The 53955-nt window shown below is 43.4% G+C and overlaps 1 protein-coding gene across 2 annotated transcripts; it reads left to right on the top strand.

Annotated features, from left to right (window-relative positions):
* Window positions 1–1773: 1773 nt before the first annotated feature.
* On the top strand, window positions 1774–50814 carry SRD5A2 (steroid 5 alpha-reductase 2). 2 transcript variants are annotated; one of them, XM_068155894.1, is made up of 5 exons: window positions 1774–2091; window positions 45793–45956; window positions 47814–47894; window positions 48805–48955; window positions 49560–50814. In XM_068155894.1, the coding sequence occupies exons 1-5, from the start codon at window positions 1808–1810 to the stop codon at window positions 49624–49626; spliced, it is 747 nt and encodes a 248-aa protein (XP_068011995.1). In that variant the 5' UTR covers window positions 1774–1807; the 3' UTR covers window positions 49627–50814. The 2 variants fall into 2 exon arrangements, with proteins under 2 accessions (XP_068011995.1, XP_068011985.1); XM_068155884.1 differs by having other exon boundaries at window positions 47793–47894.
* Window positions 50815–53955: the final 3141 nt, after the last annotated feature.

Below are 53955 nucleotides of genomic sequence, written 5' to 3'. Positions count from 1 at the left end.
ATTACTCCAGAGCAGGAGTGGGATTCAGTCCTTCCGACACATTTGTCTAGGCATCTTTTAGAGACATGTTATGATTCATTTACCTGTTTTGTTACACCTTAGAAGTGCCTCCTTTCCATGGACAAGAAATGGTTTATATGTGACCAGCTCACTGTTTAAATATTAGAAGAATTCCCATCCCATTTGTCTTCCCCTGTAAATGAGCAGAATTGAGTCCCTTCAGCTTGAATCCAAACAAACAGGCTGATGAGCAGGGCACTACCTGAAGCCACCAGTGCTGTGTTTGAGATCACAGACACCTCTAGTTCTTATGATGTGCCTCTTTTTCAATTTTAGTTTGAATCCAAAGCACACTTTGAAGTGATTCCTACTAGCTATTGAACTTTGGTTTGTTTCATGGAACAGATACCTGCAGCAAAGACTCCTTAAACAGAGGAGGCAAGTGAACTCACCTCCCATAGCCTAGACTAGTGCATTCATCAGTCAGATCTTGAATGAAAAACCATTACCACCTCTGCTCTACAAGAGTATTTTGCATGGTACCCAGTCCTTTGTGGAGCTGGATCCAAGTGCTTTCTCAGTGAAGCTGCAAAATGACACAGATGAGACCATAACTCATGGCCATGAGGTGATATGCTGTAACCTATTCATTTCGGATGAAACTAATCAAAACATTATGTAAAGTAGCAGCAGTAACGATACAGAGCTCAATGTTCTGCTAGCCCTCCTCTAGTAATCCAATGCCCTCACAATCCTTACCAGATAAAGATCCCTGATGAAACAGGAAAAAAAATGCCTAATTTCTGGACTGCAGTTTCAGCCAAACTATTGTCAACACTGCTTCATATAGTTCAGGCTGAAGGAGTTCTGAGCATACTCCAAAGCTAACACTCACATTAGAACCACCTTCACTAAAACTTGGGGCATTTAAAAGGCTTAAGCATGGACTGATTATACCGAATATGAGCTGCAGCCGTCAGACTCGTAGGTTTTGGCATGGGTTTCCCTAGTCTCACCACGGGCATCTGCATCTGTTAACTTCGACTCGGCCTTTAGCATCTCTCTGCCTTTGCTCTCAAAACCTGCCCAGAAACGACACAGCGCACTCTGCTATTCCAAGGCTGCTCCGCCAGTACATCACGGATCAACGGGCGAGCGACGGCATCGCCTTTACGGCGACAGACGCACTGCAGGCCGAGTTACCATTTCACTACCTGCAAACGTTCCCGTGCTTGGGCTCCCAGCATTCACGCTGCGACCCAGGGCAGGGCTCTCGGGCCGCGATGAGCCTAGACTCGCCTCGCCACATTTCTTCGGGGTCGAGGGAAGCAAACTCCGCTGCTCCCGTCCTCCCGGGTGCAACTGCTCGAACCACACATACGCAACACCCCACCTGCAGGCGGCGCCCTCGCCCTGAGCCGCCCACTGCCTGTTCTCGCGCAGGTAGCCCGCTCACCGCCGCGCGCCCCGACCCCCAACCACAGCCCTCGTGCTGGACGCCCTCTAACCGCCACCCTCGGTCCTGAGCCGCGACCGTGCCGCTACCGGGCTGCTGCGGGGCCTCCAGCGGGCCGGTTAGCGGGAGGGGCTGAAGTGGGCTCCACCGGAGGCAGCTCCCCTGTGCGCTGGGGCGCCTCGCCCTCGCCGGCAAGAGGGGCTGCGCCCTCTGACGAGCCCGGGCGATGGGAGGCAGCGCGGCGGGGCGGGGTGACCGCCGTGGCTCTAATAAGGCCAGGGCTGGGGCCGACCAACAGCCGTTTGCCTCTCGGTACCCCGCGCTGCCTGGCGCCCCCGCCCGCCCCCGAGCATGCAGTGCTTTCCCAGCCTGGTGCTGGCGCTCAGCTTGTTGCTGGGCGCCCTGGCGCTGCTGCAGCTCTCGTTGTACCTCCGGGTACCATCCCCGTACGGGAAGCACGAGGAGCGGCTGTGCCGGCCGCGGGGTCGGCTGCCTGCGCGCTGCGCCTGGTTCCTGCAGGAGCTGCCCTCCTTCCTCGTGCCCGCGCTGCTGCTGGCCCTACGCAGCCCGCCCCGCCTCGAGCCGCTGGGCTGCCGCCTCCTCTGCTGCCTCTTCTGCTGGCACTACTTCTACAGGTACCGCTGCCGGGCAGGGCTCCCGCAACCTCGCGGCTCCCACTGCCCGGAGCCGCCCCGCTACCGGCCCGCAGCACTCCGGCGGCGAGCGATGGCTGCGAGGAGCTGTGGCGGCCCCTTGGGAAACGAGAGAATTAATAAACCAAGGGAAGGTGCGGGAATGGGCGCAGCCGGGGCCGAGCCGAGCGGGCAGTGGGGCTGGGGCAGATCTTGGTTGCAGCATCGCTCCCTTCCGTGTCAGACGCGGTTATTCTCGTCATCGCCAACGGGAGGGCGCGGGAACAGCTAACTCGTTCCCCTGGCTTATGCTCGAAACGTAGGGACCTGTCGGGTCTACATCCCTTCCCCGTCCTGGCCACCGCGGGAAGGAGCAGGCAGTACTTGGGTGCTTGAAACAGGGGAGGGTATGTACGCTTCGGATTTATATCTTAAAGGGGGGAGGGGGGGAAAACAAAGGCATGAGGTGTCGCTAAGATGGAGCAAAGTTTCGGATGAAACTAATCCAAACGTTATGTAAAGTAACATGCCAAGTGCTTATTGCGGGCAGGAGACGCACAGCACATGCAGCGCCGGGAGCAGCGCCGGCCGCCAAAGCAAGCCGTGGGAACGCGTGAGGATGGCCCGAATGCAAACCCACTACAGCAGTGAGAGAGCAAGGACTGAACGAGCCGCATTGCTGTGCAGTTAGCACAAGGAAGTACAAAGTCACCGCAGGCTGGAGTTGGTTCTTTATGCTCAATTTGTCATCCCCACTTAGCTATCCAACTACCGATTTATCTTAATTTGATGGTTTTTTTTTTTTTAAAACTTTGTCATACCAGATGTCAATGAATGCTGTAACTTATTAATTAACTCTGGTTTTGCTAATAGGAAGCTCAAAGGTAGAGTTTTGGCCCATTGTCGGTGATAACTTTGAAGTGGCGTAGTGCTACAGTTGTCACCTGGTTCTGCAGTCAGTGGGACATGGTTGTGGAGTATCACTGGAATATATCTTCTGACATACCGAGTTGAATGTATTTTATTTTCTGCCCCAGTTCCATTTTTAATGGAGTTCTTTCATGAAGAGTTTAACTTTTGGTTTTCAATTAATGAAAAAAGAAAAGGCTTTTCACAAATGACAAGTGCACATAACAACATTATGCCATTAGAGCTATGACACAAAACCTTTTCTGACTTGATTTGTCTTCTTTTACCCCACTTTCTATTTCTTATTTTGCTTCCTAGAAATTTAAAACATTAGTGTGATAATTGATCAGAAATTCTTACTTGCAACTCAAACAAAATTGGTATGTTGAAAATCCAGCTGCAGTACCTCTACAAATAATTTAGGGATAGAAACTATAGGCTGTTGTACATAAATTTAAAACAGAGAATGGTTTAAAATGCTAACCCACTATGTTAGAGATGTATTAATTCTTTGCTGCACCATGTAAGGTGCAGAATATAGTATGTTTGACTCCCAGAAAGCTAGATGTATTAGTTATATGTAGTTATCCTGAATTGAATTTAATTAATTCTGCTATTGTCAAGAATTACTGATCAGTGGGGACAGGCAGGTTCTTTGAGGGATCCTTGGTAGCATGACTAATGGTCACAGTGTTGTGGTTATAATTAGAGCTTTATTATTATATAAACATTAACGATCAGCATACCCTATTGTCATCTACAATTTCTAGCAGCGTATCTTCTTGTTACACAAGTTTTAGCAATTAGTATACCTTAGGGTTAAACAGCTTCTAGTAATTTGTGTAGCTTTCTTATTGTCTAGAATTTGTATTTACCTAGACTTTCTGGTCACTTGGATCCTCTGCAGACTGGGTCAAATTCTCATAATCAGCACACAATACAATAATTGTAATCTAGACTTAGACCTTACCCAGAAGAATATGAGTCCTCAGAGAAAGAAGACAGTGGTGGTGGAGGTACCTCTACCTACCAAAGGATCACAGCTTTGCCATCCAGCAGCAGTTTCTAAGTCCATTTGCAGCTGCTGGATTTTATAGGCTGTATCTCATGTGCTGTTACATTTCCCTGTTCCGTAATGGGTGCCACCACATCCTAGCGACAATGGTGGTGCGCAGAGGGGGTGACAGATGATCAGCATGCCTGTGTATTATGGCCGTTTGCCTTACAAAATGGCATTAGTTATGCTAGCTGTATGACCAGGAGCTGGGAGCAGTGTGTCTTGGTCACAGTGGGTTAGGACATTTCATCAACAATACGGCATTTGAAAAGGGGTTCAGTGCTTTGGTATAACAGCTAGACTTTATCTTGGTATTTTTTCAATTTATTCTCTTTACTAGAATTAATGTAACAGTAGTTTTAAATACTTTCATGGTTAAACTTGACTAAAGTGTAAAAAGTAAATCTTACAATTGATCAATAATACAACTACATTTAGTTCATGTAACTACATTTAGTTGATGTAGCCTACTCTAGTTTTTCTGACTTAAATATTTTGAAGTGAATAAAGCTGTTTCACTTTTAATTAAAAATATATGATGTTAATCTGCTCCTACCGATCATCTGACATCTGTATTTTAGCATTCACAGAATCACACTGGATCACAGAATGGTAGGAGTTGGAAGGGATCTCTAGAGATGATCTAGTCCAACACCCCTACTAGCACAGGATCACCTACAATAAATCCCCCAAGAGCATGTTCAGGCGGGTTTTGAATGCCTCTGGAGATGTCTTTGTATGAAACAGAGAAAAGTCTTCATAAATTTTCACATAATGTAGTGTCTTCTTTCCCTGCACTGGGAAACTTTTATCATTCTTAATTGTGTCTCATCTAGTGTAACAAGCCTGCATGCAGAAGGGTAATTTGATTAGAGGTATGCTCAAAAGGACTATATTGTCTCCTTAATGGAGAAGCATAGATTGATTTTTTTTTTTAATGTCCTGCTGTGCTAGCTGTTCTGCCTTCCTATATATTTTAACCAGCTGTGCTGCAGTAGTAGCTTGTGTTTGAGTGAAGCATGTATTTCAGAGTAACTTCAAGTCTTGGTCTGAAGACCTCAGAGGAATCCATCATTTTCTATAGAGAATCCACTGTTTTCTTTGGTAGTGTAGTCTTTTGAACTTTTTACTATCACTTAAATTATGTGTTCAAAATGTCTCCCTTGAATTTGACTTGCCTTGATATTTTTTTTCCCCAGTGGCGCTTGCTAGTTGTCACTCTGTGCTAATTTAAAGCACTCCTCAGTACCCTTTAGTATTTTCTCACCATGATATCGCTTACACAGTAATCAGATCATCTTTCAGTTTGCTTGTTACAGAGCTGTCAGGTCCCCCATCTGAACCAGTGTAATCTGGACAATATAGGAGCACATGATCATATTTCTTATGCATTAACTACTGCACATGATATGGTGTTTATGCTGAATTTATGTTTTTATGGTGGATTTATGCCAGCTGCAGGGGAACAGACATTACCTGATCTGAAACAGGGTGGTGCAGATACATGATACTTCATCCAGCATAAGGTTGTTTGGGATAAAATTACCTTTTCATAAATTTAGGAACAGGCTTAAACCAGCAAAATTAATTTGTCCTGCTTTTGAACATGGTGTCAAGTGGCTGCAACAGTTTTTATTTGATCCAAGGTATCCTAAACCAGATTTATGTCACAGAACCACAGCTGAAGGCCCTCAATGCAACACATTTTCCCCCTTCAGCCCTCAGGTAATTTTTATAGCTTTTTTTCCTCTCCTTTCCTAGTATCCATTTTAAAATGAAGACATCAGTGTTTGATGTAGAATACAATACCAGAGTTGTAGTAGTATATCTAGAGATAACACTACCGTCCTGTTCCCATATGCTTCACTCATGCTTACATATTGGAAGACTGCTTTCCATTTTCCACAAAGCTGTTTCCCAGCTACTTTGAGCACCCTGGAGCTGTTGTAACCACTAGATGGTTAAAAATCTACCACTTCTTAGGAATGGTTTGTGTTTGTGTCTGTATTTATTTGATTTTGAAGTAACTTTTCTTTGTGGGCTTAGTGCTCTGTAATGCTGTCCTACCCACATTCATATTCACCAGCTGTCTGGAATTTTTGCCACGTGCCAGCTTTACCAGTAGTAATTTTGATCATTGAGGAATATGCTGGAGTGCTGTACCAAGCACTCTCATCTCCTTCTGGAAACTCTCTAGGTTAATGGTAGTGGCTCCTCGTGGCCAAGGACTTTATAGGACCTCTTTGCTTGTCCAGCAGAGTCCTGTGAGCCAGGTCTGGTAGGTGGTATCCTGCCATTAACCCCACGACTGAAAGAGATGGTCATCTGGACACCAACAGCTGTCCAAAAAGCCAACCCTTTTCTAGTGAAGTCAAATACAAAGATTTGCTGCCCGAGAGGATGCAGGAATGGGATGGATGAAGCCAGGAGACCTTCCCCACTTTCTGCCTTGGCCCAGACGCAGCGGTGACAGCAGTACGCTCTCAGTCTTTCTCTGCCGCCACTAGGCAGCAGCCTCTCTCTTCGTGGCAGGCACAAGATGGTGCATTCCCTGCAGCTGTAATGAAAGGCTGCGGGCAGGCTTCTGCCGCTGCTGTGGGGAGGAAAAGGAAAGGAGGAATCCCGGATATCATCCCCTACCTCTCTTTCTCTGCTATCCTTAGCCAGCAGGTCGTGTCTCGATACGCACTTTATTACCACAGCATGGTGTGAATTTAATTAAATTAGCTCCGTAGTGCTAAGCAGCCATCCTATAAAAATCTCAATTTATCACATCTGTTGTGAGTAGTTTCTTCACTTTCATACGGAAGGGCCTATGGTAGTTGGGCCAGAAAAACTGATGGGGTGAGAAGGCAAAGAAGAGGAGGAAGAAAGTGAGAAAAGCACTAAATGCCAAGTCTACCATCTGTATAAGCAGTCTCTGTGAAAAGCTGGCCATGAGCTGAAGATGACAAATGGCATAATTACAAGAATATTTCTTGTGATAAATTACTTACAAAGTATTTTGCTTTGAAACATAATTTGTAATACAGCCTCTCTTACCAGAGGGGCTGTACTGGTTAAGAAATACAGTGAGAATGCCAGCTGCAGCCCTCAGGTGGCATTGAGAAGCTTGCTTGTGGCATTTCCACTTTGCAGTCCAGCTTGAAAAAGCAAAGGCAGGAAACAGTATGTGGTGACAGGAGAAAGTCATTGCACTCATACCATACAAACCTTAATCCTGTAGTTCTTTTCAAAGTGAGAAAGACAGAGTAGTGAGGAAGCATAAGAGATGCTACCATGCACAGTGGCAGGGGAAGAAGGAATGGTCTCACTGACAATCTTGAGGATACTGGTGTAAAAGACAGGGTTCTTTATTTGCCCTCCATTCTGTTGCCCATAATAGCTGAGGCACCAGCAATTTAAGGAGGCATTTCTTCTCTTGCAACTTTGTTTCCAGTCCCACAATATTTACTGTGTTCATACATTTTAAAAAATAAATGCTGTTTTGATTTCTGAAGTGCACTCAGGTGAATTGATAGACATTAAGCAGGTTGCTCTTTCAGACACAGCTGGATCTCCAAACAACTTTGGTTGCAAGTGACCTTTCTGGTGTGCCTGTACTTGGTTTCCACAAATTGACAGCTTTCTACAAAAGATCAGGGAAAGCAGGCTTTCATGGCACAAAAGCTTTCATGGCCAATTTCCCTCCCTCTCAAACTAAGATGAGGAGAGAAAGAAAAAGACTCGCCTTCTCCCCAGGCTCTGAAGAATGTGGCTTGTGTAGTCCCTCTTTAGGCCTACGTGTACTGTCTGGTTGGTCAGGCAGGTGCAGCATTTAGTTGGATATGCTGGTCATTTTTTCATGTAGGTGTGCCTACTTGAGATCAGTAACAAAAGCAGCTCAAACCAACAAATAAAGATGAATGCAGGCCTCAAATGAGTAATTCATTTACAAAATAATCTGCTCATAATTTTTCAAGGTCCTTTGTATTAGTTAAGAAGGAGTTTTAGTTATTTTTTTAAAAACATTAAATGGATAAACAGATAATAGTGTATAAAATCAGATCATATAATAACCACTAGATTCACTCTCATTTTTTTCCCCTACAGAAAGTTACTTTACACTTTTTTCTTAGAAAGTCAGCATCATTAAGTGTCAATAATTAAAGATGATGGCCAAGGGCTCGGGTCCAGCCAACATAGATTTAGGAAGGGCAGGTCCTGCCTCTCCAACCTGATCTCCTTCTATGATCAGGTGGATGTGGGGAGGCCTGTGAATGTGGTCTATCTGGACTTCAGCAAGACCTTTGACACCGTCCCCCACAGCAAACTGCTGTCTAAGCTGTCAGCTCATGGCTTGGACCGCAACACTCTGTGCTGGGTTAGGAACTGGCTGGATGGCCGAGCCCAGAGAGTGGTGGTGAATGGTGCCACATCCAGCTGGTGGCCAGTCACCAGTGGAGTCCCCCAGGGATCAGTGCTGGGCCCCGTCCTCTTTAACATCTTCATTGATGACCTGGATGAGGAGATTGAGTCAGTCATCAGCAAATTTGCAGATGAATAGAATAAACCATTATTTTTAGAATTTTTTAGAATAAACCAAACCAGGTTGGAAGAGACCTTCAAGATCATCGCGTCCAACCCATCAACCAATCCAACCCACCTGAACAACTAACCCATGGCACCAAGCATCCCATCAAGTCTCCAAGACACCATGACACCAAGTTGGGAGCAGATGTTGGTCAGTTAGAGGGTTGAAGGGCTCTGCAGAGGGACCTCGACCAACTGTACAGATGGGTGGAGTCCAGTGGGATGGCATTCAACAAGTCCAAGTGCCGGGTGCTGCACTTTGGCCACGGCAACCCCATACAGAGCTACAGGCTGGGGTCAGAGTGGCTGGAGAGCTGCCAAATGGAGAGGGACCTGGGGGTACTGATTGACAGCCACCTAAACATGACCCAGCAGTGTGCCCAGGTGTGGTGGGTGGAAGGGTAAGGCCAAGAAGCCTCCTCCCTTCCCCCTTGTAAGGTAAAGGGAAAGAAACTTGAAGGGAAAGAAAAAAAAAATCACAAGCTGAATTAGCAAAGCAGTGGAGCTATATTTACAAAGCAATGTAGGGTATGCAGGGGAATATTTACAAATTTACAATATCTACAATATATACAAAGATATACAACAGAGTAACACAGAAATGAGAGTAACCCCCCTCGGCAGAGAGGGGGTTCCCCACCTCCGCTCTCCCCTCTCTCCCCCCCCTTTTCCCAGAGTGGGATAGAAAGAGAGAGAAAAGAGAGGGGAAAAAAAATGTTAGAAGCAGTTTTGTGTTAATTGGAAAAGCAGTTAATACAGGCCTTATCAAGTTTGTCAGTTTGAAGGCCGGAGCCTTGGCAGAAAGCCCAGCACAGAAAGCTGCTGCACTGTGGAGAGGCGGAAGCAAGACTGATAGAAAAGTCCTAGAAATGCTCAGTTCACTCCCAGTTCAGAAGGTGCTTCCTCCCACTTCACCAATGAAATTAGTTTAGATTATTCCTTCCGTTTACCAACTTCCGTCCACCATATTCCCTTTCTTAAGGGCACAGCCTCAAACGGTCACAGTCCACCCCTTCTAAACAATTTCATTGGCTGTTCATACTGTCCATCCAATCCAAAACCATATTTACAGTTCGTGAGTAAAGTTCATAGTCCATTCCAGATATGCTCAGATGTAGATGATTCAAAAGTCCAAGGAAATCAGAAAATGAGAAAAATGGAAAACAGTTCATTTCTTCACCGACGAAGCAAAGAAAAGGGAAACAGGGAATCTCAGGGTCTCTTAGTTGACTCAGGGCTCTCAGGGATCTCAGGGTTCGTGCACCGTAGATTCCTCGTTGATTCTTCCTTTGGATGCGATGTAGCTGTACAACAGTTCGAAATTAACCTCTTTCAGCTAAAGTTAAATTTCTTTGTGGAATACACTGAATTTCACCATTCTCTTGCATTACCCAATAAGTGTGACCCGGACCTTCAGCTGAAACCACCCCTCGGACAGGCTTAGCCTCTCCTGAGGGTGAAAATACCCAAACAGTTTTACCTAACAGATTCTTTTCTCTAACAACAGGAACTCTATCACCTACTTTCCGTAGCAAATCTGAATGTGCAGGTCCAGCTCGGTTCACTGAACCTCTACTATTTACCAGCCAGGTTGCTTGTGCTAAATGTTTTTCCCAGTTTTTCAAAGATCCACCTCCCATGGCTTTGAGAGTGGTCTTCAACAAACCATTGTAGCGTTCAATCTTCCCTGAAGCTGGTGCATAGTAGGGAATGTGGAATATCCACTCAATACCGTGCTCTTTTGCCCAGCTCTTTACAAGGTTGTTCTTGAAATGAGTTCCGTTGTCTGACTCAATCCTCTCTGGAGTTCCGTGTCTCCACAGGATCTGTCTCTCCAGACCGAGAATGGTGTTGCATGCAGTTGCATGTGGAACTGGATAAGTTTCCAACCATCCAGTGTTTGCCTCTACCATAGTAAGCACGTACTGCTTACCAGAACGAGAATGTGGTAGAGTGATGTAGTCAATCTGCCAAGCTTCACCATAGTTGTACTTGGACCATCTGTCACCATACCACAAGGGCTTAAGTCGTTTTGCCTGCTTAATAGCAGCACAAATGTCACAGTCATGGATGACTTGCATGATAGCATCCATGGAAATGTCTATGGATCTGTCACGAGCCCATTGGTATGTTGCATCTCTGCCTTGATGTCCTGACGAATCATGAGCCCACCGAGCTAAGAATATCTCACCCCGGTGTTTCCAGTCGAGATCAAAATTAGTGTCCATGTCTACTTGAGAAACTCTTGCAGTTAGATCTGCCTGATGGTTGTGTTGCTGTTCCTCAGTAGCTTTGCTCTTAGGAATGTGAGCATCAATGTGTCTCACTTTCACTGGAATTCTCTCGATTCAATCAGCAATGTCCTGCCACAGGTTGGCTGCCCAAATAGGTTTTCCTTTCCTCTGCCAACCACTCTTCTTCCAGTTCTTTAGCCAACCCCATAGAGCATTGGCTATCATCCATGAGTCGGTGTAGAGATAAAGCTTTGCCCATCTCTCACGTTCACCCACATCGAGAGCTAGCTGGACAGCTTTTACCTCTGCGAACTGACTGGATTCTCCTTCTCCATCTTTTGCCTCTGCAACTCGGCGTGTTGGACTCCACACTGCAGACTTCCACCTTCGCTTGTTTCCAACAAGATGACAGGAACCGTCTGTGAACAAAGCATATTTCTTTTCATCATCAGAAAGGTCATTGTAAGGAGGAGCTTCCTCAGCACGAGTCACTTTCTCCTCTGGAGGTTTGGCACAGTTGATGCCTTCAGGCCAACTTGAGATCACCTTCACTAGACCAGGTCTTTCAAGATTTCCCATTCAAGCTCTCTGTGTTATCAGAGCCATCCACTTAGACCATGTTGAGTCTGTGGCATGATGTGGTGTGGAGCCTTTGCCTTTGAACATCCAATTCAAAGCTGGCAATCTGGGAGCTAGAGGAAGTTGTGATTCAGTTCCAATCACTTCAGAAGATGCTTTTACTCCTTCATAGGCAGCTAAAATTTCTTTCTCTGTTGGAGTATAATTAGCCTCTGAACCTCTGTAACCTCGACTCCAGAAACCAAGAGGTCGTCCACGTGTCTCACCTGGAGCTTTTTGCCACAAGCACCAGGTTGGACCATTGTCACTTGCAGCCGTGTACAAAATGTTCTTAATGTCTGGACCATCTCGGACTGGTCCCAGACCCATTGCTTGAATCACTTCTTGCTTTATCTGGTCAAAGGCTGCCTGTTGTTCAGGTCCCCAGTGGAAATGGTTTCTCTTTCTAGTCACATCATACAGAGGTTTCACAATCTGACTGTATCCAGGAATGTGTAGTCTCCAAAATCCCACTATCCCCAAGAAACGTAGGGTCTCTTGCTTGTTTGTGGGACTTGCCATGGTAGAGACTCTATTTACCACATCCACTGGAATGTGTCGGCGTCCATCCTGCCACAGCACTCCCAGAAACTGAATCTCTGTGGTAGGTCCTTTCACTTTGTCTCGTTTGATGGCAAAACCTGCATTCAGAAGAATGTCAATGATTTTGTTACCTTTCTCGAAGACTTCCTCAGCAGTTTTCCCCCAGACGATGATATCATCGATGAACTGGATGTGTTCTGGAGCACCGCCTTTCTCCAGAGCATCGTGGATCACTGCATGACAGATGCTTGAGCTATGGATCCAGCCCATTGGCAGCCTGTTGAAAGTGTACTGGATTCCTCTCCAGGTGAAAGCAAACTGAGGCCTGCATTCCTCTGCTATGGGAATAGAGAAAAATGCATTAGCAATGTCTATGGTAGCATACCATTTGGCCTCTTTGGATTCCAGCTCATACTGAAGCTCCATCATGTCTGGTACTGCTGCACTCATAGGTGGTGTCACTTCATTTAGGGCTCGGTAGTCTACCGTCAGACGCCAGTCTCCATTCTGCTTCTGCACAGGCCACACTGGACTGTTGAAAGGTGAATGAGTTTTGCTGATGAGTTTCTGACTCTCCAACTGACGAATCAGATTCTGAATGGGCAACAAAGAGTCACGGTTGGTTCTGTATTGTCTGTGATGCACAGTCTGAGAAGCAACCGGCAATTTAATGTCCTGTATCTTGTGTTGTCCCACAACTGCAGATTCATCAGAAAGCTCAGGTCTGACAGATAGCTTCAATTTTTGTCCATCAATTTCTATAGAAGCTACTCCAAAAGCCCATTTGTAACCTCTAGGGTCTTTGAAACGCCCTTCTCTCAGAAAATCAATTCCCAAAATACAAGGTGCATCAGGTCCGGTCACAACTGTATGCTTCCTCCATTGTTTACCAGTTAAACTTATATTAACCTCTACCTTACTTAACTCTTGAGATCACCAGTGACTCCCAGAATAGTTATAGACTCTGATCCCTGATAATTTGATGGTATTATGGTGCACTGAGCTCCTGTGTCAACCAAGGCCCTGTACTTCCGAAATTGTGAAGTGCCAGGCCACTGGATGTACACATCCCAATAGATTCTATTATCTCTGTTATCCCTCTCCTCCCCCTGGCGGGAGGCAGGGCACCCCTAGTTATGGGGAACATGCGCACATGTGCATTGCACATAGTTTGCAGAGTTATAACTTTGCATGTTATAACTAGAGCCACTGTTGGAACCATAAGAGTCGTTCTGGGGAACTGTGGAAGTAACAGCTACCCTTCTGGTATTGCTACCTCGGGTTCTGCCACTTTGCAATTCCCTCAGTGTCACGGTCCGGAGACATTAACTGCCTCGGTCCGGAGACACAGTTCTTTTAAATATTCCCGTGTTGTGAAATTAAAGGCACAAACGAGGCCAAAGTATCAACAGCTAGACTATTTATTAAATAAATAAGAAAGGGAGAGGGAGAAAATAGAGAAAGTGGACATAAGAAGGGAAAGGGAGAAAAGAGAGAGAGAGAGAGAGACGAGAGATAGAAGAGGAAAGGAATTATATTACCACACCCCTCATCCCCCCCAAGATAAAGTCTATGGAGGAAAGGTGCTGCAGGAGATGTTGGGTTTGTAGAGACACCGTGGTGAGGCTTTTGCTGGAGAACAGCTGTGGTCCTCTGGGGAGATGTTGGGTTGATACAGGAACAGTGCTGAGGCTCCTCTGGGCAGCCTGGGTCTGTAGAGGGCTGGAGCTGTGGTCCTCCGGGCAGCTTCTGTTCTCCGGAGCAGCATTGTCCCGGCTTCTCAGCGGCCTGGCCCGTCTCCTGTGTTTTTCTTCATCTCCATTTTTCTCCCCGTTTTTCTCCTCTGTTTCTCTCCTTTGTTTCTCTCTTGTGTTTCTCTCTACAAACCAGTAGTTGCTCAAGTCTTTTATACAGTTTTTTAGTCCTTAGGTATGTAGTCAAAATATTGTCCCTCAGGAATTCCAGTGGCAGGAAATCTGTGTGTTTGGGCAAGACCCTGGCTGGAGGAGGGGGGAATCTCCGTCTACCCTGTCTCCATCCAGACAAAGCTCAGGAAACAGGTGGTGATTATCTTGCCCTAAAGGTGTGATGGCTGGGTCCTTGGGTCCATTGTTGTAGTCCCGTGTTATCACGATGCAATCACAAGCTGATTTGCATCCAGGATTGGTGGACAGGATTCTTTCCACCTTCTTTGCAGTGGCTCTGCTATCACTTTATCTTTGTTGACTCACATAGAGAGAGACAAACTTATTAGACCCTCACACCACCCCGTCAATCAAAGATAAAAGGAAGAAAGAAAGAAAAGAAAGGAAAGAAGTGGAAAAGGAAGGAAAGAAGTTTTAAACAATTTTTGCAATAGACATAAGTTTTGATTGGCTAACAGCACAAATCTGTTGTACACCATCATTAGACACAAACTGCATATTGGACACTACATGTTGAATCACTGTATGCAACAGGGATTTATACAAGATTGACAATTATAACAAAATTAAACCAGGTAATTACACAAGGTGAAAGCATCCTTGTTCCTCCTGGAAGGCAGGAGAACAAACAAACTCATACCCCCCCCCACCCCGTCAGTCCTTCAGTTTGGAATTGAAGTGAGAGCTTCCGTCCAGATCTGAATGTCTGCGGGGTTATGAAAAGTACAGTCCTTGAAGAGATGTCTTCTGTGATGCAAAGCTTGAGAAGTCTTCCATATTATAGCAAGACAAGTCCTTCTGACAATACATCAGGTAGTCTTCAGCATTAGAACTTAAATTTAGCATTAGAACTTAAATAAGAAACACAACCTTGAAACATACAAAACTGGTATTTCCAGGTTACCATTCAGAGCCACCCTCTCAGGTGATAATTACTTTGAATGGGCCTGTAAGTATCGTTGATTGTTTCAGGTTCTCTCAAAGCCAAGCTAAACACAAACAAAGGCCTTTTTCCAAACCAAGTACAATTTTTTGGTGATCTCCTGATTCATGCTTCACCCCCCAATTCACCACTGGGAAGTGAAGCCCTTGGTTGCCCTGGGGGCCATATCCCTCCCCTCATCAAATGGTCCCACCAAGAGGGGAGCAGTGACCTCAGCCCTCTTTTTAGGCTCGGGCCAACATTGCACAATGATTTCTAATTGCCTCGTGGCTACCCCATCAACCACTTCTTTTGGAATACCTTTCTTCTGGCCCATCCCCCACCAATATTGCCGGGTATTCAAGTGTTCCCTGCCTTTAGCCAGGTGCCTACTAGGAATAAGGCGCATCTGGCCCTGGGGGCTTGGTGGGTGAGTCATTTTCACATGTCTCAAGCCTCTAGTTTGAGGTTTTTTCATTTCCTCAGGTATACTATACTGCCTAGCATAATCTAGTAACTCCCTCCCCACGTCTTGCCATGTCCTGGAAGAAAGTGGGGTATTAGCTATTTCCTTTTGAAGCTGAATACCTCTTATTTTAAGCAAGTCATTGAGACCCCTGATCAAAGGAGTCATTCTGTTTGCATCCACCAGGACAGAAAGAGGGGATTCAAAATTATGTTTTAGTTCCCTTTCATATATCATCTGCAGGCATGCAGCTTTTTGCACATTCTCCATTATCTGATTCATCCCTCCCCGCAGAATTAGGGGTTCACCCCTCTCCTTTGGATCAAACCCCCCTGCCCAATAGGCAGCCCTTTGCGTAAGACTCCAGGGTCCACTTCTGTTTTTTGTAGTTAGAAAAACATTATCACCCCAATAGCCCATGGCTTCAGCTTCTGTTAACAGAATCTGATCACCTCCAGTTTTTGAAACTCGCCAGACATATTCCACCTCAGATTCCTCAGCAGAGCGTGCAAATTCTGCACGAATTTTGGCCAATTCAGTGTAGGAGAAAGGCGTTTCTTTGGTTGTGATAGTGGGGGTAACCTCCCCATCCTCATATAAAACTTCAGTTTTAATGAGAGGTCTGATATGCGCAGCAGCTTCCTTAGCCGCTGTCAATTCTGCCTGAGGGCACATAGGGGCAGACTCCAAGTAATTCACACCCTCTTTTGAGTCCAAATACGAATTTTGCCTCCTCTCCTTTTCCAATTGAATTTTAAGATCTGCCACTACATCTTTCAAAGTGGCAACATGGCTTTGTAGTGACGAAACTAAGTCCTGCAAAGAGGAAATAGTTATATTTTCCTGTTCATGCCATTCCTCTTTCTCCTTCACTGAGGCGGCTAAACAGGCACCTAAAATCGCACAAATAAAACCTTTGCCTTTCCCGGCTTTTGCTCGTGCATCTTTCTGCAGGGCCACAATTCTATCAGCCACACTCTGGAAATTATGCCAATTTTCACGGGCCCAGTCAAGTACCTGTACAGATGGGCGGGCACCGTGAACTTCTAAAAGGTTAAAAAGCTTCTCACTCCCGGCCATCTCTTTTGTTTCACAAAGCATTTCTTAATAGGGCACTAAGTTTCACAGGGAAGTCAGATCAAAACACTGTTTGTACCAGCAAAACCTCCCCTGGAAAAACGTACACTTTTAAAAGGCTTACTCCAAAATAATCTTCTCCAGGAAAAATGCACAATAGATTTCTCAGGAGAGGTCACACACAAAAAAAAAAACAACAACAACCTGGGCTTCTCAAGGAAGTCACACTATTTCCCTGAGTGAATCCACACTTGCAAAAGCTTCTCAGCTTTTGTACCTCAAAATTTTTTTGTTACACTAGGATAACAACCTTGTGATTCTTAGGGAAGAGTCACTCTGTTTCCCTGAGAGAACACACACCGGCAGAAGTTTCTCAACTTTTGCTGCAATACTGGGCTTCTCGGGAAAGCCACACTTTACAAATATCACCAACACTGGGTTTCCTAAAAGAGGGTACTGAGAATTCTCGGGGAGGTCACACTATAAAGTCAACATTTGTACCCCAGATAATCTTCCCCGGGAATGCACACACAAATTTAAAGCAGGGTACAGAGGATTCTCGAGGAGGTCACACTATAAAACCAACAGTTGTACCCCGGATAATCTTCCCCGAGAAAGCACACACATTTAAAGCTTTTGAGAACTCCCACACAGTCTCTCTGAAAATTTCGCTTCGTCCTTCTCCGGCCACTTCCCTCGCGGGCGAGTGGAAACGCGAATCTGGACTCCACTCTCGCTTCGTACTAAAAGTACGTCTCAGGCACACACACACATTTTGGGGTTCTCAGAAATGCAATAATTTTGCTGTGATACTTTTCACTGCACGGGAATCCTGCCGACTACGCCATTTAAATGTCACGGTCCGGAGACATTAACTGCCTCGGTCCGGAGACACAGTTCTTTTAAATATTCCCGTGTTGTGAAATTAAAGGCACAAACGAGGCCAAAGTATCAACAGCTAGACTATTTATTACATAAATAAGAAAGGGAGAGGGAGAAAATAGAGAAAGTGGACATAAGAAGGGAAAGGGAGAAAAGAGAGAGAGAGAGAGACGAGAGATAGAAGAGGAAAGGAATTATATTACCACACCCCTCATCCCCCCCAAGATAAAGTCTATGGAGGAAAGGTGCTGCAGGAGATGTTGGGTTTGTAGAGACACCGTGGTGAGGCTTTTGCTGGAGAACAGCTGTGGTCCTCTGGGGAGATGTTGGGTTGATACAGGAACAGTGCTGAGGCTCCTCTGGGCAGCCTGGGTCTGTAGAGGGCTGGAACTGTGGTCCTCCGGGCAGCTTCTGTTCTCCGGAGCAGCATTGTCCCGGCTTCTCAGCGGCCTGGCCCGTCTCCTGTGTTTTTCTTCATCTCCATTTTTCTCCCCGTTTTTCTCCTCTGTTTCTCTCCTTTGTTTCTCTCTTGTGTTTCTCTCTACAAACCAGTAGTTGCTCAAGTCTTTTATACAGTTTTTTAGTCCTTAGGTATGTAGTCAAAATATTGTCCCTCAGGAATTCCAGTGGCAGGAAATCTGTGTGTTTGGGCAAGACCCTGGCTGGAGGAGGGGGGAATCTCCGTCTACCCTGTCTCCATCCAGACAAAGCTCAGGAAACAGGTGGTGATTATCTTGCCCTAAAGGTGTGATGGCTGGGTCCTTGGGTCCATTGTTGTAGTCCCGTGTTATCACGATGCAATCACAAGCTGATTTGCATCCAGGATTGGTGGACAGGATTCTTTCCACCTTCTTTGCAGTGGCTCTGCTATCACTTTATCTTTGTTGACTCACATAGAGAGAGACAAACTTATTAGACCCTCACACTCAGTCTCCTGAAAAGATTAGAAGTTGGTTGGCCATCCCAGCGGTTCATGTTCTCACCAAATTGATCACGCAGAGTTATCCAAATAGTTCTACGTGATTGCCTTGGTGGTCTGTTTTGGAATGACCTGTTTTAAAATGTCCTGTTTTGGAATGACCTCCTTGGATGACGTGTATTCCTCACAGATGAAACTTGTACCCACCTGGAGGAAGAATTGAAATTATCCTTCTGTGCCAATTGGTATATGGAATCTTTCAGATCCTTCATGCAATTCTCAATCTTTCCAGACAGAGTTTCAATGGCTGAAACCAAAGAACCACGTGTCCTGCTATCCTCCAATTGTCTCATTTGATCACTGAATTGGCCAACCGTAGGAGAAGCTCCACCATAACTTCTTGACACAATTCTGCTTGCCAGAATGTTTGCATAATTGGAAGGAGCAAGTTTGATGATCTTTTTAGCAAGACCAATACCCACAGGAATGTCATCAGGATTCAGAGTTTCATGTTCACCATAGAGTAGCTCTCTAACAGCAAATTCTCTCAAGCGCTTAATTCCCTCATCTATGGTAGTCCAGGGTTTAGGATTCCATGGGAGATCATCTCGGGAAGGGTACCTCAGGACAACCGCCATTAAAAGGCGTATCCACAGATTAACCTTACCGAGAGCTTCGCCTAGATGTCTATCTATTCCATTGTCCCTTGAGAGAGTTCCTAACTGAGCTGCTGACTTGTCTCCAACTGTTAGAGCTGAAGCACCTGTATCATAACATCTACTAAGCCAAGCTAGAACTGGCTCCTTATCTGCCCTGGTGAAATCTTTACGGACATTTCGCAATTCCTCCCGTGGAGAAGAACATTCTAAAATATCATCTTCATCTTCATCTCCCTGAATTCTTTGCCCATATAATCCTGCTGCCATTCTCCTAAGGATCTCTTTAAGCTGAGAACCACCTTTGCCAGCTGCCTTCCTAACTTCATCTCTATCCTGCTTTGATCTCACTAGGTTAGCTAGATCTTTAAGACAAACCTTCTCTTCCTCCTGAGCAGGATCTTTTAGAGTAGAGGGCCCCTCACCAGGATCAGTCTCCAGCTCCTCTTCTTCTCCATCTTTGGTCTTTCCACCTCTAGTCTTTAAAGGAGCCACCTTAACTGGAGCTGTGTTTGAATTTACAGCCACCTTAATAGAAGCTGACAGGTCCTGAGATAAATCAGCTGCTGGGGCAGTGACTTCCGGTCCCACCGAGGGAGTGGACGGAAGTGACGTTGCTCCGTTAATGGCCAACGGAGAAGAAGAAGAAGGAGAAGGAGTGGGAGAAGGAGTAGGCGCCATGTTGATACCAGCCGATGCCCTTGGCTGCTTGCTAGAATCAGCAGAAAAGTCATTTAGAGCTGCTTTACCAATTAACTTTTTAGCCTTCTTTTTAACTGACACGGGTTCTGCACACTCTTCATCACTAGATGTCTCTGGGACTGACCTAGAGCCACGGCGTTTTCTTTTTGATCTAGTTTTAATAACAAAACACGCCCTGGACACCTTTTTCTCTCGCCACAAGGAATACAGAGAAAACACATTAGTTATCACCAGCAGCAGAATTATACACATCACATAAATCACCTTTGTATCCCAGGCATCACCTAAAGTTACTCTCTCCTCCGGCGGAATCTTAAAACCCTTTATCTCCATTGGGAGAGTGGTGGAGGTAACATTCCTGTATCTCACTGGCCATAAGATATTGATACATTTTCCATACCATAATTTAACTCTATACATAACCCACATATAAATTGTCCGCACCAAATATTTACCCAGGTAATCCAAAATTAAACCCAAACAATATCTGTAAACCAGAGCCCCAAAAGTTGAAAAAAATAATCGCTCCACAAACCACAATACCTTCATGTTTGCTAATTCAGCTAGAAAACACTAAATCAATCAAATAATAAATTAAACTAATTATCTGCCCCACGTTGGGCGCCAATAAAAAAATGATGTGGTGGGTGGAAGGGTAAGGCCGAGAAGCCTCCTCCCTTCCCCCTTGTAAGGTAAAGGGAAAGAAACTTGAAGGGAAAGAAAAAAAAAATCACAAGCTGAATTAGCAAAGCAGTGGAGCTATATTTACAAAGCAATGTAGGGTATGCAGGGGAATATTTACAAATTTACAATATCTACAATATATACAAAGATATACAACAGAGTAACACAGAAATGAGAGTAACCCCCCTCGGCAGAGAGGGGGTTCCCCACCTCCGCTCTCCCCTCTCTCCCCCCCCTTTTCCCAGAGTGGGATAGAAAGAGAGAGAAAAGAGAGGGGAAAAAAAATGTTAGAAGCAGTTTTGTGTTAATTGGAAAAGCAGTTAATACAGGCCTTATCAAGTTTGTCAGTTTGAAGGCCGGAGCCTTGGCAGAAAGCCCAGCACAGAAAGCTGCTGCACTGTGGAGAGGCGGAAGCAAGACTGATAGAAAAGTCCTAGAAATGCTCAGTTCACTCCCAGTTCACCAATGAACTTCACCAATGAAATTAGTTCACCAATGAAATTAGTTTAGATTATTCCTTCCGTTTACCAACTTCCGTCCACCATATTCCCTTTCTTAAGGGCACAGCCTCAAACGGTCACACCAGGTGGCCAAGAAGGCCAATGGCATCCTGGCCTGCATTAGCAATAGTGTGGCCAGCAGGAGCAGGGAAGTCATTGTGCCCCTGTACTCTGCTTTGGTTAGGCTGCACCTTGAGTACCGTGTCCAGTTCTGGGCCCCTCAGTTTAAGAAGGACATCGAGACACTTGAATATGTCCAGAGAAAGGCAATGAGGCAGGGGAGAGGCCTTGAGCACAAGCCCTATGAGGAGAGGCTGAGGGAGCTGAGATTTTTTAGTCTAGAGAAGAGGAGGCTCAGGGGTGACCTCATTGCCCTCTACAACTACCTGAAAGGTGGTTGTAGCCAGGAAGGGGTTGGTCTCTTCTCCCACGCGACCAGCACCAGAACAAGAGGACACAGTCTCAAGCTGTGCCAGGGGAAGTTTAGGCTCAAGGTGAGGAGAAAGTTCTTCATGGAGCGAGTCATTTGTCATTGGAACAGGCTGCCCAGGAAGGTGGTGGAGTCACCATCCCTGGAGGTGTTCAAGAGGAGACTGGATGTGGCACTTGGTGCCATGGTCTAGTCATGAGGTCTGTGGTAACGGGTTGGACTCAATGATCTTTGAGGGCTCTTCCAACCTTAGTGATACTGTGATACTGTGATTATTAGCCTCATGAAACCCCTCTCATTACTCTCCCAATATACAACATGCAGGTATTTGACAAGTAACAAATTCTGTTCTCTGTTTTTCTTCACCTTGATGCTTTCCAATAGACCCTGAGCAGATTCCTTTCGCCCTTTACCAGCTACACAGTAATCCATTTATGTCCTCTCTCCTGCTGTTTGGATTTAGCAGTAACTCTAACTCTGGTAATGATATCCCGAATAGACACTGGCCATTCGCTCTGTCTCTCATGCATTCCTTGCTCCTCAGTCAATGAGTTAACTTCTTGTGATTCATCCCAGAGAGTTTCAGTAATGTTAATACCTAGTTTCTTCTCTTCAGTGAAAGTACTAGATGTGTTGCTACTTTTACCCACGTTCCTCAAATTAATGTATGAATAGTCAACATAAATATTTCTTTGTATGTTTTGCCATGGAAGTGTAAATTGTTCATGTACCCAGTACCGGTGTGGACTTTTTTTCTTTGCAGTCTTCTCTAGCATTCCTAAACAATACCTTCCCAACTATGCTGTCAAAATAGAATACTAGCTGATTGCCTGCTTAACTATTAGTGCAAATAATAGTGCTATACTACAAACCTGAACTGAAACCTATACAACCCTTTCCCATTGGAAAGTGGACTAACATTACAGGAGTCTATAGTTTTTGCCCAGTCCAAAGTGTACCCTCATTTTCCTTTTTGTCTCTTGGACTAGAATAATTTTTGTAAGGATAAGACTGTTGTTTCTTCACTTCTTTTCAGGACAACAAGCCTGTTAACAGGACATTTGCACCTGATGCTGATTCATCTGTTCTATTTTGTCATTACCAGGCAGCTTTGCAATCTTTTATGTTTTTCATTTATACTCCCAAGTTTTAATCCTGGATAGGCATTATTGTGTGTCATGCTCCTGCTCTCCATTCTTCATCATAGCCTCTACTCCTACTGTGCCACCTAAGGCTGTAACTCCCTAATCTGTTCAAAAAGCTTTTGTATGCTTGTGCTCTGCACAGTCCTACAATTTACGATTCCAGATGACGTTTGCTGTCTTGCAGCCAGTCTACTAGCCTGAGCTCCATGCATGGGATGACTATTCTGCCTTTCAGAAGCAAAGCACAGTTACATGCAGAGCAGGTCACAGATTTTTTTTCTCTTAATTACATCTCTGCTACCTGAAGCAGAGCCATTGCTAAAGGAGTATTCCTGTTTGCTCTGAAACTTCTCTGTCATTCCTATTTGCCTGTCACTGGTAAATACACAAAGACTTGGTGACTGTCTAGTCCCAGCTGCTCTGTGAAGAGCTGTTCAAATTGCAGTCACAGAGCAGAAACCTGAGGTCTCAGCCACAAGGCTGTCACCAAGGCTTCTCTGACCTCACCTCTGTGAGAGTTGGGCCCAGTGAGGAAGTTACAACATTTGATATCCTGGCAGTTTAAAGCCTTTTAGAAGATACATTCTAAGCATCAAACTCCGCTGAGCTTTGATACAACTTACAAGGATGTAAAGATGCTGTTGATATTGGATATAAAGGCTATATTAAGACAGAGGAGGAGTTTCAGTAGATGTTTTTATTTAAAAATTATAATGCTTTTACCAAACAAGGAAATCAGTTGTTTTAATCATGGGATGTCTGAGGTATTCCCTTATTGGAGCTGTTCTTTCAAGTAGGAAATAAAAAGCAAGGAAAAAGTGTTAAGGTTTATTCCATATGTGCAGTGGGAATTTTGGTACGGACCTTGATTTTCAAGGTCCACAAGTCTAATTTTTTGATTTCTTATTGTAAGAGTGATATCTATTATGGGAGGAGGTAGCACTTTTTAACCGAGCCAATAAATACAGTTTGAAAAAAAAAAATTCACATGCCCCTTTGTGTGCTCAAAAGCTTGTACAATTAGATAATATCTGAGTTTTGAGGAGCTCAGTTAAGAGTAAGAATTAGAAAAAGAATATGAAATAGCCTAGTTGTATAATAATTTGATTATAAATGTCCATCCCAGATACTGCACCTGTTGCCTTTTTTTAAAGTTGATATCTCCTTCAAAATTTTGAAGGAGATATCTCTTGTTATCTCCCTCAAAATTAATTTTGCTTGAGAAGAATTATGCTGAAGACATATGTTCAGACTGACAGCTAAGACAGAAGGTGGAGCAGGAGCAAAAGCATGAAAAGGGAAAGGAGGTGATGTGAAAGGGTAGCATCCAAGTATCAAGAGACATGCATATACTGACTCAGAGTCAGCCCATAGTACAGGGCTGTTAAGTCCTCTGATCATTTTAATGTGAGCACAAACTCTGGACCTGACCTGGCCAGTTTGAATTTTGTTCCTTTCTGTCTATATGTACTCCTATGTATGACATGAAGTCACACAGATTCAGAACAAATTTCAATTACTCCCTTTCCAATTGTAAGACATCGCAACCAATGTTCATCAAAATGTGAGCCTAAGGATTTAGAAATTGCAATTTTTAGCTTTAATGTTTTTTGCCACTTTGGAAAAAAAATGTGTGCAGTGTAAAGCATAAAATAGGAAAAGAAGGAATTACTAGAGTGGAAAACATGATTTAAGAGTATTTTAAAGACTATAGCAATATGACTTTCAACTCTAATTGTGGAGTCATTACAGCAAAGGTGATGAGACACTGGAACAGGTTTCCCAGGGAGAGCGTGGATGCCCCCTCCCTGGAGATGTTCAAAGCCAGGTTGGATGAAGCCTCAAACAATCTAGTCCAGTGGAAGGTGTCCCTGCCTTTGGCAGAGGGGGTTGGAACTAGATGATCTTCAAGGTCCCTCCCAACCCAAACCATTCTATAAATATATGAATCTGTTAATTGTAGAGTCTATTGTATGTTGGTTGGATAGATTCTGAGCAACATTAAGCTTTGGAGAGGGATAGATAGCTTATCAAATGTCTCATTCCTCTGGTCATTTATCAGCCCCATGTGGACCACAAGAGCACAGATTTGGATTTTGTACCATTTTCCTTGTAAATGCTTCCTTTTTTTCTGTTCACACTCTTGAGTCTCTGTGAACTCTTTGAACTCTGCTCCAGTGGAGCAGCAAGCTTTTTGAAGCGCATAGTGCAGTGTCTGGTTGAGTTACTCTGGCATGTGTTTTATGTTTTGGCAGACACCCACAGTTTAGCAATAGGAACAGAGTGATTTGTCTTCATAAATATCAAGTGGTTATTTCTGGACAAGAGAGAGATACCTTGCTGAAATATATGCTTTGGCTGGTTAATCCTTTGATACACTATTACTTAGGTAAAACAACAAACATTTTCATAATCTTTAAGTACCGCTGCCCTTTAGATAAGTGTCAAGTAGTGGAGGTAATCATAAAGCACCATGAGATTTGTGCATTTGTCATCACAACAATCCATCTAGTTATGTTGACCCTTGTTCTGTCCTCTAATCCTCATGCATGTATAAATCTGGACCAAGTTTAGTCAGAGTTTCAAGTGAGATAGCTGGCCTAGCATTGAGTTCAACCTACAGCCTGAGCAAAAGGTTTTGCTTGTGCTAGCTTTTTGCTCTGCTAATTCTACATCTTATCCCTCTGCCCTGTTTTCTTGTCAGGGCCTCTCTTTCAGCAAGATAGCTCCAAGTTACAATTCTCACACAGTTCTGGGCCATATATAGTCCTCAAATTTTCTTCTCATTACTGATGGATGTTTTTCTATCCTACCCTTAACAACTGCCATTGATGGAGATTCCTCCAACCCTTCATCTAGTATGTGCTAGTGCTTCTGCGTCCTTCCCTAATGTCTAAGCTGCATTTCCTCTACAGCCATTTATGTCTGTTACTTCTTACTTCTGATTGTGTTCCTGGTAGACATAGAGAGTGTTTTACTCCTTTCTTCTTTGCAGCAATTTTTTTATACAGTTGTATATAGTTATAATGTCTTACAGTGGTTTTCTTTTAGTTCAGCCTTTTTACATGTCACATTTGCTAGACCACAGTTGGTTTTCTCTGGACTGTTTCCACTTTGTCCTTGTCTTTTATAAAATGCAGAGTTTATCTGGACATAGTATCATTTAAGTTTCTATTAACATCATACAAAGGGGTAAATATTACTTCAGGTGTCTCCAACAGCACACCTGTTCCACATTACTTTCAACATTTAGCTTTTCCACAAAAGCCTGACATCATTAATTAGCTCAGTTTGCTACCTACCAGCACTCCGTCTAGTGTCCAGTCTGTCTAGCTTTTACATTTGATCAGTCTTACCCAAGTGTAGTATTTTGCAATTGTCTTTATTGAATCAAATCTGCTGTTTTAAATCGGTGAAATCAATATTTGAAAAATTGTTGTAAACTCTATCCTTCACTCTTGGTGTGTTCAGCATCTTCCGGAATTGTTCCAGACACAAACACTATAAATATTATTCCTTTTTCCCTAGAGGCTTATCATTCGTGGAAAACAAATACCCTGCCTAGTACCAGAAAAGTCTTTTGCAGAACTTCTGTCCATGTATCCTTCTAGCATGATAGCAGGCAATGGTTAACTATCCTGTGATATTGTTGTGGTCTATAAAAGGATAAATTAATGATCAATAAATGGGGCGATTAATTAATAAAAATTAATAATGTTATTAATAAAAAAGTCCCAAGAGAAAACCAACCATTAATCAAAACCTATTTACAGATTCGAAGGGTTGGGTCATGGAACAGATACCTCACCAGCAGGAACAAGTAACAATTTAGACAATATGTACAAAAATCCAGAAACAACAAACAGCACTTTAAACTGTAAAGAAAAGCAACCTCAGCAATGAAGCTGGCGATTGCCCACAACGGGGTGTGAGGGGGAAACTCCAGAATTCCCTAAGGCAACAGACCTTCAATAGATGCTTATAAAAATCAGATATTGTAATTACTCACTGATCCTGATACCTCGTGGCACACGTTAAGATCTAGACAAACCAAAATGGCGCCGACCAGGTGGAAGCTGCAGGAGCACCGTTTCACTTTCTGTTGGTGTCTGCAGCTTATTACTGAGGCAGGATTTGTTCCCAAAGGATTGGTAGCTGAAAGCCTTGTAGAGAGGAGGTTTCTCGGCTGTAATCCTTTTGTAGCAGTGCTCGCTCCTTTCTCCAGTCAAACAAAACTGTCCTGGGGACTCAGCCCGGCAAGATGTGTGTCTGTCCTCTGGGCTTTACAACACTGAAAACAGCGAGGGGTCCTTGCTGTCTTGTCTGGGTAAACTGAAACACAGTTCAGCTTCCAAGCGAAGCTTGTGATTCCTTCCAGAGCGTGGACAATTGCAAGACGACGCTCTGGCTCTTTGGGCTGATACTTAGAGATTTCCCAAGGCAATAATGGCCAGTAGCAACACAGATCTAGGGATAAAACCCTGGTATTGCAATCTATAGAAAGCCTTCTTTCCAAACATGGCCAAAAGCACACCCACCTGGCTCATTCTGGCTCTAAGACACGTTCAAGCAAGCCTAAAGAACCGGATCTACTAACTTCTGCCTCATTGTCTGATTCAGAATAATTTTGAGGCTTTTTGTCCACCCAGGACAGATATAATTTATCAATCTGTTTTGCAGCCACTTAAAATAACATACTCTAAACCAGGAAACCCCAAGTTACTTGTAAGATTGACATGTGAGACAGTGTAAAAATTTTTACTAAGATCAAGACACAGGACACCTGCTGTTGCCATCCCTCTCCTATAATATATCCAATTTATGTCAATTCCTTCACTCAACAAGCCTATTTTAAGGAAATGGTATTACGTAAGCTAAATATAGAAATGCATCCTGCCTCCTGAGTTTGTTACAAGGATCAGTGTTTGGCATGATGAAAAGCCCATCCTGTTGTACATTCTGAACTCCAGTACTTGTCTGTGTTGTGTCTGAGGACAAACTGTCGTCTGCATGGGATGGTACTGATTTCAACAGGGATCCATACAGAGGACATACTTCCTTTGCTCTGTTAGCTTCACTTTACCTTATTTGGCTATGAAAGAGCTACAGTTTTAATAATCAAATCCTTAACTTTCCAATGAATTTGCTCAGTCTGGAAGGTGATGGTGGGGGGAGATAATAACTGCTGGTTCTAGGCTCTTGCTTCAGTTACTTTTGGGCATTCAGTCAATTTCCCCCCCAATGTTTAGTTCATCTCTCATTCAGATATTGCCATATTGCCAACAAAAATGAAGAACTAAGCGATTGACTAGTAGCAAATATCAATAAAATAATATTTTGCAATCAAGTGCATTTACACCAAAATGGAAATATTTGAGAAACAAATACACCAATGTAAATGTATACTGACTGTGACTTGCTGATGGATTGTAACTTGCGGATGCAGCTTGTTAATGCACCAAACTCAAAAATTCTGCTCTTGATTTTCCTTTAGAAAAATGCATAAATATTGAAATATTTGTTCCTATACTTAATCAAGTCAGTAGAAAAGATAATACTTTTAATGATTCAATGCCTTTTTTACCAGTGACAAGGAAGAATTCTCCTTTGTGAGTTCTAACTGGATGCTGGTAATGACTGGGAGAAATTAGATCTTTCCAGTGACAATTTCAGAAATAATGGAAGAACAAGAAAGGTTTGGAAGTAGTTTATCAACTGTCGTAGGGTTGGAAGGGTAAGGCCCAAAAGCCTCCTCCCTCCCCCCTGTAAATTAAAGGGAAAGAAAATTGAAGGGAAAGGGGAAAAAAAACCTCACAGCTGAATTAGCAAAGCAGTGGAGCTGTATATTTACAAAGCAATGTAGAATATGCAGGGGAATATATACAAATTTACAATATTTACAATATATACAAAGATATACAACAGAGTAACACAGAAATGAGAGTTTCCCCCTCTGCTGAGGCGGTTCCCCACCTCCGCTTCCCCCTCTCTCCCCTTTTCCCCAGAGCGGGTTAGAAAGAGAGAGAAAAGAGGAAAAAAAAAGTTAGAAACAGTTATGTGTTAATTGGAAAGCAGTTAATACAGGCCTTTGCAGGTTTATCATTTTCAAGGCCAAAGCCTTGGCGGAAAACCCAGCACAGAGAGCTGCTGCTGCTCGGCGGAGGAGCAGAAGCAAGACTGAAAATAAAAGTGCCGGAGTGCCCAGGATACCCTCCTGCACTCCCAGTTCAGAAGGTGCTTCCTCCCACTCTACCAATGAAATTAGTTTAGATCATTCTTTTCATTTACCAACTTCCGTCCACCATATTCCCTTTCTTAAGGGGACAGCCCCAACCGGTGACAGTCCACCCCTTCTAAACAATTTCATTGGCTGTTCACACTGTCCATCCAATCCAAGACAACATTTACAGTTCATGAGTAAAGTTCATAGTCCGTTCCGGCTATGCTCAGATGTAGATGATTCAAAAGTCCAAGAAAATCAGAAAATGAGAAAAATGGAAAACAGTTCATTTCTTCGCTGACGAAGCAAAGAAAAGGGAAACAGGGATTCGCAGGGTCTCTTAGTTGACTCAGGGCTCAGGGATCTCAGGGTTCGTGCACCGTAGATTTCCTCATTGATCTTCCTTTGGATGCGATGCAGCTATACAACAGTTTGAAATTAACCTCTTTCAGCTAAAGTTAAATTTCTTTGTGGAATACACTGAATTTCACCATTCTCTTGCATTACCCAATAAGTGCGACCCGGACCTTCAGCTGAAACCACCCCTCGGACAGGTTTAGCCTCTCCTGAGGGTGAAAATACCCAAGCAGTTTTACCTAACAGATTCTTTTCTCTAACAACAGGAACTCTATCACCTTCTACTTTCCGTAGCAAATCTGAATGTGCAGGTCCACCTCCCATGGCTTTAAGAGTGGTCTTCAACAAACCGTTGTAGCGTTCAATCTTCCCTGAAGCTGGTGCATAGTAGGGAATGTGGAATATCCACTCAATACTGTGCTCTTTTGCCCAGTTCTTTACAAGGTTGTTCTTGAAATGAGTTCCGTTGTCTGACTCAATCCTCTCTGGAGTTCCGTGTCTCCACAGGATTTATCTCTCCAGACCAAGAATGGTGTTGCGTGCAGTTGCATGTGGAACTGGATAAGTTTCCAACCATCCAGTGTTTGCCTCTACCATAGTAAGCACGTACTGCTTACCAGAACGAGAACATGGTAGAGTGATGTAGTCAATCTGCCAAGCTTCACCATATTTGTACTTGAACCATCTGTCACCATACCACAAGGGCTTAAGTCGTTTTGCCTGCTTAATAGCAGCACAAATGTCACAGTCATGGATGACTTGTGTGATAGCATCCATGGAAATGTCTATGGATCTGTCACGAGCCCATTGGTATGTTGCATCTCTGCCTTGATGTCCTGACGAATCATGAGCCCACCGAGCTAAGAATATCTCACCTCGGTGTTTCCAGTCGAGATCAAGATTAGAGTCCATGTCTACTTGAGAAACTCTTGCAGCTAGATCTGCCTGATGGTTGTGTTGCTGTTCCTCAGTAGCTTTGCTCTTAGGAATGTGAGCATCGATGTGTCTCACCTTCACTGGAATTCTCTCGACTTGATCAGCAATGTCCTGCCACAGTTCAGCTGCCCAAATGGGTTTTCCTTTCCTCTGCCGACCACTCTTCTTCCAGTTCTTTAGCCAACTCCACAGAGCATTGGCTACCATCCATGAGTCGGTGTAGAGATAAAGCTTTGGCCATCACTCATGTTCAGCTACGTCGAGAGCTAGCTGGACAGCTTTTACCTCTGCAAACTGACTGGATTCTCCTTCTCCATCTTTCACTTCTGCAACTCAGCGTGTTGGACTCCACACTGCAGACTTCCACCTTCGCTTGTTTCCAACAAGACGACAGGAACCGTCTGTGAACAAAGCATACTTCTTTTCATCATCAGAAAGGTCATTGTAAGGAGGAGCTTCCTCAGCACGAGTTACTTTCTCCTCTGGAGGTTTAGCACAGTTGATACCTTCAGGCCAACTTGAGATCACCTCCACTAGACCAGGTCTTTCAAGATTTCCCATTCGAGCTCTCTGTGTTATCAGAGCCATCCACTTAGACCATGTTGAGTCTGTGGCATGATGTGGTGTGGAGCCTTTGCCTTTGAACATCCAATTCAAAACTGGTAATCTGGGAGCTAGAGGAAGTTGTGATTCAGTTCCAATCACTTCAGAAGATGCTTTTACTCCTTCATAGGCAGCTAAAATTTCTTTCTCTGTTGGAGTATAATTAGCCTCTGAACCTCTGTAACCTCGACTCCAGAAACCAAGAGGTCGTCCACGTGTCTCACCTGGAGCTTTTTGCCACAAGCACCAGGTTGGACCATTGTCACTTGCAGCCGTGTACAAAATGTTCTTAATGTCTGGACCATCTCAGACAGGTCCCAGACCCATTGCTTGAACTACCTCTTGCTTTATTTGGTCAAAGGCTGCTTGTTGTTCAGGTCCCCAGTGGAAATGGTTTCTCTTTTGAGTCACATCATACAGAGGTTTCACAATTTGACTGTATCCAGGAATGTGCAGTCTCCAAAATCCCACTATCCCCAAGAAACGTAGGGTCTCTTGCTTGTTTGTGGGACTTGCCATGGTAGAGACTCTATTTACCACATCCACTGGAATGTGTCGGCGTCCATCCTGCCACCACACTCCTAGAAACTGAATCTCTGTGGTAGGTCCTTTCACTTTGTCTCTCTTGATGGCAAAACCTGCACTCAGAAGAATGTCAATGATTTTGTTACCTTTCTCGAAGACTTCCTCAGCAGTTTTCCCCCAGACGATGATATCATCGATGAACTGGATGTGTTCTGGAGCACTGCCTTTCTCCAGAGCATCGTGGATCACTGCATGACAGATGCTTGAGCTGTGGATCCAGCCCATTGGCAATCTGTTGAAAGTGTACTGGATTCCTCTCCAGGTGAAAGCAAACTGAGGCCTGCATTCCTCTGCTATGGGAATAGAGAAAAATGCATTAGCAATGTCTATAGTAGCATACCATTTGGCCTCTTTGAATTCCAGCTCATACTGTAGCTCCATTATGTCTGGCACTGCTGCACTCCTAGGTGGTGTCACTTCATTTAGGGCTCGGTAGTCTACTGTCAGACGCCAGTCTCCATTCTGCTTCTGCACAGGCCACACTGAACTGTTGAAAGGTGAATGAGTTTTGCTGACGACTTTCTGACTCTCCAACTGACGAATCAGATTCTGAATGGGCAACAAAGAGTCATGGTTGGTTCTGTATTGTCTGTGATGCACAGTCTGAGAAGCAACCGGCAATTTAATGTCCTGTATCTTATGTTGTCCCACAACTGCAGATTCATCAGAAAGCTCAGGTCTAGCAGACAGCTTCAACTTTTGTTCATCAATTTCTATTGAAGCTACTCCAAAAGCCCATTTGTAACCTCTAGGGTCTTTGAAACGCCCTTCTCTCAGAAAATCAATTCCCAAAATACAAGGTGCATCAGGTCCGGTCACACCTGTATGCTTCCTCCATTGTTTACCAGTTAAACTTATATTAACCTCCACCTTAATTAACTCTTGAGATCCACCAGTGACTCCCAGAATAGTTATAGACTCTGATCCCTGATAATTTGATGGCATTATGGTGCACTGAGCTCCTGTGTCAACCAAGGCCCTGTACTTCCGAAATTGTGAAGTGCCAGGCCACTGGATGTACACATCCCAATAGATTCTATTATCTCTGTTATCCCTCTCCTCCCCCTGGCGGGAGGCAGGGCACCCCTAGTTATGGGGAACATGCGCACATGTGCATTGCACATAGTTTGCAGGGTTATAACTTTGCATGTTACAACTGGAGCCACTGTTGAAACTAGTAGAGTTGTTCTGGGGAACTGTGGAAGTAACAGCTACCCTTCTGGTATTGCTACCTCGGGTTTTGCCATTTTGCAATTCCCTCCATCTCCTGAAAAGATTAGAAGTTGGTTGGCCATCCCAGCGGTTCATGTTCTCACCAAACTGATCATGCAGAGTTATCCAAATAGTTCTACGTGATTGCCTTGGTGGTCTGTTTTGGAATGACCTGTTTTGGAATGACCTCCTTGGAGGACGTGTATTCCTCACAGATGAAACTTGTACCCACCTGGAGGAAGAATTGAAATTATCCCTTTGTGCCAATTGGGATATGGAATTTCTAAATTCATCCTTTAACTCTCTTATGCAATTCTGTATATCTCCAGACATAGTTTTAATGGCCGAAACCAAAGAACCACGTGTCATGCTATCCTCCAATTGTCTCATTTGATCACTGAATTGGCCAACCGTAGGAGAAGCTCCACCATAATTTCTTGACACAATTCTGCTTGCCAGAATGTTTGCATAATTGGAAGGAGCAAGTTTGATGATCTTTTTAGCAAGACCAATACCCACAGGAATGTCATCAGGATTCAGAGTTTCATGTTCACCATAGAGTAGCTCTCTAACAGCAAATTCTCTCAAATGCTTAATTCCCTCATCTATGGTAGTCCAGGGTTTAGGATTCCATGGAAGATCATCTCGGGAAGGGTATCTCAGGGCAACCGCCATTAAAAGGCATATCCACAGATTAACCTTACCGAGAGCCCTTGCTAGATGTCTATCTATTCCATTATCCCTTGAGAGAGTTCCTAACTGAGCTGCTGACTTGTCTCCAACTGTTAGAGCTGGAGCACCTGTATCATAACATCTACTAAGCCAAGCTAGAACTGGCTCCTTATCTGCCCTGGTGAAATCTTTACGGACATTTCGCAATTCCTCACGCGCTGAGGAACATTCTAAACAATCACCTTCTTCTTCCTCTCCCTGAACTTTTTGTCCTAATAATCCTGCTGTCATTTTCTCAAGGATCTCTTTAAGCTGAGAACCACATTTGCCAGCTCCTTTCCTAGCTTCATCTCTATCCTGCCTTGTTCTCACTAGGTTAGCTAGATCTTTTAAACAAACGTTCTCTTCCTCCTCAGCAGGATTTCTTAGAGTAGAGGGCCCCTCACCAGGATCAGTCTCCAGCTCTTCTTCTCCATTTTTGCCCTTTCCACCTCTAGTCTTTAAAGGAGCCACCTTAACTGGAGCTGTGTTTGAATTTACAGCCACCTTAATAGAAGCTGACAGGTCCTGAGATAAATCAGCTGCTGGGGCAGTGACTTCCGGTCCCACCGAGAGAGTGGGCGGAAATGACGTTGCTCCATTAATGGCTGACGGAGAAGAAGGAGGAGGAGAAGAAGTAGGCGCCATGTTGATACCATCCGCCACCCTTGGCAGCTTGCTAGAATCAGCAGAAAAGTCATTTAGAGCTGATTTACCAATTAACTTTTTAGCCCTCTTTTTAACTGACAGAGATTCTGCACACTCCTCATCACTAGATGACTCTGGGACTGATCCAGAGCCACGGCGTTTTCTTTTTGATCTAGTTTTAATAACAAAACACGCCCTGGACACCTTTCTCTCTCGCCGCAAAGAGATCAGGAGATACACGTTAATTATCACTGAGAGCAGGATTATACACATGAAATAAATCACCTTTGGATCCCAGGCATCACCTAAAGTTACTCTCTCCTCCGGTGGAATCTTAAAACCCTTTATCTCAATTGGGAGAGTGGTGGAGGTAACATTTCTGTATCTTGCTGGCCATAAGAAATCCACACATTTTCCGTACCATAGTCTAACTCTATACATAACCCACATATAAATTGTCCGCACCAAATATTTACCCAGGTAATCCAAAATCAAACCCAAACAATATCTGTAAACCAGAGCCCCGAAAATTGAAAAGAATAATCGCTCCACAAACCACAACACCTTCATGTTTGCTAATTCAGCTAGAAAACACTAAATCAATCAAGTAATAAATTAAACTAATTATCTGCCGCACTTTGGGTAAGCCAAGAAAAAAAAATGTCGTGGGGTTGGAAGGGTAAGGCCCAAAAGCCTCCTCTCTCCCCCCTGTAAATTAAAGGGAAAGAAAATTGAAGGGGAAAAAAAACCTCACAGCTGAATTAGCAAAGCAGTGGAGCTGTATATTTACAAAGCAATGTAGAATATGCAGGGGAATATATACAAATTTACAATATTTACAATATATACAAAGATATACAACAGAGTAGCACAGAAATGAGAGTTCCCCCCTCTGCTGAGGGGGTTCCTCACCTCCGCTTCCCCCTCTCTCCCCTTTTCCCCAGAGCGGGTTAGAAAGAGAGAGAAAAGAGGAAAAAAAAAGTTAGAAACAGTTATGTGTTAATTGGAAAGCAGTTAATACAGGCCTTTGCAGGTTTATCAGTTTCAAGGCCAAAGCCTTGGCGGAAAACCCAGCACAGAGAGCTGCTGCTGCTCGGCGGAGGAGCAGAAGCAAGACTGAAAATAAAAGTGCCGGAGTGCCCAGGATACCCTCCTGCACTCCCAGTTCAGAAGGTGCTTCCTCCCACTCTACCAATGAAATTAGTTTAGATTGTTCTTTTCATTTACCAACTTCCGTCCACCATATTCCTTTTCTTAAGGGGACAGCCCCAACCGGTGACATCAACAAACTTGCAAAACACTTTTGAAACCTGTCCATTGTTTCAGTGTATTGAGAAGACCAAAAATTTTTGCCTTCGAGCTGAGCCTACGCTGTTGTTCTTTACTAAACAAAACCAAATACTCATCCTTAGGTACCGTCCCTTCCCTTTTCTTTCCTTTTCTTTCCTTTTTTCAACCATCTGTATTTTATGAACTATAGCATGTCTAATAATTCCTCTGTGTGATGTGAAGAGTCAGTATGTGAAACTGAGTCAGTTTCATCCCTAGAGTGTGTTTGTCCTACTTACTTTACTAACTGTGTATCATGCCTAAAATTTGTAGCAATCAATGAGGCACTACTGACTAGTGCTAGATGGTCAGGATAACTAACTGGAGGTGTTTATATTAGTGTTGCAACTAAGTGTTGCATAGCTCAGATTCTTTGAATTTTTCTAAGGTCAAATGCATAATCTCATTTTTCAGCAACGATTGACAGTAATATAGAAGCAGCATATTATTTTTAGCTGTTCACATCAGATACACATACTTTAGCAAATATTTGTTTATTTGCTCCTATAATCCTGCTTTATTCAAATGCAGTTGAAAGCAATTGAGCTTTTCAGACTTGGGACCAAGGATTTAACCTGAAATCCCTCCTTAACTGTGTGGCTGGAAGTTGAGTGCAGTTGATGGTTCCCCTTGAGAGTCTTTGAAGTCTGGCTTCTGTAAATCCTGTCATCCATGGGGACAGCCTTCCTAGGGTAGTGAGTGTTACTCTGGAGCTTCAAACATAAATGCTGGTGTTAACAATTGCTTATCTATTCTATTATTTTTAACTCATTCAGTTTGCGTGTGATGTTAGATGAGCTGTGAGACAAGAAACCCTGAAGTTATCATACTGGATTAGAGCAGAGGTCCTTCACAGTCAACACTCTGTCTTGGCAGAAGCCGGTACTGAATCACAGAATCCTAGAACATTAGAGGTTGGAAGGCACTTCCAGAGATCATTGGGTCTTATCCCTCTGCCAAAGCAAGATCACCTAAGGTATGCATCCACTCAGGAATGCATCCAGGCAGATTTTGAATGTGTCCAGAGAAGGAGACCACAACCTCTCTGTTTCATTGCTCCATCACCCTCATTGTTCTTTACATGTTTCTCCTCATGTTGAGGTGAAATCTTCTATGTTTGAGCTTGTACCCATTGTTCCTTGTCTTATTACTATGTACCACCAAAAAGAAATTGGCCCCCTCCATTTGACACCCACCCCTCAATATTTATAGACATTGATGAAATCCCCTTTCAGTCTTCTCAAGACTAAACAGCCCCAGGTTTCTCAGTCTCTCATCATAGGGGAGATGCTCAAGTCCCCTAATCATGCTCGTGGGACTCTTTCCAGCAGGTTTCTGCCTCTCTTGAACTGGGAAGCCCAAAACTGGACACAGTATTCCATGTGTGGTCTCACCAGGGCAGAGTAGAGAGTGAGAAGAACCTCCTTAGACCTGCTGGACACACTTTTCTTGATGCACCCCAGGATACCTTTGGCTCTCTTGGTCACAAGGGCACATTGTTGTTCTATGGAGAACTTGCTGTCCACCAGCACTCCAAGGACTTTCTCCATGGAGCTGCTTTCCAACAGGGTAACCCCTAGCTTGTACTGGTGCCTGCTGTTATTCCTCTCCAGATACAAGGCGCTGCACTTGTCCTTATTGAACTTCATGAGGTTTGCTTTCACCCAGCTCTTGTTGGATGGCAGCACAGCCTGATGGGGTGTTGACCACCTCTCACCTAGTTTTGTATCATCAGTGAACTTGCTGAGGGTACTCTCAATCCCCTCATCCAGGTTTAATGACCTTAAAGATACTGAACACAACTGGGCCCAGTACTGATCCCTGGGGAACACCCTCTGTGCCACTGATGAAGACCCTCTGAACTCTGTTGTTGAGTCAGTTTTCAATCCACCTCACAGACCAGCCATCTATGCACATTTCCTGAGCTTTTCTATGAGGATGTTATGGGAGGCAGTATCAAAAGCTTTACTGAAGTCAAGGTATATGACATCCACTGCTCTTCCCTCATCTACCCATTTGGTCATGGTTTCATAGGAGGCTATCAGAAGGGTCCTCCTTCTTGCCTTTTTTGAAGACTGGAGTGACATTTGCTTTCTTCAAGTCATCAGGCACCTCTCCTGTTCTCCATGACTTTTCAAAAATGATGGAGAGAGGTTCAGCAACAGCATCAGCCAGATCTCTTAGCACTCATGGATGCACCCCATCAGGGCCCATGGATTTGTGTATCTTCAGTTGGTACAAGAGATCTCTAACCTGGTCCTGACTGACTAGTGGAGTGTGCTCTTCCCTCTAGTTCTGCTCCCTTGCTTCCAGAGACTGAGGTTCCTGAGGGCTGGTCTTAGGAGTAAAGACTGAGGCAAAGAAGTCATTCAGCAACTCTGCCGTCTCTGCATAATCAGTTACCATATCTCCCATATCATTCAGTTGTGGGCCCACCTCCTCTCTGCCCTTCCTTTTGTCACTGATGTATTTGAAAAAGCTCTTGTTCTCTTTCACCCCCCTGACAAGACTTAGTTCCAAGAGGGCCTTGGCCTTTATTGTTCCATCTCTGCATTCTCTGGCAATGTTTCTGAAATCCTCCAGACTTTTTTCCCCACATATTATAAACATCCTTTTTCTTTTTGAGTTTTTCTAAGAGCTCCTTGCTTATCCATGCAGGTCTTATGCCTCCCTTACTTGATTATTTTTTTTTCAAGGGAATACATTTTTCTTGAGCTTGGAGGAGGTGATGTTTGAATATTAACCAGTTCTCTTGGGTCCCCCTTCCTTCTAGATCCCTAGCTGTCTCGGTCCGGAGAGGGAAAGAGACTCAAGTTCTTTTGAATATTCCTGTGTTGTGAAATTAGAGGCACAAACGAGGCCAAAATATCAGCAGCTAGATTATTTATTACATAAATAAAGTGGAAATAAGAAGGGGAGAGGGAGAAAATAGAGAAGAGGAAAGGAATTATATTACCACACCCCTCACCCACCCAAGACAGTTCAAGTCTGTGGAGGAAAGGTGCTGCAGGAGATGTTGGGTCTGTAGAGCAAGGGTGCTGAGGCTTTGGCTGGAGAAGAGATGTGGTCCTCTGGGCAGCCTCTTCAGCTGCATGAGTTGCAGCAGGCAGATCTTAGGACACGGAGAGAGGGTTCAGTCTGCTTCTTCCAGGCTCCATGGCCTCTTTTCTCCGGACCAGCATTGTCCTGGGCTTTTCCTTCTCAGCAGCATGGTTCTTCTGTGTTTTCCTTCATCTCTGTTTTTCTTCTGCGTTTTTCTTCTACCAAGCCAGTAGTGGCTCAAGTCTTTTATACAGTTTTTAGTCCTTAGTTATGTGTCCAAGTATTGTCCCTCAGGAATTCAGGGCCAGGAAATAATCCTTAGGTAAGTATCCAGGTATCATTCCCCAGGAAATCTTTTTGTGCACTCCTGTGTGTTTGGGCAGGGGTCTGGATGGAGGGGGGGTCTCCGCCTCCTCCTTCTCCATCTACCTGCCCCCACACTCCTTACACATCAGGAAACAGGTGGTGAATCCATTGTCTCACCATCCTCCCTTCCTGGGGTATCTGATGGCTGGAAAATGATCTTGTCCTGAAGGTGTGATGGCTGGGTCCTTGGACCATTGTTGTAGGCCAGCTGCAGTCCAGTTATCATGATGTTATCTTTGCACCTTCCAAGAGTTGTTCCAGTGGCTCTGCCCAACACATATCAGCTATTGTCTGGGCAAGCAGCAAGTGATTTTATCTTTGTTGAGTCACACCAAGAGAGACAAACTTCTAGTCTCTCACACTAGCCCACTGGATACTTCCAAGTAGAGTTTTGAAGAAGGCAACATTAGCCCTCTAAAAGTCCAGGGTTTACTTATCACCCTGCTTCTTTGTCTGTCAATATTAAACTATGACATGTTGTGGTCACTACAGCAAAGATTACCACCAACCTTAACACCTACAACCAGTTCTTTCTTTCATTCAAATGAAAGTGCAGTAAATAGTCATCAGTTGCCCAGAACAGCTGCTACCTTCTAAATTTATTCCTTAAATGGAATACATTTTATCCCCTGAAATGTGCAAATGAGTATGCATTCCAAACCTTTCAACTGTTTCTTCTCTTTATTAAAGGAATTGGAAGTGTCTGTAACCTGTACTTATCCTCCTTTGTCTCCTAGTCTTACCAAGTGTGGTTCAGTGTGGCAGTTTCTTCCACAGCTCTTATTTCGATACTGAATCCTTCTGTGTTACTGCTGTCTTTGCCTTAAATCATTGCTGCCCAGTTGCCCTTCTTCTCAAGAAGTCCTCAAATGCAAGCATGGTGCCATCTATCTCAGGGTTTCCTCAGTCCTCCTATCTCTTGGTCAGATGTGTACCTGTGTCTCTTGCCCAGGAAAAACGAGTCTGCTCCTGCCAGAAGTTTTCATTCAACCCTGAACCTGCTGCTAAAAAAACACAAAGAGTATCTATAGACAAAGGCTTCAGGCAGGATGAATTCACAATTAAACTACAAACATACCAAGAACTGTAGACTGAGCACCTTTTTTTTAGCATAATGTGTGGAAATGAACCTGACATGACAAGTTTACTATTGTTTTACATTGCTGAATTGTCAGCTTTTCAGTAATATCTGTATCTTTCTAGTTCCTTAAATTACAATTGTCAGTAGTTTATCCAAAGATCTTTGGAGGAACATGGAAGTAGGATGTTTTCCATGTGATTTGGAAAGTCATAGCAAGATCTTTAAATCTGATTAAAATAGAAAGGGATTTGTCTTGCTGCCATCACAGTTACTAGACAATGATTTAAGTTGAGTTTATAAACCGGACCTTGGACCAGCAAGTGATTACAATTAGCTGATGTTTTCATACAGTCCCAGTGATGCAGGACTTGTGCACAGAGTGCCCCCTGCCCCAATGAGGAAGATGTGCCCTGTGGCTGTCAATCACTAAGTGGCACACATAGCCACTGCGCAAACCTCTGCACTGATGGACTCTGTAGGCACCTGCAGCTAGACATCAGCTCCAGAAGAAAAGCCCAGATCCTCAGTTTACAGCTTTCCTTACATCAAGAGATGAGATACACCTGCAATATTAGAGTCAAGACATCTGCTGTCTCTTCTGGACCTGCAATGGGTATTGCCAGAGGCTTAATAGCACATCCAGCATTCCTACCTGTCTTGCTTGTGTGTGCGTGACCCAAGTTGTAGCTCAAATTTTGTTCCTGAGCCTCTGTTGGAGTGTATCTCACCTTCTTAGCAAAAGAAACATGGTCCACCCTGCTCAGCACAAGTGGTTGATAATAACCTACTTGCTCTCTTTGTTTAAATATGCCCAGCTTTCACAAGAATAAGTGGAGAAGGGCAAAGCATCACAGGGTAGGATGTCTGAGGGAAGGAATGAGGGGTAAGGAGGCTCTACTCCAGTTCGTGACACCATCCATCTGTAGACATCATGATGAGCAAGAGTTAAAATCCTTTGTTTCACTTTTGAAAGTATTTTGGGGTATTTTGTTTTACCTTCCTTTTGAACTGATGGCAAGATTGCCTACCAATTAGAACTGACATTTTAACTGTTACATTTATTTAAACCCAGTCTGCGGCAATGGAAAAGTGTCCACCTAGGCACAAGAAAATTAGGTGCCAGATTGTGCCCTGGTTGACTATACAGGAAGAACAGTCTTGACAGTGTTCCCCTATAAGCATTCAATGGGAATCAATGTAACACAATTTAAAAACAGTAGAAGTTAAAAAAATCACCTCAGAGTACAATCCACAAATAACCTACAGGATTGGGCTCAAAAAGAGAATGTGTGTACAAACTTCAGCACAGACTCTTCAGCAGCAGGTATCTTTGGGACATGTCATATGTCATCTGTAAGACTCCAGAATAATTTGAAGCTTTGTGCAGGACATCACAGATACCACAGGTAGAAGTTCAGCATGTTTGTGAACATTTTGAACCTTCATTCAAGTGGTCAGGTATGCCAAGGGTATCAGCAGCTCCCCAGCAATGTGATTACAGTGATGACCTATGGCAAAGATTCCCATGCCATTAATTGGTTTGGACACCAATCTTTCCAACTTTCTCACAAGATAGATTGAAGGGAACTCCACTGTTTCATACTAGAGAAGTCCTTTCAGGTCTAATTGGCCTGTAGTTGGTGTGATACAAATTACATAGCTTTACCTGTCACCTCTGGTAAAGATTTTTGTGGGAACTCAGAAAACCAAAAGCATTTCCCTTAGAAGACAGCTTCAGTAAAAAGCCTAGAGAGAGGTCAAATAATGATGAAGGAAATAATAATAGTCCCAAACAGTGACAAGAGAAAGGACTGGGTGAGAGTCAAAGGGTCAAAACTAAACCAGAATACCAAGGGTGAAATTGGGGTTGAGTGCCCACTGCACTACCCATCCCTTCCTGAAAGCATCCAAGGAATAAGCATGCAGAAGCAGGTCAGGGAGAGGAAACCATGTTTGCACCTACCAGGATGGCTTCTCCCTCTGGGTGCCCTGGACAGCAACAAAGGCCAGGGCAGAGGGGGAAGGAGCTAGAGAGTGTGTCTTCTGACTCAAAGAGGCCTTTGGTTGAGAAGGTACCAATAAAGCAGTAAGAAGTGCCAACACCAAGAATGTTTCACAGGAGCAAGACAAGTGGCTGTGATACATGCTCTGGATGTAGCAGGGTGTCTTTCTCCTGCAGGAAGGACACAGCTAGCCCACCTGTGTCTCTGGAATTATTGTGGCCATACCCACTGTTTCCAATGCATATCCCTGGCCAGTTGTGGAGCATTCACAGTGTACATGTGAGATGCAAGGGTCCTGAGGGCATCACCTGTTCCCTGATTTGGGCTGCCATTGGGTGACAAATGAAGGCACAAACACCATTGCCATGTAGTAACAAGATTCCAGAAATGCAGAGAGCAGAGAATCGCAGAAGTCCTCCCAGAAGTCCTCCCAGAAGTCCTTTACTGCTGTATTGTAGAATCACCAGCATTACAGAGCCTCAGAGTCCCACTTACAGAATAAGTCCCAGAAGCCCTTAACAGATGAAGCAGCTAACAGAAGTCCCAAGCATGTCCCTCACAGCATCTCTAAACCACAGCCCTTGCCAGAAGTAGCCAACTAACAGAAGCAGAAGTCCCTAACCTAAGCCCTAACTGAAGATCTAAGTGAAGTAACTATTGCTCAGAGTGGCTGTTTATATATTCTTTGTTATCCCCTTAGCCAGTAAAATCCAACCACATATATAAGCTAAAGTCTTTTCCCAACAAGAGGTGCCAACATGTCAAGGAGGTGGCTTCTGCAGCATGTTCCAATCAAAGGGTGCCAACATTAGGACATTATTCTTGGCACACATGGAATGTTACTGTTTTGGTCTATGCAGCGTACTAAGGAATGGGTTAACTAAGGAATCATGCACTCTGCACATGTCCAGTAGCTGCCCTCGGAACAATGGCTGCAACAATCACCCTCATGGGGCCCTGACTGTCTGCCTTCACTTGGACCAGCAGCATTCCACACCTTTTGTATGTCTGGGTGAGATAAGTGAGGAAGCTCAGACTGTGTGGAAACAGTTCTTAGGCACCATTGGTTCATTCTCATCAGGGATGCAGGGCAGGCCCTATCCCTGTCCTCCAAGAGGAGCCAAAAAATCTCTGCAGGGACTCAGAATGGCTCTAGTCAGAAGTCCATAACTCTCTTCTGAAGGGTGGCCAGCATCACAGGACATTCAGACAGTGGCTCAGCATGGGTAGATAAGCTGGATGATGGTCAGCACCCTCCTTCAAATGGAAAGGCCCTGCTGGCCTCTAATTCATACCAGTTAGACCTTGGAAAGGGTCTGGTGACAAAGGGCTAGATATGCAGATACAAAAGCAGGCTGGTGACCACAAGGTGATGAGTGGAAACAAGCCAGGTGCCCCTCTGCTCATCTGCCAGCCCTGAACTCTCGACTCAGTTGCTCAAGCTGTAAATACATCATGAGCACTTGAAACACCTCAAGTTTCCGGACTGGAAAACAGGAACTGCTACTGCATCTGGGCCATGGAGAGGAGAAGTCACAGCAGCAATATGAACATCTCCAATTAACAAGATGTTGGAAGAGGACTGAGAGCCTACTCTTAGTGAATTATGGTAAAATTTGTGAGAAGATTTCTGCTTTCTGTGGAAAGAAGAACAAACCTATAGTTGCCCTCAGGTTAAATAAAGATCTCTGGAGTTTTCAAGGATCTGGACTTTAAGATTAAATGTGATATGATGCTGAATGGTTTTTGCTTCAAAACTTGTTCTGAAAAATAAATGATGGAAAAGAAAATTAATAATTTATTATTCACTTATTTGAAAGAATCTGTTGGCAATAATTTAATCAGATGCAGTACCTTTGGCCAGTATAGATAATAAAGGAATAAAGAATTAGTTACCAATACTGCTCTGAAAGAAAAAGGCCAAATTTGTCATTGGTCTAAATCCAAAAGGCCATTTTATCCTGTTATTCTAAAATGTCAGCCTTTGCTCCCCTTTTGATTTTCACACTGCAAAATAATTTCAGCAGAGATGCACAATCCTCCATGGAATTAATGGAATTAAATGTCCCTGCTTTATCTCAGTTGCTTTTTTTCAAAACCCATCACCAATAATGTTTGCACCCTCAAGTAGCTATGTAGTTCAAGCTGGCAAGTGCTGTATTAAAAGAAAGACTTAGGGCACTCAGCTACAGCGAACCTAATCTGGCTTCTGGATTTGCAGGCCCAAGCAGATTTCCTTGGAGAAGTTGTTCCACAACAAATATTCTTGGATGAATTCCTGACTTGGATTTTTAAAACTGCTGTGGGGTTAGATTTCAACAATGCTAGGATTTTACTCCCTCAACAGAAAAAAGCAAGTTGATGCTTCCTGGCTCCCTTGCAATTATACTTTGACTTTGCATGCTGGTTCTTTCTGTCCTGCAGCCACTGCATCCATGGTAGACAGGTCTACAGCTGGGTTTTGGCCTCCTGTTACTGCAGGACAAGTTGCCTTTCAAGAGCTTATAACCCTTTTCCCCATAACAGCAGCATCAGAAAGCACCACTGCAACAATCAACTTTGCTGGGAGCTGAGAAATTCCAGCTCATGCTAGAAACTTCTGTCTGCATCAGCTGTAAATATTAAGATGCTCACAAACATAATTGGTTTTGACAAAAGATAAAACAGCGCAAGTCCCGCTCCAATCTACTGTATAAATTCCCCTCTTAGACTTACTTTATGGGGCTTAATAACATCCAGTCTTCCATACTGTTTGCTTTTACAGAGTTCACATTTGCAAGTTTCCCACTTTTTCTCAGAGCTATTCAGGGCCAATTTGTCAATATTACTTCAACAGGCAGGTAAGACTGCTAAAGCTCGCTTTGCCTACTTGTAATTCCAACTTCCCATTCCAAAAGGGCAAACCCAATAATTCTTGGTAAAAATACTTTAAAGAGCATTCCTTTTCATACTGTAATAAATATGACTAATGTGCTACCTATCCCTGTAAATTATTCCCTATACATCTTTTAGGTTTCACTATATTGAGAAACGTTTAGAACATTGCAACTGACTTAATTGCTGGAAATTTGGCCTACCTTGCTTTGGAAAGTGGTGATACCTTAACCTGTTGTTGCTTGTACTTTGCTTACTCACTTTCAGACACAGAGTATGATTAATCTAGATTTATAATGTTATGAAATTTTATGCCTCAGCTTGCTTAAGTTGGTATTGGCAACCTGGGATGTGGATTACTTCTCAGCAGTGCTTATATACTGGTATGATAATTACCATCCAAGGCCCAAGAGGGCAAAAGAAAGAAAGTAAGAGTGTAGATTTTGCCATTTACAGAACTTAATTGTCCAGGTAAGAAAATACCTGACATAAATGAATATAGCTTCTCCATTTCACTCTCCCAGGGATGATATGGATTGTCCAAAGTGTCAAGAGGGATACACACACAGCTAAACCAAAGATATGTGAAAATTAGGACTATACAAGCACAAATTACTTGCCCCCCCTTGTTAATGCTAGTGTTAGCAGAGCTTTTGTCTAAGGAAGCTGCTGCATGCAATTCTTGTTGTTTATCATATTAAACCCAGGTTTTTAGCTCTTCTTATTTTAAAGAAACGTTTGAAAGCACAAAGGTGAGGCAAATACTGGCACTGAAATATTAGCATCACAGTGCCAAAGCACAGCAGGACAGAGCTACTCTGTGATGGAGATGAGTGGAAATTTCTGGATGGGAGCCTAGGAAAGGGGTTTACATCTTAGGCTATAAACTGTGGGGAATGAGAGAGCCAGAGGGGGTCTCAACACTTCCTTCAACTCTATCTGCCAGCATGGGCTAAAACACTCAAAGTTCAGTCCTTGTAGTGGGATCAGAAATGTCTTTTCCATAACCACAGTGCTTGTGGCATAGCAATGCTCATTTGGGGAATTGATATTGCAAATGATGCTACTCTACAACACTTGGGTTTGAAAAACAGCATGTCCATATGCCTCCACAGCATCCTTTGCTCAGCCCTCTGCAACATTATAGCAAAAGGCAGCTAAAGTCTTAAAAGAAAAATGCTGTTTGTGGGCACAATTTCCTCATTTTGCCCACAAGGGAGAAGGAAGACAGAGAGACATTCCCAGCAGCAGTGACTCTGCTTGAGATTTCCATCTTTCCACCTCACGTTCAGTCCTGTAGGACATGGAAAACTGTCTGCAGTTCCCATTAGCTGCTGATCTTGTTACAGTTTTGTTTTATTTGTGGTTGTTGTTTTTTTTAACATTTATTGACTTTTTATATTTTTGTTTTGTTAATTTTTTTCCTACAGCAGAGGAATTGCAAATGAAATGTTATCATGCGTAATGTGCTGACTTTGTTTTCTTATCTACCTTAGGACATTTATTTATCCCTTCTTCACTAGAGGCAGACCTTTCCCACTGCAATTGCTTTTTTTTGGCACGTTATTCTGTATATATAATGGCTTCCTCCAGGGGTACTACTTGATTTACTGTGCTGAATACCCAAGTGATTGGTGCACCGACGTCAGATTTACATCAGGTAATTACAGCTGCAGGATTCCCAAGGTCTAATCTCCAAGCAATTTGTAAGCTTTTTGAATCATGTCATAATCTTCACCAAACATGTGAGTCAAATCAGTTGTGATGGATGTCAGTACAAAACCTGCCTGCTGGCCCAGATAAAACAAATAAATGTGCAGTGACTTTTTCTTCTAGGCAGCTATCTTTGAAGGCATATAATGTAATGTGCTGATTTCCAATCACCAACCTTGTTTTACTGACACCACTCCAGAGCCTCCCGCTGCTATGGGCTGCAGACATGCAGTCTCAGGCCTCAGCTGAACAGGGATGTGCCCTTGCACAGCCAGAAGTTTCCACCCAGAAGTAGCAATGTGCAAATGCAAACTGTGGCTTTCTCTTCCCCATCAAGGAGCTTTACACTTGATGCAGCTATTATGACCAAGAGAGAAAAGAAGGGCAAAACCCCAGCATAAATGAGGCTGTAGAGGCAGAGGGCCCTTTTTTCTCATGTAAGACATGTAGGAAGATTAGAGATTATGCACTGTCTGGTTGTATGTTAATATGGTTCCTTTAGATTCTGTAATTTAATAGCCTAGCTGAATTTCCTGTACAATTCCTGAGAGAATAACTGAGCAGAAGCAGCTAGGTGGCATTGCACTTTTGATGCTGCATAGAGGATATTTTTTAAGTGCACGCACAGAAATGAAGGTTAACATGGAAGTCTGAGGAAATGTTTTGGATATGACAAGTACAAAATAAGAAGGCACTTTCTGTACCCTATTACAGACTGTGGAGGTATGTTCAGTCTTTTCAGACAGCATCACATCTTAAGAATTCTTGACATTGTTTAGTAAGAGCACCCATATCCAACAAAGAAAACACCACATCACATAATTTGCAAAATAAATTAAATACATATTTAATGGGGAGGGGAGAGGGGGGAGGAAGGGGGAAGTAATCAGCATTAGCAGTACTTGAAATATTAAATAAGCCCCAAGCAGTAGATTCCTGATGTACAGACTCTTACCAATCTTCTGTTGCTACTGGAAGCATTGAGGTTTCATCAGCACTTGGTCTGTGGTACACACCACCTCTATTTCTTTTGTTGCTACCAAATCATTGTCAGAGGTGGCTTTCTTAGTGTCTAATGTGGCATGAAATGTAGGGCATGTCACCTGCAGAGTTTCTCGATCTAATATCTCTATTTTTTCATCTGAATGGAGTATGGTCAAATAATTACTCTGGCCAGAAGCCCTCATCATCCTTCAGTGAGTAACTGCTCTAGGTGCATGCTCATAGCTCTGTTTAAGCAGCCTTACTGGCAGTGGACTGAGCTGTGCTGAGATTTAGGTTCCTTTTCTGGCTCCAGTGTGAATGGGTTTGTGTTCTCTGTGATCCTCTTTCCCCAGCTGTAAAATGAGAGCAATGCTACTTACCTACAACTCAGCAGTTTCTCTGCAGTAATTGCCACAAAAGTAGGTGGCTGCCATCAGCCATCAAGTGTCAGTTAGGTAATTTGTCCCTCTGGTTGATGTTCGATAAATAGTGACCATGGCCATCTGGGAAGTTCAGACTTTTCTTGAACCAGCTGAAAGTGCTCTGATCTCACCAACAAAACAGTATTCAGGATGGTCATTGTTCTTCCCAAAGTTGCTCTTCACACTGAAACTAATGCAGTTGCCAGAGGACTGTGATCCCACAACTGACACAGAGATATAGGATTATTTGTCACCAGTCACCTATGCTTTTCCAGTTCAGTAGCCTTCTCAGATAAAACTCACATATGTGCTTGAGTAGGGACAGCTACACAAAGCTGTCTTTCTAGTTATTTTTGTTTTGTTTGTTTGTTTCTTAGGCCTCCTCTTATTTCTGGTAGGAATGGGAATCAACATTCACAGTGATCTCCTGCTGCGCCAGCTGAGGAAACCTGGGGAAGTCACTTACAAGATTCCTCAAGGTATATTCTTATCTCCTACCTCCTTGAAAAAGTAGGTCAGCAGGACAGATAATATTTTTTTATTGAATTCACAGCAAAGTGACAATAATGGTAGAGATTCAAGTACTACACAGGTGGTTGGTCCAGATGCCTCTCTAAGCTGCAAGGACTAGCATGAGCTGGTTGCAGACAGTCCACAGTAAGTAACAGAAGTATCTGCAAACATGCACTATGAGGAGAGGTTCTAGGAAATGGACTGGGTAATTCAGAGAAGAGAATTTTAGCCTTGTAGAAGGTAGCTGCAAAGAAAGAAATACTTGTCTCCATGCCCAGAAAGAATTGTAAACTTTACACCTCCTTCAAGGTGGGGCTTGCTGAAGAAGAGTGGCCATGAGCCAGGGCACTGAACCAGGGAACATCGGGGTCTGTAGAGCAATATGGATGGGGATCCAGGATTTTCCTGGGTTTGGTGTTGACTCCTCCTGCTGGCTTACTATGGATGGCAGTATCTCTCCCCTAGAGTTTCTCACTTCAAATATTTACCTGCCTCTTGTAGATGATGTGATTAGCTATGAGCCAAAACTGAGATACAGATTCTGGATCCCCCGAAGGTAGTGGAGTTGCAAAATATTTTTTAAGGCCAGAAGAGAATTGACTAATATTAATAATTTAAATTTGAATCTACTAATGGGCCTTTTCCAAATGAAAATAAATGATTGTGAAAATGCTGGAAGCCTTTGGGTTAGAATTGCCTTTGATTCTTGAGTTATGTGAGACTCCTGTAAAACATCTTCCTTCAGCTCAGTGTGTTTAGGTTGCTGTTATGGACTCTGAATTAGAAAGGTAGCATACTCTGCTGCTGACTTTATAGAAAACTTTCCATGTGCTTGAGATGACTATAGAAATTACACATTTTTTTCTGCTGATGCAGGGGGACTGTTCACCTATGTTTCTGGAGCAAACTACTTTGGAGAAATTGTGGAATGGTTTGGGTTTGCCATAGCAACCTGGTCCCTACCAGCCTTCGCCTTTGCCTTTTTCACTCTTTGCTGCATTGGGCCACGTGCTTACCACCATCACAGGTATTAAACTGTTTCTTGCTGTATGCTGCTGCTTGCTCTTGGAGTGTAGTTTGCAAAATGTCAGGGAGGGGCAAAGGAGCAAGGCCAGGATTCAAGCTAAAATGGAAATATAATACTATGTACAACTAGTGTATCAATTTATTTGTGACTGGGTGAAAGTAAGGCAGTCAGCTGGAGCCCCTGTGGAGTCAAGTGGGCCTGACAGTCATTTAATCCAACAGGAGGTACATCACTGCTTCCACCACATTAAAGCCTTTTTTCAATGTGCTTTTTAAATGTGAACTTTTCCTGAGGGTTCCCTTACAACCTCAGCCATCCTTTGGAGTAGATATGGTCCCCTGCTCTGAATTCCTAAAGTTTCTACTTTGGGTCTGTTAGAACTTTAACAGTATTAGCAGATTTCACTTAATTCAATTCACTGATGTAAATAGTTTTGGAACACTCCTTAAGAGTAACACCCGGAGGTTACAAAGTGAGGCAGCTTGAAGGTTAAGGCTCCTCAGCAGAGCTGTATTGAAATGGTGCAGTTTTCTTGAATATTTGCATGATCAATCTCTTCCTTTTTTTTTTTTTTTTTTTTTTTTTTTTTTTTTTTTTTCCCCAGGTATTATCTCAAGACATTTACAGACTATCCAAAATCAAGGAAAGCCTTGATTCCTTTTGTTTTTTAATGACTGAAATATGGACTCTGTTTTCTGTTTTAAGAGAGCTTTTTCCAATTCCTAGTTATAATGTTAGGTGTGACTCTAATTAATTGTACACATGAGAACCTGGAGTTGTGACAGACAAGAAGGTAATTTGAAACTGAAGTTCTTGTTTTTAATGACAAAGATAATTGCAGATAGTTATTGGCAAAAGGAACTCCCCAAGCAACATGTTTGCTTGTCAGTGGAATTCTGCCTATGGAAAATGGATATATAACAGCACTGACATCAGAGAAAAAGTGTTGACCAAAAACTGATCCAGAAAAGTAGAAAGTAAACCCATGACTTCAGAGGAAAATTTCAGGAGCCACTCCAATTTATAGCACTTCTGCAGCTGCTTCTTCCTGCCTCCATGCTGTAGCACATGTGCCCTCGCTCTGCTGGCACTGCCTTAGGGATTGTCACACTTGAGACTGGAGTGTTTCCTTTGCCAGGAAAATAACTCAGTGCATTATATTTTATCTAAAAGCCAGTTAGCTCCCAGAACCATAATGCAACAAGAGAATATTTATGCTGGCACAAGACCAGGAGCAATGTGCCATGGCACAGAGATGTTGGGGAATGCTTGAAGAGGGAAGTATCTGAAACTGGCACTCACAAGCAAATCATCTGTGTTCCTTCCTTCCTCTCTTCACTGTCAGATGATTAATCTTCAGATGTTAGGGTTTTGTTTGTTTTTTAAAATGTACTTTGTTAAAGCAATTGCAGCTTCATTAGTTGTTGTTTTTGTTGTTTTGGGTTTTTTTTTTGTCTTGCAAATCCAGAGTTATTTTCAGAATAAAAGCCTGTCTACTCAAAAACATTTGATTGTGATTTATAAAAAGTTCTGAGATTGTGATATATGATGAAAATTAGTTCTCCAGCAGTGTCAGTACATTTTGCCTATGGAGGGCATTTTCAGATACTCATATTAGGAGATGATACAGAGGTATTACTGAAATTTCAAGATGCCACAGAATATCTCTTCTTAATTTGAGAATATGGTTAGGCATTACCTCCAACAGGAAAAGACATCCTCAGAGATGTTGATAGTTTTAGCTACCCTTTAGAGAACAAAATCTGCTAAGAATTATGCTGAGTGGCTGGAAAGAAAAAAACTAGACCGCATATTTTAAGCCTACTACCTGCTGCTGGAGTAACCTGGTTGACTGTACACAATTCTCTCCAAAACACAATAAAATTCACATAAAACACGGAGCTGTGCTAGGCTATAAATTACTGTGATGTCACTTAGCAAATCATATTCACTCTGACTTCTTCCTTCTGGGCTAATCCTCCCTTCTTTGCTTGCATAATTAATTGTCTTCATCACCACAGAGCGGAGCAGCCAGCTGAGGCTGGGTCCCATTGCTCTAACCCTTTCACAGCACACAAGAGAACCAGACCCTTCACCATGTGTAACCACAGTTAAGTGAAGGATGAAATAATGTGCAAGCAGAATTCTCATTGCACTGGCCATGAATTTCACATCACAGTATCACAGTATCACCAAGGTTGGAATCAGCATCACAAACATATTTTTCTTCTGTTCCCTTATTCAAATCCTCCATGTGGAAACACACTGGGACTAGAGCTGCTGGGTCTAAGTCAGGGATGGAAAGGCTAGAGGCAGCAAGAATACTGGGGTGGGGGGGAATGGCCTCTTCCCTTGGGAGTGCATGTCTTCCTTCTGTCTTACCCCATGGTGTTTTTTGGAGCAGGAGTAAAGTGTCTTCCTTAAACCCCCTACAAGGAACAACTGCAGTTAATAGTGATGAAGAAGAGACACAAGCTCTGCCTGTGTCAAGTTCTTCCATGGGACTGGTGGCTGCTGCCAGGGACACCAATCTTCCCTGGGGTGGCACAACTGTGGATTTCCTTGTTTTTATAAGGAAAAATACATTCCCTTCATCTCTGGGAGAAAAATACAGTGGATATTTTTGTGTCCTTCTGCTCAAGCCTCTGGAGGCTATGCAGACATATGATTTCAGAGCTGACTGTAAAGTGTTTTGAAAAGCATAATTTTTCTGACTTTACCATATCCTTTTGTTTCCCCAAGAGCTAACAGAAGTGTCCTCTGCTGGTAAACATTTTAAATAATAGATCATTCCTTTTTCTTCTTCTTCTTCTTCTTTTTTCTCCCCCCCCCCCCCCCCCCCCCCCATTTAATTTTCCTTTATCTCTGAGGAACATTTTTGTGTGCTGTTCACTTAGAAAGGGACTTGAAGACAGCTCTGGGTGTTGTTGCTTTGCTAGAAAGATCTCTATGTGGAGCTGATAACCCAGCCTTCATCCCTGCTGGTAGGCTGCTGGGAAAATTAATCCTTTATACACAGGACTCTTGTTAATTTAATTATTTTTGTATTGTTTGAGTGCTAACTTTCTGTAAACATGTGCTTTACTGATGTGGTAATACACAGACAGCTTAATCATACATCAGGCAGCTTCTTCTGTTAAACACATTTTCTTCACCTAAGTGAACCAACAGACTGGTTCCAGAATTTAGATACCTAATCTCTTCTGACAACTGAAAACAGAACTAAATACTGTTCACTGAGAGGCAAACAGGAGAACAATGGCACTTGTCAGCCCTAATTCCCATCTCCGCGTGCCACACACACACCTCAGGTTTTGCCTGGCTTCAGTCCTGCTTCAGATGAGAGGTCACTCATGACAACACATCAGCTGCAGGCACCATAGGGCATTTGTAGCTACTGTTTTAAAGTACATAGTTTACATACTACATATACACAAAATGAGAAAGACCCAACCAAATAAACCAGAGAATTTTGGCCACTGGGTGACTGTCTTTAGGAAAAACACTCATCTGGAAGCTGTACTCCTGCTCCTGTTACTCTTCCAGAACGCAGTGTCTCTTATGCTTGGCCAGAAGCTCTGAATGTTTCTGCAGAAATACCAAACCACAATGTGTCCTGAGCAGCAAATACTGAGGAACTCGTTGCTCTCCTGGCTTGGACTCAAGTATATCTGTTTTGTATGCTTGATGAATCGCAGAAAGTTACCTCATCACTTTTGGGATTGTTTTCTTTTCTATTCTAGTCTCTGGAAGTGGTCTTGAAAGCCAGGATCTGTTTTCATAGTACCTGGCAAAGTAATCCCAAGCTCATTTGAGGTCTATAGATACTGACAGAACACAAGTAAGATACTGCCTGTTGCATATTCTTGGGAGGCAGAGTTGTTATATTATTACAAAATATTCTAAAGTCATAACATATCCTAAATATATATACTAAAATGCATCTTAGGAAGACATATCATCACAGAAAAATGCTAATACGTGTCACCCACTGAATCTTAGGTTCATTTGCCAAAAGCAGAATGATTACCTGCTTGTGTTTGATTCACTTGTCAAGTTAACAAAACTCTTTCTTAACACAGATCATCATAGGATCTAATTTAAATCTAAGCATAGTCCTGGATGTCTTACATCCTCTGTTCCACCACCTGAACCAGTCTAATTTCTCAGAGCAGATGTTTCCTCTCAAACCCAAACATTGATGTCCTTGCATGAGTAATGTGATCTAGGAAGCACAAATATCTGATGCAAATTCAGAGCCAGAACCTGACTAATAGCCACAGAGCCACTTAAGAGTATGCCATGATTCACTGCAAAGAGAGGCAACAACCTTGATCTCTGTAGGAGCAAAGGTGGGCAGACATCAAGAAGTGCTTGGAAAAGTAAAGGAAGATGTTCAGATCTGGTTCTGGTTTGTGTTACCCCAAGCTTTAAGTGACTTCCCAATGAACTTGTCTTTGGCGCTGTAAGTCTAAAACATAAAAGAAAACTACACAGTTTCAGAAGTTTGTTAAGTTAGTTCCTTTCCATATTCAGGAGAGAAGAAACTGATTTTAGCTGGTGCAATGTTTGAAATAATCCTACCACCATGCCTCTTGCCTAGGTGCTGAAGCCTCTCCCTCTCAGTGGAATGACTGGATACATTAGCTCCTCCAGGCAGTGATTCGCAGCACCCAAACTTTTGCTTTCCAGTCTACTTGCCTACTTTTCACGTTTGCCATGTGAGATTATACATAATGTTGTCACAGTCACACTTCCCTACTATACCAAACACACCATGTCCCTTCAGGCTGAACTACTTTCATCATGCAGTGCTGCTGTCATTAAGAAAGGCTATACACTATACAGGAATGTGTTGCATTTTTACACTCAGTGGTAAAAGATGAAGAAGTAGAAAAGTTAATGTTAAGGGATTCACAGCAGCCTTGCTTGGGCCTGAACTGAGTCTGAATGGCATGGGTTACCCCTTCCTAGAGAAGTGGTGAGTGGGAAAGAAGCAA

This window comes from Melanerpes formicivorus, unplaced genomic scaffold (assembly GCF_026170545.1).
Source record: "Melanerpes formicivorus ecotype bairdi unplaced genomic scaffold, bMelFor1.0.p_v2 SCAF_2, whole genome shotgun sequence".
Taxonomy (NCBI): domain Eukaryota; kingdom Metazoa; phylum Chordata; class Aves; order Piciformes; family Picidae; genus Melanerpes; species Melanerpes formicivorus.
The sequence above is the reverse complement of the archived record's forward strand: the minus strand, read 5'-3'. Positions and strand labels throughout refer to the sequence as shown.

Bases quoted from the DNA above. Each gene is read 5' to 3' on its own strand.
- SRD5A2 (XM_068155884.1), top strand. From the start codon at position 1,808: ATGCAGTGCTTTCCCAGCCTGGTGCTGGCGCTCAGCTTGTTGCTGGGC. The intron at 47,895-48,804 runs GTATATTCTTAT...CTGCTGATGCAG, and splicing joins CACTTACAAGATTCCTCAAG to GGGGACTGTTCACCTATGTT. The intron at 48,956-49,559 runs GTATTAAACTGT...TTTTTTCCCCAG, and splicing joins CGTGCTTACCACCATCACAG to GTATTATCTCAAGACATTTA.